The following is a 68,081-nucleotide window of genomic DNA, read 5'->3' as shown; positions in this document are numbered from 1 at the left end:
GCTTCTTTGTGTGCTTTGGAGTTTCTGTGCTGATTAATTTTTTTGCGAAGCAATAAAAGCTGGTAGCTCTTGAATTGCTACAAAATAAAACTGTATTTCCTTCAACCCACTGGCTGCAATGTTGATACCTTGAGATGCCATGAGACCTAAACTCTGAACATCATGGCATGGAGAGCATCACAGTTTTCCATGTCTGACATATAACCATTCATTTTAGCTTTTAAACTGGTTCTATTGATCCTGTGTCCAGACAGAGGGATAATCAGTAGCCCAGCATCATGACCTGTTTTTTTTGAAGATCCTGCAGCTTCCACTTCTCTTCCTAACATGGCGCCTCCTCACCCTGACTCTCATACTGACAGGAGGAACCACAGAGCTCTGTTAGGTTAAAGCTCATCTTCTGAAGTTGGGATGTTTTTCCTCCAACAGGATCCAGAGGAATCACCTCAAACCAGATGTTGGACTGGAATTTTATTTCACTGTCATTTGTGAATGTTAGCTCCTCATTTTCAACAGTGGAGCTATAAAGGTTGAAAAAGGTTATAATTAAGTCTAATCAACATCAATATTTCCACTAAATAAGAGACAAAAAAAATTGTTTGATAGGCAAAAGGAAAAGCCTCTCAGACTCTGAGCTCAAAGCACCAAACTATATTTTTATGTAGACAATTAATTTAATGTCACATAAAATTAATTGCGGTAGAAGCCATTTGTTTGTTAAATACTTAATGAAACTTGTTAACCGTGTTTGATGTTTGTTGTAAATGACGTAAACTCAAAGAACGAGGTAATTAGTCCAAGTTTGTCGTTTATTGAACGTTCAGAAACTACAGCAGATGTGATGCACCAGGACAAAGGTAAACAAAGGTAAAACAACCTGAACAGGTGATCAACTCTAAACCACTCGCACTTTTTTATTCTCCGTCTCTTTGTCATTTAAGCACAGCCGTTGCTATGGCAACCTCCTGCGCTCCACAAGCCGACCAGAGATTACATTAAAAACATTCAGTCCGTTACGATATTAGGTTTTCAGGCTTGATATTTATTTTGCGATTATTAATAAGCCTCATGAACACAGCGGTGGATGATTAGTTCATTTTAAACTCCTGCTCTGCTCGTTATTTTGGTAATGGAACCGAAACGCACAGGATTGCGCAACATCTTGTTGAAACAATAATCACTGAGATTATTATTGTTGTTGGGTCATTAATTTGAACACGTTTTGTTGATTTTTTTGTTGTTGTTCTTTAATAAAGTTACGAACGTTTTGATAAGGAGCCAAAGGACATGATGGTCTCATCGTCCTGGTTGCGTTCAGTTTGTCACCAAATGCTGAGACTCAAAACCTTCCGCGATCGTCGTGTTGCACCGCTGCTCTAGCAAAGCACGAACAGTTCAGAAACATTATGAAATGAGAAAAAAAAAACTATTAACTGATTATGTCTGTTTTAGATTGTACTTGAAAAACTAATCGGTCACGGCTGATTAGTGGGTGAACTCATGGCTGCACAGTGAACCCGTTCATGTTTTACAGCAGACAGCCGCTCCTCTCCTGCAGGTACTGCGTGCCCCCTGCTAAATCTTTTAGGGGTAGCAGTACCCTACGGTACCCCCTTACTTTCACCCCTGATTCACACCGCTCAGGAAGTTAGAGCGCTTCTGTGTCCCAGAGACGAACCGGTTCTGGTCCAAAATGTCCAAATCAACCCTCAGAACAAAAGCCAAAGACCTGGTGAGGATGTTGGAAGGACTGAGTTATTATCCACAGAGCAACGACCCTAAGGAAACATAAAACGGTTAGAATGCAGTTTGCATTACAAGGAATGTGGAAGAATGCTGCCAAATACTGAGAAAATGTACATAAATGTCGGATTTTGAAGACATAATTAAATAATTCTCTCACATTTTATCTCTCTCAGTATTGTGACATTTAGCTAATAGAAATAATTTTTCTAAATGACCTAAAACAAGAGAAGTCAGTCAGTCTGATTAAACGTCAGGCAATGAGTGAACAAAATGAAACGTGTCCTTTTAGTTTGGCGTCTCTAAACTTTTGTTTTCAGCTGTTTGTCTAAGTGGCCAAATAATCTTCACAGCTTCACCCTCATTAAGGTGGAGTTCTTAGAACCCTTTCAAAATAAAGTCTGATTCATCTCCATTAAAAACCAGGATTTATTCAGATTTCTCCCAAGAGGAAGACTTAGCAAGTCAGAGCAGCATCTTTCATCTGTATGTGACCAATCAGATGAAGAAGAGCATATAGAGAATCAATATTGATGCTTTTCCCAAAACTTTGCAAAATAATAATAAAAAAAAAACATTTCTTGACACAACCTAAAAATAAAGAGAAAATATTAATTGCAGAAAACAGAGAAAAGTGTTGAGAGGAGGCATAACGATGAGTTTGAGTGATGAATCGTGTACCTGTCAGGTCCGAACCTCAGAATAGCTCTGCAGTCATTAAAGCTCCACATTACAGCAGTGACTGATTTATACACATTTAATTATGGATGAAGCCAAAGTCACAGGATCAGGCTTCAAGTCAGACGAATTTACACATGCTCATACCAATATGTATGAGCTGGTATAAAGACTGAAACACAGAGTCACACACACACACACACACACACACACACACACACTTCCAGCAGACGTTGTCAGAGCAGTTTGTCTCCTCAGTAGCTATTTCTACAGGAGCTATTTAAAACATCGGCCGAGGAGAAGCTGGGGACGATGGGGAACACGGAGGACACACTTGATTCATTATTCCTCATTATTCATTCCAAACTGGGAAAACGCAATAAATAACGATGCCCTTTGATTCAGAGCATCTTCTCAGCCGCACCGGCTCATGCAGAAGCAGTTTGTGGAGAGGGATCCGGGGAACTTTCCCTCCGTTTCTCACTGCAGCTGCATTGCTAATCACTTCTATATCAGGCTCCATCTGCTGTTGTTTGTTTTGTCTTAAAGGATTTACTTTATCATCACATTTAGGCAGATCTATGCAATAAATCTGACTGGTCACATCCTTACACGTCTCCTCAGTCAAACAGTAGAAGAGTTACTGTGGAGTTTTTATTGTAATAGTCATCTATACACACAGTTTTTATTCTGTGTCTTTATCCTTATTGTTTTTAGTTTCTAGTTATTTTTAAGTAACGTTGATTAATGTACAACATTCATATTTAGTGGTTAAATATGACAAAATATTCTGAAACTTGAGTTTTTGCTTTTTGTTATTCGTTTGTAGCATTTTCAGGGATCGATATTGATGAAAATTCTTGATCAATATTCATGCAGTTTACTAACAAACTGCATGAAAACCTGAGAAGTTGGAAATGCGAAGGGATTTTAATGTGTCAAATTATTTGCACCTTCGCCTAGAAACGTCCTGCAAGCAAAATAATTTTCACTGAGGGAGTAAAGATGACAGAGAGAAGAGTGATGCACCTTGCAGTTGGCCACACTGTGTATAATATTTTAATATTTCTTCATAGGCTGTAGCTCTTTGGGTTTGGGGGAAAAGCTGGAGACTTTGATTAAAGATATGCCGGTTTTTTATATTTTCCACTAAAAGAAGGAAAACTATTTCCAGATTGAAAGTCATATATTTTACTTTATTACTTTTTGGTTCTACCTAACATTCATTTTCTATTAAGTCCAGGCAAAAGCCTCAGCTGTGAAGATGAACTCTTATTTCATTTCCACTGCAAACATTTGAGCGTGATAAACAAATCCTTCCGATAAGGAAACATTGTTGTCGTGACGTCTCGTTGTTGAAGCTTCCTGTATCTGATTGCTTTATGTGACGAAAACCTATAAGCTCTGCCAGCTATTTCAGAGAATGTGAGTTTGCAGAGGTTGGAATGATGGCTATCTATCATGCGGCTGCGCTGGTGTCATTCCTTCTGCTTCTGGCTGAGGAAAAAAGGGAAATCAAAGAAAGGCTGAAAGGAGCAGATCAAGATGGAGATGGAAATGGGAAAAATGGCTGATGTGTTAGAAAAAATGTCTCAGAATGAATATAAATGGGAAAGGAGATTGTGTGAGCAGAGTAATAGGAAGTCATTTATTACCCCTCGTTAATTTCATCCACAGTAAAATGTTTTATGCACAGGCAGCAACAAAAACACAATTTTCAATTAAGTTCTGGTTTGGTAACCATGTTAACCTCTTTCATCCTTAAAACTAATTAAAAACATTGCTGAACGTAAATCCTGCAGACTTTGTCTCACCTTGATTCTGGATTCAATGATGTTGGTGCTTTTCTTGGTTGCAGTTAGAAATTTGTGCCACTAGATGTCACCGAACCCTGAACACCGAACCCTCATCCTTGGGCACCAAGTCAAACATCCACTGCTTGATTTGGATAAGAGTCGTTCTTAAATTGAGTTTATTTTCAGTTTACACGAAGCAGGTTTTTTTAATTTCCACTACGTGGAAAAAAATGTAGGGAATCAGGGAATTTTCCATCGTAGTGAGGACGTGGTGGATGAATCTTTAACCTTGTGCAGGTTGTGTATGTTTCTAAAGCTCACAGGAACCAGTCAGGAAACGTCCCATGTGGCTCCTGACGGCAGAGCAAGAGAGTTGGAAAAAACAAGTTTACTCCCCGCAGCTTTAAAACAGTCAGACATGGAAAATTCCTCTTGTTTGCACCAATTCTGGGGTCATAACTTTTCTCTTTTATCAAGATTGGCAGAAACTTGAATACATGTGACCTCTAAATTTCAGTCATTTCAGTTTTTATGTGCTGAATGTCCACAAATTTCATGGTGGTGTCAGACGTTGAAGTGTCGTCCAATACAAACTCATTCATGGCCCTTAAACCTTCCATCCATCCATCCATCCATCCATCCATCCATCCATTTTCTTCCTCTTATCCGGGGTCGGGTCGCGGGGGCAGCAGCTTCAGAAGGGAGGCCCAGACTTCCCTCCCCAGCCACTTCTTCCAGCTCCTCCAGGAACCCCAAGGCGTTCCCAGGCCATAGAGAGACATCGTCCCTCCAGCGTGTCCTGGGTCTTCCCCTCCTCCCAGTGGGACCTGAACTCCTCACCAGGGAGGCGTCCAGCAGGCATCCTGACCAGATGCCCGAGCCTCAACTGGCTCCTCTCGACGTGGAGGAGCAGCGGCTCTACTCTGAGTCCCTCCCGGATGACCGAGCTTCTCTCTCTAAGGGAGAGCCCAGCCACCCTGCGGAGGAGGAAACCCATTTCGGCCCATAGATGAGGGTGGGAACGTAGATCGACCGGTAAATCGAGAGCTTCGCTTTAAAACCTTAAACCCTTAAACCTTTTTTTTTGTATTTAATACGACAGGAAACTGTCGTGATCCTGTTTCTATGTATTTATTTTTAGGGTTTTCTGTGTTTAGTTCCTTCCTGTGAGTCTCTGTCTCTGTGTCTTCCTGGTTGATTGTCCCCAGGTGTGTCTCATTCCCTTGATTACCCCCATGTGTATTTAAGTCCACCTGTTGTCTTTGTCTCTTGTCGGGTCCTTGTGTATTCAGTTGCTGCCGGTGCTGAGCCTCTGTGTTTCCGCTCTGCCGTGCTGCCTGCAGAGATCTGGACTGTTTGAGCTGTTCTCTTCATTAAATTCATCATTTCCTTTACATCCTGGGTCCCTGCGTCTCCTCTCAACCACCACACCTAACAGAAACTGCATGTTATTGGGTTTATATGTGATAGGTCAACACAACTTGAATAATTCATACAATTTTGTGCAATCAAATGGTTTAAAACAATTTAATACCTGAAAAGTATTCATTAGCGCTCAAACAACCAAACAGTGTGGGAATCATATCAAACCCTCTTCAGTTTTACACCTCAAAATAAGATTTAGTTCAGCTAATGGTGAGCTGAAGGTTGGCACTTTTCAATAACTTGTCATTTTTTGCTGTGATGAGAGAGAAATGCTGTTGTGGCTTCAGAGCCAATTGACACTAAGTGCTTCTGTAGAAGATTAAAATCCAATCTGTATTTTTAAATATGTGTAAAGCTGTATTAGCGGAGGATGTCATCATCTGCACCATCACATTATTAGCCCCATTATCTAATGGCTTTGGACGCAGCTGCACTGCTGCTCTTCCAGTAAGGAGCATTTGTTTGAGTGCAACGGAAGGAGAGTAGTGCCAAGAAGTAATAAATGCTGCCAGTTCATTTTGGTAATATGACTTCATTAGTTTCTGTTCTGTGAAACACAATCAGATTCCCTTTATAACCAAAATGGGCAAAAGAAATGTGCCAGCAGAAACAGAAAGAAAAGTAATTTTTCAGGAAATAGATGCAAAACAAAAGTTTTTCTGTCCAAAATAAAACGACAGCAAAGATCCATCCAAGCATTTTCTTACACCCTTGTCCCTCAGTGGGGTCGGGAGGGTTGCTGGTTCCTCTCCAGCTAACGTTCTGGGTGAGAGGCGGGGTCACCTGGACAGGTCGCCAGTCTGTCGCAGGGCAACACAGAGACACACAGGACACACAACCACACTCACACCTAGGGGCAATTTGGAGAGGCCAATTAACCTGACAGTCATGTTTTTGGACTGTGGGAGGAAACCGGAGTACCTGGAGAAAACCCACCATGCACAGGGAGAACATGGAGACTCCATGCAGAAAGACCGGGGCCGGGAATCGAACCCAGAACCTTCTTGCTGCAAGGCAACAGCTCTACCAAATGCCCACAGCAAAGATCCATCCAAGCATTTTCTATGTCTTCCTAATCCCCTTTCAGGTTGTGCAGGGAGCATGGAGCCTTCGCAGTGGTCAGTGTGTGACTGTCAGAACCAACACACACACACACACGCACACACACACACACACACACACACACACACACACTCATGACTAAGGTCAATTGTGAGTCACAGAAAGCCAATAATGGGTTCTGGGCCATGAATTCACAAGAAGTGAAAGCATCATAAAAAGAACAAAACTGAGGTTTGGTACATATTTTTTCTGTATTAATTATGTATTTAATGTGAACTTTTTAGTGGAGATAAATTGTTATTTTTGTGCAAAAACTAAAAGCTAATAATCCAGAAACTTAATGGAAAAATTCTAATTTCACTTTGCACTGCCTCTGAGATCCAAAACGTGTCGCTTATCCAAGGTGTGTGTGTGTGTGTGTGTGTGTGTGTGTGTGTGTGTGTGTGTGTGTGTGTGTGTGTGGGCCAGATTTCCTTGTAAATGTAAAATCTTGATACATCATCACTCATTATTTTGCGTTTAACAATGAGGAGGATTGAAATGGAAATGGAAAAGAAAGGAGGCAAAATAAAACATGGGAAAATGTGTCATTTGTTGGTTTTATTACAATCTGGACGTTTTTGTTGCAGTATTGCAGATTTATTTGGACGTTCACGTGTGTGCAAGCAGAGCAGAAATTCTGCAATGTGGAGTGTAAAGAGAAGGGAAAGGCAAAGATTACCCAGGGAGGGAGAAACATGAACTATGCATTCATTTCCCAAAGACTGCTGAAAGGAAAATGTGGAAAGGAAAAAATAAATTGGATCAGAATGAGAAAGGGAGTTTAACTGTTATGCTAAAAGTACTTGTCAAACTCAGTATTTTTCAAAAAAGGAAAAGTTACTTTAGAAAATATGCAAAAATACATCCAGCCAATTTATTGAATCCACTACATTTAATAGGAATGAAGGGCATGAAGAACTGCAATCATTTTTAATGTGTGTAATGAACATTTAAATCTTTGTAAACTCAGGAGTCATTAAGACGAAACCATTGTCATTTTTGTGATCCACGTTTTTAAATGTCTGTTAAATTCTCTGTTATTGTCTGTTCAGTTACATGAAGGCTTGACAATAGTAAGAAAATAAACCACCATAATCAGGAATTAAGGACAAGCTGGTGAGTTATAGACGTATACACTGACACTTCAAAGCAGAAATGTGTGTGTGTGTGTGTGTGTGTGTGTGTGTGTGTGTGTGTGTGTGTGTGTGTGTGTGTGTGTGTGTGTGACAGAAGACTGGAGATGACTGATCATTATGTTTCCCTGTTCATACCTATACATCAGTGAACGACCTGCACTTATACATAAAAACATATGAACTTTGCGTAGACAAGCCCTTTCTGAGTGACACACACACACACAGACACACACACACACACACACGTCCCCGCGTGACTCAGCGGTGTCATATTCACAGTTGAAAGGGAACAGAGTGAGGAATGCAGAACTGTCAGGTTTATTTCTGTCTGCGGCTGGCGCTCTCCTGCAGACGGAGCTTCATGCTCTGATCTGACGCTGCCCCACTTCGCTGTTCCCTCAGCTGGTAAAAATAACAATGATTAACCTCTAAGTGCTGCAACATTCACAACTTATCAAGCATAGCTCTGCACAAACAGGCCAAGCAAAATAATCACCAACTGCTTTTACTTTTTGGGTCTTTTGTCACCTGAGTGCTGATGCTGCATGTTGTTACAGGAGCTGGTGACTAAAAGCAGAGCAGAACAAATTCTCTTTTTCAGACGTAATAAAAACAATGTTTCCACTGACTTGTGAGAATCTCCACAAAGGAAAGCTGAGCGTTCAAACGTTTGATGATTGTAAATTCTAATGGTCGAAATAAAACAGCTCCAGAAGTGACTCCTTAGTTACCGCTAGGTGTTTATGTTTATTAAGCTACTTTTCTTAGTTTATAATATTCAAGCTGTTTCATATTCACTGCTTCATGTGATAAAAGTTGCGTCACTTTGGTCTCAGCTAGCGGTTCGTCTGAAGACTGGTCAGGTGTTTCAGTGAAGCAGTTCTGAGATTTTCTCTCCAGGTTTATGAAAAACCAAACAACAAACTTTATGCAGGTAAAAACCAGGTGAGAATTAAGAGCTTTGCTACCAAATCAGCTGCTGCTGCTTCTACACAAAGCCTTAAAACGTAGCTTCTGTAATTAGCAGAGGAATGTGACTCACGAGGATCAAATCCACCATTTTCCCCATGTAATCAATTTACCTGCAGTTTATTATTTCACAAAACTTACAGGATAAAAAGATTAATTCACACACAAAATGACTGAATCAAGTCTGAGTCCAATAACATATTTAATTTAGTGAATTTAAATTAAATTATGCCAGTTATGAAAAAAGCATCTCTCCAGAGAAGCTCAGACAATTACAACGATTCATTGACTTTGAAGTAATTACTTATCCTGAACAAGCACAGGGCGACCTGTGCTCCTCATTGATAAATGCAAAACAATGAATGATGATGTGTCAAGATTTTACATTTTCAAGAATATCTGGCCCACACACACACACACACACACACACACACACACACACACACGCACACACACACACACACACACACACACACACACCTCTTATAAGCGACATGTTTAGGATCTCAGAGGCTGTGTAAAGTGAAATTAGAATATTTCTATGTTCAAGAATGACAAACATGCTGAATCTGGTATCCTGCCACCATGTCTGGTCATCAAGCTCTCACAGCTGCTAGTTTTTAAGTTTTAAGTTCCACCAATAACTGTGAAAGGAGCTGCAACTCCTGATTCTGTCTGGTTCCTCAGTGTGTCTCACTCTGAGTCCTTCACAAAAACATTTGCAGTCTGGACATTTCATTTGGCATAGAGAAACATTCAGTTGGTTATTTAAAATTGAGCAACTACTGTGGTGTTTAGCATAAACCTGTTATTGATTTTATCAACTTAAATGTTGCATCAAACTGGGACTCGGTGAGATCAGGACATTTCTGCCAGGCTCTGCAGATCAAAATATCTCTGCATGGCTCATTTATGTCATGGAATAAGTTAATGTTAGCTCATGTGCATTTTTTCTTTTCATCTTAACGAAGACACAGATTGTTCTCCCTTTCAATGGAAAACGTTTGAGACCAGAAAACGGACTTTGTCCTCAGATGCATTCAAAGACACAGAAGCTGTGCGTAAAAAATTAAAACTTAAGTGCCGAAGTGCAGAGCGAGCTGCATCTGAGAACATGAATTAACAAAAATTCATAATTAAATAAAGCTGCAGCTACATAAACAGAATTTCTGAAAACACGTCCCAAAGTACAGACATTTTTTCAGAATGTGTTGCAACATGTTTGGCCAAAACCAAAAGCTCGACTAGATTCAGCTAGACTTGTTTTTAATAGGAATTTGTGATGCATTTGAAACTATTACAAAAGATATTCACCAGCAAATACCCTGAATAATTATTTTCAGAGTAATTAATCAATTTATTGAGCACTTATGTTGTGAAATTAAACACACAGGATAAATACTGACACCTGAGAACAATTTGAAGAGACATTTCAATACATCAGTCATATTTTTTCAAGCTTCCATCCATCTATCCATCCATTTCCTTGACACTCTTGTCCCTCAGTGGGGTCGGGAGGGTTGCTGGTGCCTCTCCAGCTAACATTCTGGGCGAGAGGCGGGGTCACCTGGACAGGTCACCTGGACAGGTCGCCAGTCTGTCGCAGGGCAACACAGAGGCACACAGGACAAACAACCATGCACACACACACTCACCTAGGGGCAATTTAGACAGACCAATTAACCTGACAGTCATGTTGTTGGACTGTGGGAGGAAACCGGAGTACCTGGAGAAAACCCACCATGCACAGAGAGAACATGGAGACTCCATGCAGAAAGACCGGGGCTGGGAATCAAACCCAGAACCTTCTTGCTGCAAGGCAAAAGCTCTACCAACTGTGCCATTGTGCAGCCCGGATTCAAGCTTCATCTGAGCATTTATCATTTATAATAAACCAGTTTTCTTGGTGTGCCACAGGAGCCTCATCTTCACTGGCCTGAAGGAAAACGGCACGCTGTATGTTTGTTGGGGCTGCGAACCGGACTTTTGGAGAAGAGTGAGGGACGTTGCTCTTTTCAGTGGAGACGGATCAGAACACATTGTTCATCGCCACGGCTGTGCAGTGATGTCATCTTCATCACTGACTGCCAGAAAACATTCGCCTCACCACGCTCACACTGACTCCAATCTGTCTTCTTGCTGCGAAACTTGGACAGGATGTCCGTGTTTGTTTGTGTGAGCGTTCTGTATGTACAGTGTACTTCCTAAAAATCCCACTTCATCCCCTTCCTTACTGGGATTTGGGTGTGAAGGAGTGGGCAGCATCTTTGGAAAGCTGGGTAAAGTTTTCTGAAAAGCCATTTTAGAGTTGGGGCTGGTAGCACAAAATGTGTGTAAGTGTGTCAGCAGCGCTGCTGTCGCAGTGTGTGTCCCGCTCTGCCAGGCCTGGCTCCCAGCTCAGCCAGAAGAACCAACCAGTAATGAGATCTCATTTCTGGCTGGCCTTCCTGCAGCGATGGCGTCAGCAGATACTGAAAAAGACAATTAGACACTTATTAACCAAGAGATGAACGAGCCGCATGAAAACACTCTAATCCGAGCGGCAAAATGTAAATATTGTTCCAGCTGCTAATTTCCTCCTCCTTTATCCAGTTTTGGGATAAATTAAGTAGATGAAGTGTTGTATAAGTGCAGCGACATTGTATTTATTGTTGTTTATTTTATTTCACAAACATGGTTCAAGCAAAGAAGCAACAATAAAGCATATTTTGCATATTGCTCAACATTAAAACTGTCTGAAAAAAATAAGAAACCACTAAAATGATCAGTTTCTCTGATTTTACTTTTTATATTTATATGTTTGAGTAAAATGAACATTCTATGTATCTGAAACTCCAAGGAAATTTTTGTATTTATTTGCAGAAAATTAACAAAAAAGATGCAGTGCATTCAGACCTCAGATAAACTTCAATAGTAATGTTTTAACTCAGGAAGAGTTCAAATCCATGTTTGGTGGAATAACCAGGATGTTGGGCTCTTCATTTTGTCTAGAGTTACATAAATTTAGCAATTTATTGTAGTTTTTTTCTTATTTGCACCAGTAAGACATTTGTAGATCTATGTTTTTATAGTCACACTCGGTATGTTTTCTGTGTGCCCCAGTAGCCAAGCGATGACATTTTGTTGCCAAATTTACTGTCGTGTTTTTGTGCAATGACAATAAAGAAAGTCTATGAAAATGTTTCACTTTCCACTGGAAAATTTGACATATATTTAAAATGAGATTCATAAATGTATTTGAATGTCAATTTTAACAAAATATGTTGTGTATAATCTCTGAAAAGTATACACAAACTGTTTTGCAAAATAGTAGTGCTGTGCAAAATGCTCATTCATTTAGTCACAGTCTCACGCCTCACTTTTTATATTACAGTTTTCAGTTTACTTTTATGGAGAGCCATTTCAGTCAAAATTAAATAAATAAATAAACAAATAAATAAATAATGAGATATGAAAAATAGATAAATGAAAAAAGGGAAATTGAGAAATTGATCATATGAAAAATAAAGAAATGAAAAATAGGGTTAATGAAAAAGCTAAGTTATTTATTTAACAAATGTTTTTATTTATTTCACTCATTTTCTTCATTTTTTGATTTATTTTACTCATTTTTCATTTATTTCACCCATTTATTTATTTAATTATTTATTTATTTATTTAATTTTTGGCTCAAACGGCTCTCCATATACTTTGAGCCATAACTACTGTTTTAACTTAACACCGATTTAAAAATGTTTAAACATTGTTTTAGTAAATAATATCTGAAGAATCTCTTCAATATTTCAGCTCACATTGAAGATAAGTAGAGAAACTGAACACGGCGCGCTGGATAATAAACAGCAGGACAGTTTGGACACAACTTTGGTCAGTTAGTGTAAAGGTTAGTTAGCCTTTTAGCTCCTAGCTGTAGCAGCTCTGCCGGGCCAATTGGTGGCGCTGTAACTCCGCCACAGAATGGCAGATAAAAAAAACCTGCGAACGCCACCAGATGGCACCATGTTTGTTATTTGTGAGAGTGAGACAATAGAAGAAGAAATGAAGCCAGCATGCCTTTGTTTTAAACAAAGACCTGGCACAAAAATAGAAAGCAAAGCACTTAGCAATTATTTTATTATTTTTATGTTGCTCACAGAGAAATTTTACTGTATCAAAAAAAGAAAGTAAAATTTTAAGCGTCACAATGACAAAATCTCAGCAGGTTCAAAGGGTGTGAATAGATTTGAGAGGCAATATTAAGTTGAAAGGTCTGCACTGGATCACAAAGGAGACTAAACTACTATGCAGGATTATTTTATATCCTGTTCTCGTTCCATTATATATTTTTGGGATGTGATATATTTACCTATAATAAACATCAGTTAATGTACTGCAATGTGGTCGTAAAATATATTCAGTCACAAGTTAATTTAAAGAAAATTTCACTTTCTGCAGGGAGAAGCTGAGAGATTAAGTGTGTGAGTCCGGCTCATAAATTCAGACTTTGCTCTTAGCTTCAAATACATCTTTCTTTGAAAACTCCATATGAGTAATGATCCTTTAAAAGTACAATTTGCCTCTGCCATAATTTTACGGAGTGTTTTCCCTTTCAGTAAACCAGCAGCTTTTCACCACACGGAGGCCTGGCAGTGTGAGATTAGCAGAACCACAGGTCATGAAAAACAATTTCAGTTTCCTTTTCTCTTCTGGTTTTTCCTTCATAAAGTAGGAACAACAACATTCAGCTTTTCTTGATATGATCGTCAATAAAGCAGTGACAGGTTGATAAAATGTGGGTTATTCAAAATAGCCTCACTGTGGTTCTTGAACTCTGACATGAAAGTTTGTTTTGATAGAGGAAAAAATAAAAAATTGACTCGAACTCCCAAACCTTCTGTAAGACGTCTGTGAGATAAGTAACCGTTTCTCTGGAGGCCCGGTTACGTCCCACCTGACCCGCCGCTTTTTACACTGAGATACACCAGGCCAAGAGAAAACTGGCTAAAATAAGCTAAAAGAAGGTAAAGATGTGTTAAACGGATGTTATTTGTAGAAACATATTCAAGGAAAAGCTAAAATACAGACAAATTGATGTTTAACTAACTTATGTTCACGTTAATTCTTCCAATTTTATTTTATACTGTTTATACTTGGCTTTGATTCTGGTCATTTTTAGGCAAAAAATACTAAAATATTATGCAAACCTTATTTTGCAGTCATGTTAAGTTGTGTTTTTACAGTGAATCTATTCGCGCAAGTTAAAATTAAGCTAGCAAAATTAACGTCGATCAACTCTCGCCTCTCTGTTTCTTCCCTTGCTAACAAACTTTATCAAAGTAACGCAAAGTTTTCTCATCAAAATGTGTTGGATTATTATTATTCAGCCTGACACAATCTGCATACATAAAAAGCCTCTTCTTTGGTTAACTCAAGCAGAAACACTCCAGTCATTAGACGACGTTCTCACACCTTTCTCATGGCTTCCTAATGCCGGCCGTATCTATTCCTGTTGAAGCCTGCAGCGCGCAGCATGCTGCAGCAGCTGCAGCAGCAGCGTGCATGTGAAGCAGCAGCTGGTGTGAGGCTGGAAACCCAACGCTGGCACACACACACACACACACACACACACACACACACACACACACGCATATGTCAGAGACCAGATATGACAACAACAGGGCCCCTCATTCGGGTATTTTTGTCTTTAGACTCTTAGAAGACAACTTCAGCTTCATATTTCATTGGAAAATGTTTCAGGGAAGTCAAATCTAAAAAATTGAATAATTCTCAACATGCGCTGCTTGATTTCTATTTTTGTCTTATCAAATTACCAGGATCATGATGTGATTCTGCTAAGCGATAAGCAGTTAATGGCCTTTTTATGGACTAAATATCTATTAGCCTATTTGTTTATCTCATTCAATCTTATTAAATTGTTTTAAACTCTAATCTGTGGATACACCATGTTCATCACTGAATAAAAAAGTCCACTTTTTACAGAGTATTACAATTTATTATTACAATCCTGGGTTATTATGTTTTATCTTAATCATAAAAAGTTGCAGTAATGATAACAATCAAGCTCTATTAGAGTAAATCACTGTGGAAATGTTCTGAAAAATTGATGTTCATTGCTTTGCATTGCAGTTGTTTCCATGTTTCTGATGATATTTTATGCTGTGAAACAATGTTTCCTGCCCTGCATGTGTTCAGATGTTTCCCTGCTTTAACACATTTCATCCATAAAACTACACATCAGTAAAACCTGTTAATCAGTGATCAATTGAAATTTTATGTGCTGCAGCAGGGAAACAGTGTATAAACACCTCCGACTTCTGACCAGCAGAAATGTTTTGCATACAATAAAAGTAACTAATCAAATATTATCACAAAGTGCATAAGCTAAATTTGTGGAAAATGATCAAATGATCTTCTCGGAGATATTAAAGACTCCAGATCAACATCTTGATACCAGGAGGAAACTATTTATTATTAGTCTAACCAACATTAGACTCTCCTCCACCTCCTCCTCCTCCTTCTTTCTTTTCCTTCTTCTAGAAAAGTTCAACTTGATGCTTTAAGGATGCAAGTAATATTTTTAATACATACTGTGTTTTAGCTTGGTCTTCAAATTGTCTGCTTACCTTTTGAGCAAAGTTAATATTTGGAAATTCAAGTCAGCAAACGATAAATTGATCAAATCTTTACTTGTACTAGACACTCAGTGACACCATGATTGTTTTGGTCGCGTCCTGTCGATAGGCAGATTGTCGTATGGACACAGACTGAAATAGCCTCTGCTGTACATGCAGACATGTAGAGGAACATTCGTCCTGCTTTCTATGTATGTGACCAACATGTTAGGAATTCACACAGCACATCTAGTTCAACTAAACGTGCATCATGTCTTTGTGTGAGATCGTGTCCCTAAATAATCAGAGCTGGACGCAGGTGATGTCATGCTGTTGTGTATAGCAGGTCAACTCACAGGACAGTTTGTGATTCATCCCATTGATGCATAAGGACAGAAATCAGGGAGTTACTAAAACCACCTGTTCCCTGAACTCCAGCGGGAGAAATTCCACTCCTCAGTAACTGTGTGTGTGTGTGTGTGTGTGTGTCTGTCAGCAACAAGACACGTGGAGGCTGCATCACTTCCTTTACGACCGGTTCCTATTTAAAGGTGGTGGCGGTGCCAGGGGGGCTGCAGCCGACCAGCACCGCCTGCCCTGCGCATCCTTCACACCAGCAGCTCCCCCGCCGACCCGCCGGAGGATCCGGAAGCCTCTGGATGTTTCTGCAGACATCTGTGGAGTCTTTTAAAGGCTGAGCAGCCGGCAAGATCGTCAGCAAAGTTTTGTTCAAATTTTGAGATCGGAAAGTTTTCCTTGAATTTTTTCACTTTTTCAGCAGGAGAAAACCTTTTGCAAACTTTGATTTCAAAATTTTGACAGCATTTCAAGCAGATCGTGTTGTGCTAACATCTTGTATGAAATTGTTTTTTTATATAATCACTGGAAGAAACAGCAACAGCAATTACAAGACTTTATCTAAGCGAAATATTGATTAAACACAAATATTTGGAAACCATCGTGTCAGAATGAGTAGAGGAGACGCCGCCGCCGTTTCACCGCAGGAACCGCAGCCATTTAAACGGGCTCAGCGCAGAATCAAATGCGCTGCGATGGTGGCGAACCTGGCTAAGAGTTGGCAAGGATGGGCCAGCGAACATGCAGGCCAACAGGATTCAATCCCAACTGGCTGGATGCCTTCATCTGTAGAGGAGGAAGGCAAAAAAGACCAAAGCCACGTGGTAAAACTCAGCGTTACTCCACGAGTAATCAAAGCAGAACCCGGGGATGGCAAAGAAAACAAAATCCGGACCTGCTCCGTCACCAGGACTGTCCAGCTGAAACGCAGCGAGTGCAGCAGCAGCAACGTCATAAACGAAATCCGTGACAAAATGGAGTCCGGTCCCGAAGAGAGCAAGCCGTTTCTGGGCAATGAGTCGCCAACACGGCGCCGTCAGATGAGGGCGCTGCAGAGCGCGGAAGCTGCAGGACCAGGTGGGAACATCCAGGACAGGAAGATGATGCTCCAGGAGAAGAAACTGAGCTCCAGAAGCAGCAGCGTGGAGACAGAGGACAGCGGACTGGGGGAGGACGGGGGACTCAGCGACAACAGCGACTCCAAGGCCGAACAAAGTGAAGGCCTAGTTAAAGCACGAGCCAACAGGCCAAAGGTAAAGAGCTTAAAGCACAGACATGAACAAATAGAACATGAAAAACATCTATGAGGATCGTAAAGGAGCCCTGAAAAATCAACAGATGATCTTACATGTTCAGATTGTTTGAGCTTTTTAAGCCGCCTTCATCTCAGTCATTCAGCAGTTTTTAAAAATCATAGATTAGTTTCTCCAGGGAATATTAAATAATAGAACATAAAAACATGGTTAAGAATTATGTAAATATCAGTAAACTTGAGTTATTTGCTTATTTTGTTGAATAGTCCAATAGTTTATCCGAAGTTTTGTGTGGATTACAGATTTCTGACATGTAAACAAACAGAACAAATATGATTAAAACCATGAAGGAATATCAACGTTTAGGTTCTAAATGTAATAATATCTGCACCTTCATCAGCGATGACCTGAACAAATGGGACCTGATTACTGCTTAGCTGCTTTGGCATTCGAACAGATGGGTAGTGGGGGTGAAAATAATATTTTTTCATTTGTTTATTATTATTACCAGCCCAAAATATAACTACATTTATAATTACTTCCCTTTCCACAAATTACATCTGCTTGCGAAATGCTGAAAACCTTTTATTGAAAATAGTTTTCAAGTTGATTCTTCATCTGTTTATCGTTTAAAGAAAATATCCCACTGGTTGTTCCTATAACAGGCTTTGATTGATTTAATTTCATTAGATTCTTATTCAACGATAAACTTTTTTCCATAAGAGGAATGGAAAGTTTCCCGAACAGTAAATGTGTCGTATGTCTGAATAAGATGCAGAAAAAAGTAAAAGCCTTATTATGACATGATCACAGGCCTTAAAGTGACCTGAAGAATCCAAATCCTCCACGGACGGCAAACAGAACAACAGTTGCATAACTCTAATACTAACATGTCTGCCATAAAAGGCTGAGGACCCCGTGGCATATCCAAGGAGTCACCAGGGACAACGTCCGGGTTGTAAAAAGACACACACACACACACACACACACACACACGCCGCGTCTGCGGTGCAATGGAATATATGTCAATAAATATCGTCACATTCTGCAACGTGTTTTCCAACCTGATGACCTTCAGGTGGAACAGCCAGAGCAAAACAGAGCAGAGGGATCATTGGAGGACAGGGGCGTAAAACACACACTTTGAAAAAAAATATATGAGAAAGTTGCATTTTCTATTTGGTGACACAAACGAAACTGGGAAGATTTAATGTAAACCAGGAAAGGAAAGTAAGATAAATATAACTGACCAAGTTTCCTGCGTGGATCCGACTGTTTCCATTGGTTGTCAGTGATGATGAAGGACAAAAGCAGCAAATTCAAAGGTTCACAGTAGAAAATGTGGTGTTAATATTTCAGTGTTAACCTAATTTAATCTAAATAGAGTATTTATAACTATATGAAGTGTAAATAAAATAACATTGATTATGTAAAACTTTACTGTAGTAATCAATGTTATTTTTTAAACTCCTCTTTATTTACAGGATCACATCCTAACTGATCCGACTGATATTAAATGTTATTTTAAACCCTTTTCATTTCATTTATAAAAAATGAACATGCAATAATGCTGAGAACTCAATATTAACATTCATAAATTAGCTCTAATAAAAAAAGAACTGCAACTGCTGCAAACCATATCATTTATACAGACGTTTAATCATGGTTTTATAAAGTCCATATGGTTTGAGGGAAACCCTGTAGCAAAGACCTGACTTTACTTTTCACAATGCAACTACCAAAGGGATCTAAAGGCGGCAATCAGGAGGCCAGATGAGCCGAGGGAAAAGAAAGAGAAGACTTCGAGGATGTCTGAACGCTAAAAAATATCCTGATATTTCATTGAAAATACTTAATCTAATGTGGATGAGTGTATGCTCTACTTTTTTAAATGTATATTGTGTTTGTACTGCAGGATCACCTGCAGAACGACTTCACAGAACCAGAGATTTTCCAAAGATTGCACCATGTAATTCTGAGCATTTTGGTTTACTCAGAAAACATTTTCCAAAACTTCACAGTATGCAAGCGAACGGTCAAAGCAAATGTCAAGCTGGATATCTATTTCAAGAAGTGAGCTGGAGTTTATTTCAAGACTAAAGGTCATTAATCTCAAATTATAACCGTCACAAGCCGATGGAAAATGGTTGATGCCAAAGTTTTCCACACATTGAAAGGAGGAAAAAATGATCAGTTTTTGGGTAAAAACCAAAACTGATCACAAACAGAAGCTGCATTTCCACTTATAGTATAATAATTGAGCAAACTGGCATTTCAAAAATCTATTTTCTTAATGGAAAATAGATTTTCAAACAATATATTTTATCACAACATGATTTCAAGCAACATTTAGATCTAATGTTTTGGTGCTAGAACGGGGTGTTATTTTTGGATGTGTAGAAATTGCACCATTTGCGGCGGAACTGGAATGGAAGCCATTTTTCAGATCACGAGTCACATGACAGATGTTACTGCTGGTGAAAACCAAGAAGAAGACAACAGGAAGCAGTTGGAGGATCATGTTTTTGATGTTTTTTATGACTTATCTGGTGAACAAACTTATTCTTGTGGGATTTTTTTGTTTCTTCTTATTATGTTTTTTTACATTAGTGGAATATTGACACAATTTTGTGCACATTTGTAACAAACGCAACAAGAGAAAAGTCTAATTTTGACTTTTAAGATTCATGACTGTCTTTATAAATATGTTATGAATTGTCAGTTTTAACTCTACTTTTTATCTGCAGATTAAGATTGCCTCCATGGGTGACATCAAAAGCCGCTGGCAGCAGTGGTCCGAGCAGCACATGGAGGGCCAGAAGCTCAACCCGTTCAGCGAGGAGTTTGACTACGACTTTGCGATGTCTCAGCGTCTCCGCAAAGGGGATTCTGGCTACGGTCGGCCCAAAGACGGCTCCAAAACCGCTGAGAGAGGAGACCGGGCCCACAAGCACATCCACAGAGAGATGGAGGAAATGGTCTGGATCATCCAGGACATGGGCTTCAAAGACAAGGAGGGTCGGACTATCATCAGCTTTGGAAGACTCTTCGATCGCTACGTGAAGATTTCAGACAAGGTGGTGGGGATTCTTCTGCGCTGCCGCAAACACAAGATGCTGGACTTTGAGGGGGAAATGCTGTGGAAAGGACAGGATGACGATGTTATTATCACACTGAGAGACTGAGGACAGAAAAGCTCATTATTCAGCTCTTTCATGAAACATAAATAAAGCATTTATAGAGTTCAAACATAGTAAACAGACGGAGCACAGAGATACAAGACTGAACAAAATACAGACCAGTTTCTGGAAACACACACACACACACACACATTTCCCTGTGCCTCATTAGTTCTCATATATATGCTGAGATGAAGGGTAGCTATCTTTAGCATGCTAACTATGTGTGCCTTGCTAGCTATGCTACATGCTAGAGGACTTGGAAATCCAACAATATGCCAGTTATGCTGCGACTTTCCTCTGATTGCAGCTGAAGAAGCAGAACTTCATGATCTGTAAAGAAATCACATCCAGTCCGTGTTTTACTTATTATTATTACTTATTATTATATTATTTTACTTATTTATTTTATTTCAAACAGGTTTTAAAAACAAGAGAACAAGCAACCAGTGGGACGAGAAAAATATTCATAACCAAGAGCAAAATGATTTGTTTACCACGACTTTTCTGTTAGCACAGGAGTTAGAAGTGAACATTTATTTCTGATGTTTAAACATATTTTGTCTGAAACAAAAGAAGAAAACTGAATGTGCCATCAGAAGGAAAATACAGTAAAAGAGCTAATAGTAGAGATATATCAAAATAAATCCAAGAGTATTTAGAGCTTTTTCTAGCGACATGATTTTAATTATGAAAAACACATTAAAAATGTTTAGTGTATTTTGAATAGGATTTGATGAACATTTCATATTTTGCGAATGTATTTGACAAAAACAGATTAATGTAGGTTGTAGAGGCTAACTTAAACTATTGTGTTAAATTGTTTTATAAATAAATATTTAATATTTAGTGTGTTTACAGCAGTGAATCAATGCAGCAAACCTCTGAACGGCAACCAGATATTTGACAAACAGTAAAAGGAATCTTAAATATTTTTGCCACATGGTTTAAAATAGTCGTAAATTGAAATGTTTTACTTAATGTTTAGATTTAGTACATCCACTCTGAGAACGATCTAAAGTTGAGTAAAACTTTAACTTGAAATATTTTAAAATGTGTGAACAATTTTCTTCTTTCAAAGTGAAAGTGTGGAAGTCTTCTTACAGAAGGAACTTTAAAAAAACGTGCATTTATTGTGAAAGGTCGTATGTCACATGTTGTGTTTGGTGTTACATGGTAGTAAATAAATTCTGAGAGAGATTGACCTTCTGTTGATCAAGAAATGGTAACTTTCACTTTTTGGGTCCAGCTCTTTCTGCACCACTGCAGTGAGTCCAGATTATCCAACTTATGAATAGACATTGTGATATTAGACCTCCTTCTCTTGAGGCAGACACCGATCCTCAACCAGAAACCTCATTTCTCCGCTGGGAACCACGGCCTCAGACATTTCAACACGAGTTGGCCCGTTAACCACGGGCCTGTGGTTCAGGCTCGTTCGTTTTCACACACCTTTCACACACGACACAGCAGAAGTCACGCTCTAAGCATGCAGGTAATGAAACAGCCACACTTTTCTGCACTCGGTGCCTTTTCTGCAATTCCCATTCACAACGTTTTAGCAACAATCATTATCAGTATTTTGTGAAGACTCTTACAAAATGTACATTTACTGTGTCTGATAAATACTCCTAAAACAAAATCCAGACAGTTTAGGTGGACTAGCTAAAGCAAAAATATCAACATTGATGTCGAAGTTCATTTCTGCATCATCAAACTTCTGGCCAGCGTTTGAAAGCAGCTTTAAATTCTTACCATATGACGGAAATCTTCAGAGGCTCATATGTGGCTGAAGCTGATGTGGTAAAATCATAGACATGAATATGTGGAAGCCTCACTGAGTTCTACGTTTCATCGCCGCCATCTTGAATGTGGCAGTAGAGCTACAAGAGGTCCCTGATTCATGTGCTGCAAGGGCTTCTTTCAGTTGTTTTACATCCCAAACTGGATCCACTGGTATTACCTTTCACAGGTAACAATGAAAGAAAGTAGAAACGTAATTTTCACGAGCAGAATTTCTTGACATGGCAGCCAGAAACTGGTTTCTAAACAAGCCAGAAGTGTTTCCTACGCGACTAAATTGACCCAAAGTAACTACTGTGATTGTTATTTTCTTAGCTAATGGGTTAAAATAGTTTGTTGAATTGCACTTTATGAAGTTTAGTCCACTTACATGGATTTATTAAACACTTCCAAACAACACCATATCTTATCCTTCTTTAAAATAATCATTGTCAATGTTATTTTTTCTATCATTCTAGACAATATGCTTATTTCTGTTTCTTTAGATCCTTTAATACAAAAGTACATCTTACTCCACACACTTCAGCCTCAGAGTTAAACCCCCAATGACAAAACATCTCACAAATAATCAGCTGCTGCCGTAGGAGAGAGGAGGACTCGGTGTTTTTCAGATTGCAGGCTGCCATTTAAAATCAGGCAGTATAATGCATCAGTTATGCTAAATGACTGTCATAATTATTGAATAGTGAATAAACAATGCCACCTGCCTTGCAGCAGTGTGTGTGGGTCTGTGAAGGGGGTCAGAGGTCAGTGCTTTGTGGAGGTTTTGGAAATATCTGGGACTCTCTGCTTCAGCTCACTGACCATTTTCAACAGGCGTCAGCTATTGTGTAACAGGTGAAAGTATTGATTTTACCCACAAATACTAATAAGACACTCCAGCTGCGTTATTACTTATATTGCGGCTCAAATGGAAGAATATGTTGTGGCCTTTAAAAGCTGTGTGATGTTCAGTTTTCTAGACGTTTACTGCAGAACCTTCAGGTTCTGTTGGATCCTGCAGGAAACCCTCTGAAGCCTCTCTGATGTTAAAACGGTCCGTCCAGATTCTGATGGAAAAATCCATCTTTTGTTACTACAATCCTTCTCTACTGAAAGTCAAATCAAACACTTCATTTGACCTTTGCTGCTTTTTTAAATTTTTGTTACAAATACATCGCAGCTGATTTATTTACAGATTTTTTTTCCACCAAAATCCATAAAAGAAAAATATTTACCGCTGGAAGAATTACGTAGATCTGAATACTAGAAAATGCATAAAAAAGCATTCAAGTTTCCCCTTTCTTTATGTGAAATAAAGGTTTTAGGCTGCAAGAAAAGCAGGCAGTGATGAAGCAGAGCGTCTCGGTGTGAGCGCAGCTCCCTCCTCCGTGCAGACGCACACGGCTATGCGGTGTTGTTTGAAGATGTAATTTCTCCTGTGGAGGAAATGATTTATGTTTCAATTTGCCTTTGCTCCATTAGAGGGCCTCCTGTTGCTTAGTCCAATTCCTCTGTGTGAATTTATCTTTCTGTGTTTTGTGCATGCAAGTCACGCCTGCACTTGAGCTTACGGTGTGAGCGTGTCCTCTGTCTGTGCTTTAGAGCGACCTGGCTTCCTGTCACGCTACTGTGTGTGTGTGTGTGTGTGTGTGTGTGTGTGTGTGTGTGTGTGTGTGTGTGTGTGTGTGTGTGTGTGTGCGTGTGCGTGCGTGTGTGTGTGTGTGATAAGAGAGACGTTAATACAAGCTGATTGGTTTGACCACCAGGGAGTCCCAACATCTGCCACAAAGGCAGATGGAGGGAGGGAGCCGCTCTGATGGAATGAGTGGAAAGCAGATCCAGTGGCATCTTCAAGTTTTGACAGGTCAGAATTTAATTTGTGAAAATAGTGACTGTAAGAGAAAATAACCTCCCTGATGTGTTTTACACTGAGGTGGGCAGAGTATCCAAAGATTGTAGTCAAGTCAGATCCATCCATCCATTTTCTTTGCACCCTTGTCCCTCAGTGGGGTCAGGAGGGTTGCTGGTTCCTCTCCAGCTAGTGTACAGGGCGAGAGGCGGGTTACACCCTGGACAGGTCGCCAGGCTGTCGCAGGGCCAAGTCAGAAGCACTTCAACATATTTTTACTCAAGTAAAAGTAAAAATAGCTGCCCAAGAAATTACTCAAGAGTAAAAAGTATTTCTAAAATAAGTCTATTCAGGTCCTGACTAACAGATCAAATTATTATCAGACGAACCAAAATATAAAGTTAAGAGAAAATGTTGGTATTTTGAGGATGAAAATGAGAATAATTCATATAAATAACAAGAAATGTTTCCAAATCCATCCATCCATTTTCTTGCACCCTTGTCCCTCAGTGGGGTCAGGAGGTGCTGGTGCCTCTCCAGCTAGTGTACAGGGCGAGAGGCGGGGTCACCTGGACAGGTCACCTGGACAGGTCACCTGGACAGGTCGCCAGTCTGTCGCAGGGCAACACAGAGGCACACAGGACACACAACCAGGCACACACACACTCTCACCTAGGGACAATTTGGAGAGGCCAATTAACCTGACAGTCATGTTTTTGGACTGTGGGAGGAAACCGGAGTACCTGGAGAAAACCCACCATGCAGAGGGAGAACATGCAGACTCCATGCAGAAAGACCAGGGCCGGGAATCAAACCCAGAACCTTCTTGCTGCAAGGCAACAGCTCTACCAACCGCACCACTGTGCAGAGCCAGTTTCCAAATCAGTTTCTTTCATTAAAAAAACTTATGAAACATTAACACAAAACACAAGTGTGTGTCTGCGTTGATGAATGTTTGGTTAAAACATGTTTGTTTTTCATTCAGTGGGTAGAAAATCCAGAAATTTTACATAAGTAAAAGTAGAAATACTTCATAATATAACTACTCAAGTAAAAGTAAAACGTACAATGCAGTAAAAATATTTTTTTTTTCAAAAAAGTTGCTCAATTAAACGTAACCAGTTGCTTCCCAACTCTGATATGACATTAAATAAATGCCGCAGATTCAAACAGCACACAGGAATGGAGTTAAACTATTTTATTGACAGCTGGATTAGAACACCAGTTACACCAAATTGTGCATTTACTCAACAACCGAACAGTTTGTCAGATAATCTGCAAATATATCCAGAATCTAAATGCAGTGAATAAAACTAAAGTTGCATCATCGTTTTCCTGCCCTGATAACAAATCAGTCCTCAAGGTGCCAAAACGTGAGCAATAAATAAAAGCGATGCACACATGCTTCTGCTGCTTAGCGCTGCGCTAACACCAGGTTTATGCAAACATTTGTTGGTGTTGATCAAGTGAAGCTAAAAAAAAAAGGAAACAGGATTTTCAAATGGAGACTGTATCCAGTGAAGATATTTAACATCAGAAACGACAGACAGCTGAAACCTGTGAAGGTGAGGCTTAAAACAGACACAAACTATCCCTGGGTAGAAGCTCTAGACGGAGGAAAACAGATTTATAATCAGCTTTGCTTTTACAAATCTGTTTCTAACAACAACAACAAAAAGGCCTGAAGAACCTTATGACACCCTCCCAAAGACCAAAACATCTCCTTCCAGCATATATATATAAATATACATGTGTGGAAGGAAGAAATGTTTGGAAATTTAAATAATTCCGACATGAAACTTTAAGGCTGTGAATGGAAATATTATGGCTTCGTATCGTAAGAGCAGTACAGAATCACATCAGGGTGTTTTGAGCGGCTGAATCACAAAGACGGCAAAATGTGACGAAAATAGATGAAAGATGATTTCATCTTTGATTCTCAGCAGAGTAAGACAGCCTGAAAATGTTTTCGCTCGTGCTCATGTGGGACACATCAGATGGGAGGATGCTCCAGATGGCATGAGGGGGAACGTTTTTATGAGTATTGCTGGAGAAGATGGAGGGTATAGTTTAATAACCGCTGCGTCTGCACAGCAGCAGCGCAGAGGAAATCTTCCACCAGCCAGTGTTTGGTGTTGTATCAACCCTCTTGTCCTCCCACTCCTTCACCGAAATGTTCTTTCAAAATGACACACTGCCACTCAAAACATGAAGAAACATAATCAAATTTCTTGTTGCTTGATGAGAAAGACATTTTCATGAGCAATGTTTCACATCTTAGGTGCATTTTCTGCAAAAACACACATTTCCACCAAAAGTTTCCCTAAACAAATCAGTCTGAATGTTTCCTGTGTCATGATTTAAATGTTGTGAATTATTTCTGTATATCACAACGATGTAATTGCCACTAGATCAAACTATCCTTAAAAAGGAATAGTTGATTTAACCAATTATAGTTATTCATCATTACTAAAATACAAATTTATTAATAGCTAGAAACAGTTACAATTTCTTGAAATCCTGGACATAAAATCAATTTGGACATAAAATCAGTTGGAACTAAAAAATGCCAACATGAAAAAGTGTCACGTCGGAAAGGCTGAGACCAGTTTGAAGTTAAAATATTTAACTTGAGATATTTAGTGTATTTTACTGAGTTTTGCAGAACTGCAACCAAACAGACGTTCAGAAAACAGCAGCAAGCAGAAACGTTCTTATAGAGAGTCCTCTGTTTTCAACAGGCCTCAAAAATGTCTTAGCAAACTAATAATAATAATAATAATAATAATAATAATAATAATAATAATTATAAAGTGCAGTTCATCTTGGAAAAGTTGTTTGAAACACATGAAATTAATAACCTCCATAGTTTCTACTCTACTGGTGATGGGTTGAAATGTTGACACCGTTTGTATATTTTTTTCTTGTTTCGTGTTGTTTGGATACGATAATATGACAATTCTTTGTCCTTAGCCCTGACAAAATGTGTGTCATGTGTGTTAAGGCCTCTATTTACATTACAATTGATAAAGTTTACATTTGAACATTCAAGTGACAGAATCAAAGGGAAGCCGTAACGTTTTGGTGAGACGTTTGCTAACTGCAACATTTCATTTCAGTAGCTCATCCATTAGACCTTACAGTGACAAAACATCTCAAATAAACCCGAAGCAGCTTTTAAAGACACAATCACTTCTAACTGGCTTTGATTCTGTCAGTGGTGCAGATGCACATTTTGCACATTAACATTTCTTACTGCAGACATGTCACACAATACAAACCGGCTATTGAGGTTTTACAATCAAGTTAAGCTAACCGACGTTTCACCTAATGCCCAATGAATGCATGTTAGTTGGAGTGAATGACAGGAAGAATCTTTACAAGTTTAACTCTCATTCGGCCTTATTCAGTTAATCTACAGAGCTGTGAAGCAACGGGACATTTCCGTCGGGTGCAGGGCTAGCTTTGAGCTAACAGGAAAAGCATCTGGCTTTATTTCTAAAGTTAAAGTCAGAAATGCAGAAGTTTGTTATCTTTTGTGGATCACTTAGTTCTCAATATATCATAACTTTGGCACCAAACACATTCCGTAGGTCACAGTCTGCAGTTATTTCATGTAAATATAAATATGTCTATTTTAGATTCATGCAGATTTACTAACATGTCATAAACTTCAGAAATAGCTGCTGTCATGTTTTTTATTCCCAGCCATCAGTTAATTCTTAATGTTAGGGATATTTGTAGTTTTGTGAAACCATCCATAAGATAAAATACATTTTTTTTTAAGTTTTCCACTGGTTGATGCTCCTTGGTGGGTAAAGTAGTAAATCAGGTTTTGTCTGGTCTTAAACTTCAGCTGCCAGCATTATGACAATAAACCACCACAACCTTGATCTCCAGGTTTGTTGTCTGTTCAAAGCTGCTGCAAAATGTTGATCATCATGAGGAGCCGCCAATAATCTCCAAAGATCATCGTGTATTTCTACACTGCTGCTGGATTTTGATCCAGTCTGAAAACAGATTTAAGGGGTTTATCAGAAAACAATCACTCGTGTTGCACATGCAAATCACTCGTGTTGCACATGCATCAACAGTTTTGGACGACGGTGAGCAAAGAGCTATTGCAAAGGTGACCAGAATTTAGTTAATTTGATATTAAATATCCATCAAACTTCCCCTGTCTGAGCTGAAGGAGAGCTGGTGTCTTCATCTCTTTCTCTCCAGACAAATCAGTAATTATAGCTGAGAACACAACACCTTTCAGTGATTATCTGCTTATTGTCTTCAAAGCTAAAAGTCTTTTTGTGTTTCCACCAAATGAGAGGATTCAACCCAGTCCTTCAGAGCTGAGACCCAATCAGAGCAGTGATTTCTCCTAAAATGTTTAAACACACACAGCATTTTAGAGGCATTTCCATTGGGAGTTTAAACATAATTAAATGTATAATAATGTTTAGTTGTTTAGTGTCAAAACATCCCACAGACACGTAAAGCAGGAACATCCCACTGGGGAACATAAACGGCTCTTCAGACAGTAGAGCTGATGCGTTGGTGATGGAATCATAACTTGTGTGTTTGTTATGCATGAACAGCCATGAAACTGGACGTTTTATTGCTTCACAGAGTGACAGGAATTTGCTTGGAGCGAAGCTACCGGCAAAGCAGAGGCCACATTCACAAAAACTGGTTTGAATTAGAGGAATTCATCCAGTGATTATGGCAACCAAACGGATTTTATTTCAAAATGTTGCTTCTAACCAACCAGAAAACTAAAAAGTCCTGATGAGTTAGTTTTATTTTTTAACAGAAAGCAGCTGAAACAGAACGTCTTAAGAAAGAAAGGATAAAAGTGCTACATAGGAATGTTCCTCAGTTCAAACCGTGACCTCTGACCTCTGACCTCTGTGTAGCTCATGCTAAATCTTACCAAGTTTTGTGCTAATAGTAGAAATGTTTAACCTGTCATGCAGATGCTACCAGCTACTGCTACAGTCTCAGAAAAAGAATCTAGCAAAGATATCATCACCTCCTTCCACTTGTGTTTCAACATTTATCAACAAAGTCATGACAGATTCACTTTGGCTCACACCAGAGGACACAAACAGTGGTCATATGTACACACAAAGGAGACATTATGGATCTTAAAGTGCCCAAATAAATGGTTTTTGCTCTAATAAATTTCTCTACAGTGTGCACATTGTGTTCCCTTTACGTTCATCCCATTTCTCCGTCCTCTTTTGAAGTCTGTAACACCTGACGTCAGTCCAGACGGATCCTTTGTTTGGATGGTGCAAAGAACATTTCATGCTCTCTTTCTCTCTCTCCTCTTCCTCCCTCCGGTTTTCAGTCGAAGCATGGCTAATCACCAGGTGGCTTGGCTTTCAGTGGATCAGGGCTTTAATTTAGAATGAAAGCGGCGCTTCCCTGCGCAGCCTGAATGCTGCTGTTCGGTGGTGCGGCTGGGTTTTTCTGCTGTCCCTCCCACAATGCCACATGCCACAAGGTAACTGAGGAAGAGGAAGAAGACACGTGCTGGTAGAAATTGGCACAACAGAAACTGTTATTCACCAAAGCTTAAAAAAGACTAGAGGAATGTTAGAAATTTATCTGAAGAGCTGCTGCAGCTGCCAGGTTCACAGGCAGCTGTTTGCTCTTTACAGCAACCAAGATTGAACTTTTCTTGTATTTTCCAGTGATAGCAGCCGCTGCATCCAGTGTGATCTGCACGAGGAGGTGAAAACGAACCAAAGCAGAGCAGAAATAATAAATTAAGAACAAACACTTGTTGCTTTAGACCCAGAATACACCAGGCTGCATCATGCTGGGTACACTTTGTTCCCTGTAAGGCCTCAGCAAAATTTAAATGTGCTAATGTCATGCATTTAATATTAGCCACTTTATATTAAAATCATAATCCTGCAGAATAGACTGCATGCATAAAATTTCATTTAATTTTGGGGTTCTTAGCTGCAGTTCTCAGTTTTCACACCAGGACCGAATCTGGAGGATGTTTAAAATTCACAATTTACAAAAAATAAATCTTTGCCGCCTTTATTTTTGAAACCCTAGTTAGAATAAATTGACTTCGTCGCTTTTTATAATAGGCAAGGATGTATATTTCTCTTTAAAATCAACACAACATCAACTGAATAGACTGAAAAGTGCTTTAAATGTCATGTGAGTTGGTAACTGGTGAACATTAGCAGGTTGCAAACAGTTTTTGGGGATTGAGGAGGATTAGCCCTGTAACGTAGGTCCGCAGGTGAGCCAGCTAACTGCTGCGATGTGAGGCTCTAACCAACAGGAACCAGCAGCGGTCGTCATTCCTAACTTCAGGTTAAGATCCGGATCCTTCCAGAAGCTACAACAGCTGTCAGCCATGTTGGGATGGCCCACGTGTTCCATGGAGTTCAACATCATTCAGCCAATGTGGAACGCACAGAAATAAACACAAAAACTGCTCCTGTGGTTGGACCCGGTGTTTCTTGGTATGTCGCAACAAATAACTTAGACCTTAGTGTTTTTAGTCCTGCTATCGATAGGAACTGGTTTCTCAGACATTACGGTGGACTGAGAGATTTGATCAGGTCTCCAGTGAGGACGTAGAAAGACAACAAGCAGCCCTGGGAATGAGAGTTGGATGTAGGCTGCAGCTGCAGCAAACGGAGCCGCCGAGTCCCAACAGGATGTGATCAATGTCAGCAGCCGAGCTCCGCTTTGAAGTATCCTCATTAAGGAGGTTTGGGCTTTCCTTCCATCAAAGACGTCTGAAGGGAGAGAAATCTCCCTTAGAGTCCGAGGGATGGTCGGTTACAACAATAAAAGAAATGCGGTTCCCAGGAGCCACGGGAAACAATCTGCTTCAGAACTATGATATATTTCAAATGAATGCAGGATAACCAGCTGGTTAGCACAGGCATTAACCAGTTCTGATCGTTCCCCAGACTTGTGAATCTTAACTTGTTCCTGGTGCAGGTGAAGTGGTGACCGGCTGAGCCAGGCGGAGCTACAGGGTTTAAAAACGTTTCTTCAGACTCAGTTTAATCTGAGCAACAGGAAACTGCACAGTTTCCCTCCTGAGTCTTAGGATCTCTCACAACACGGTCCGATGGTGCTCTCCAGAGACATCTGAGATGAGTGGCGGATCAGTGGCGCCATAGTCGGGTCCACCATGGAGGAGGTAGGGAACAACTTGTACCAGCCAATCACCATGGTGCTCAGGTCGAGCTCCTCCAATAGGATTCGAGCTACGCCCATGAAGCTCTTACGGTCCATTCGTCCGTAGTTTCCCCAAACAATGACCTGAAGGAGAGAAACAAATGGGGATAAAAAGGCTGATTGTTGTCAATCTGTTAGCGTTTTGCTTTGTTTTTATTGTTTTGTTTTTATTGTTTTGTTTTGCTCAGGATGTGACCAGCACAGCCGTCCTGATCAGGAGACATCCATCAGTGTTTTTGAAAAATTAGATCAACAAAAAGTCTTGGAAAGTTTCATTTGGGTCCAAATTTTATTAGAAATGCACAATATCTCGGCGCCAACATCAGTATCAGTCGATATCTGTCATTTTCTAACATATCGGTCTGATAAATAAACCTGGATCGATATGAACAACCGATATTTAGTTTTATCTGTTTCTGGTTGGTTTTTTTCCGAAGGTGTTTAAACAGCAATGAAATTTAACAACCGCAACACAAATATTTATATCATATTGGACATCAGTAGCGTCCAGATTTTCATATCAGTGCATCCATAAGTGTCATATATCTTTTCCCAGAAATAAAAATCTCCAAAATTAAATAAAATTTCTCAAATACGTTGTCTTGGATCACATGGCTTGAAAAAGCTAAAACGTATAAATAAAATGTTGCTGCCACATTAAACAGAGATGATATTCAGATTCATGACGTTTTTTCCCATTTTAATTCAGTCATTATAGTTTCAAAAGAAGCAAATTTAATCAGAAATCCTGGCAGAGTTTCACATTGGACACATTCTTTGGTTTTATTAGAGCTCTAAAGTATTCATGATAAATTAATCTTGTCACCACAAGGACGTTAACAAATCTGCAGGACGGGGCATCATGGCTCTTCCTCCGGGTTATTAATGCTGAAATTCAGACTGAAACTTAGTTTGTGTTAAAACTGATGCACTTAATAAATCCCTGCAGATGATTATTTATGGTTCATGTGAAATACATCGCAAATAAAGAGCATTTATCTTTTACTGATACTCTGGCTTTACTTTGCACTTTGAAACAAAACAAAAAGCTGCAGGTCAGTAAAATCAATACGTCACTTCATGATGTTGTGGACGAGATTTTGGAACCAAAGTTGGTGTCAAATTTAAATCCACGCTCAGTAGACAGACGTATGCAGGTGTGTGAGTCGGACTCAGAGCATTTCTTTTTGTAACACAAGGCAGGCTGAGCGGTGTCTATTTGTGCGTTTGGTGTCGTCTGTCCCCTGACATCCTGATAACATCGGGGCTCAACTCAGACAGCCGCACTTCTTCTCAGGCGGTGGACAAAATAATCAATATCCATCAGCCAATACGTCGCCTCATGTGGAGGTCCAGGCTGTCCCTGCATCACAGAATACCAAACGTCTGCGAATGATTTCCACCGAGACTCTGAGTCAGAACTGTAAGAAATGATTCTCTTAGGTTTCTATTCTCTTATTTTTTTCAACCACTGCAGTTTTCTGCACTTTAAGGAAAACACTTGTGGTGATAAATGTTCAATTTTTATCAATCGGTTTTGAAGAAAGGCAAACAAGTGTCTCAGTTCCTCCTGGAATCACTTTCAGTTAACAAATCTATGAGAAAACATTCTAAACTTTCAAAAAGTGCTCACTAAATGTAAAAATTACAGCTTGCTTGTTTGCTACGCAATGTGTTTTATCCGAACTGACAAATAAAACTGTCTCTGTCACAGAGGCAATTAAAGCAGCTTTTTAAATGGATTTTCCGTGTCGTCTTAAGCAGCTCTGCGATTTGCTAAATTGGGAAATGACAAATTGAAAAGTGCTGCTGATTTCAGCGATTTTCATTATCCAGTGTGAATGAGTTTGATGAAACTCGGAGGACAGCGGCACAGGCAGCAGATAATTAAGAGGGAGGCGTTTAGCGGCTAATTAGCCGGTGACAGGAGCAGGAGAGCAGCTGGAGGCAGAGCTGCAGGCGTCTCCGCCGACACATCACTGGTTCCCTGGACTTCTGACTGAGCAGGCCTGACACCAACACCCAGGGTGAAACCGTGTTCTTCACGTGGGGCGTGCACCGAGCAGCATGGAGACAACATGAAACACCGAGAGCATGACTAAAACACAGAGCCAAAGTCTGAAGAAAGGAAGATTGCAGATAAAGAAGAGCAGAGGAGGAAAAACTGAAGTGCAGAAATAATCCGTCTCTGTCTGAGTTGGTCGTTTGTGGTTTTATTTTTTAAATTGTTGAAGCTGAAAATAAAATGAGCTCCCAGAGCCGCCGGTTCTTCAGGTCAGATTGTTTTAGAAAAGTCAAGCTCTGTGGAAGATTTTAGGATTCAGAGTTTAGCATGCCGACACAAGTATGAATCATGCATCTTAGATTTGTAATAACAATGAAGAAAATAACATTGAACTCAAGTTCAGAATTCAAACAAGATTTGGTCGTTGTCAGAGTTTCCATTTAAGGTATTTAAATCTTTTTGTTCCTTTCTGTGGGTTCTCACCTGCACCACTTTCCCCTGTGGGCTTTCAGAAAAGACCAGGACCTGATTGTAGAGAGGATCCAGAGACTTCCTCACTGCTTTGGTCTTCTTCTTGGCCACACAGACTCCGTTCTCCAGGAGGTAAACTTTGATGTACGCCGCTGGAAGATGAGGAAAGAGAAAACTGAGCAACACATTTGTCTTTTTCTTTTTTTTCCAGTTCTGAAAAACATTTGGCAACTCAGAAAAGGGAAGAGCAATCCCCAGCTGTCTGTGCTTTGGGGAAACTGTGGCATAAAATGAGTTACTCATAAATATCTTGTATTATTCTCCTGAATAATAAAGGGCATTTTTCAGCAGAAGAAAACAAATCAGGCTAATTCTGAGAAATTGTCAAAGTGTTACAAAGACACGACACGAAGGATGCTACTAAAAATATCATGTTTAAAAGCTGATGAGGCAAAAAACTGTTGTAACATCATGAAATCAGAATCATGTTTGTTATTTAACAAGTGGAAAGTTTTATTTGTATTCACAGTGAAGTGTCTCCATAACTTAAAATAACGAAATAATAATGAATAAACTATTGGAGAGATGATTTATCAGTTGATTTGATTATTAAATCGATATTTAATCAAACATGATGAAAAGAACAAAAAGCAGCTATTCATGATTTAAATGTTCCATTTAAAAATGTCCAGCCACTAAATACAATCTGATTTCATACTTTTTGTCTTTGGAAACACAAATATTACAGCTTTCCTTTAAGCACAATGACAAGTAAAGTGACTTTAAACATGATCCAAATGATCAGCAGCAGAAAGTTTAGAGCTAAAGTTGATGAAGCTGTAAAACCTCCTGGGTGAAAAACCTCTGTGAGTCACTCTGTTCCTGTTTGGTGCATTTAGCTTCTCTGCTCTGTGTGCAAACTCCCAAAACTATGAAAAATTGTTTCCCCCTTTTAGCCTAGCCTGCAGGCTGCTCTGTGCGCAGCTGCTGCTGTGCGCTGCCTTTTGATTTATTTCTGCAGAATCGTCCTTGTCCTCAATATGGCAGAAATAAAAGTCAAGCAGGTGGGTCATTGGAACCTCCTCAGTCCAGTGACGGTTCCCATGTAAATCCTGTGAAAAGCAGGTTTTATTTGTTTGACCCAGCAACATGCTAACGGTACCTGGAGGTCCCTTTGAGCCTGGTTTCAAGGTGAGTCCTCTCGCTTGAACAACTTCTACCTCCAGACCCCCGTTTCTCTCCGTCAGGCCGATTTCTACATCGCCTGCATGAATAATAACAGAAGTTCATTATTCGGGTTCCAGGTGAAGGCGATGCTCACAAGGTTAATACGTTTAAGATTTCATGACCCATCAAGCTAATGAAAGTGTTTCTGGAACAAACCTCCAGAAAACACTGGGCTCCTTTAAATAAAGTAGAGTTTCATACCTTTGAGCCATAATAGATGAAGATCGACCAACAAATCTGATGAGGATGATTTCAGGGACCGAAATGTAAAGTTTGTCCAGTTGTGACTCTTTATAAATGTGAGATTTTGTGTTTTTATCATTATGTAAAACACCTTGAAACGCCGAAATGTGCTGTACAAATAACCTTGATTGATTGATTGATTGAACCCGTTTATAACTGCTTGCGATTCAAACATTTGATTTGAATTTTTGACATGAAAGAAGGAAAACACAGAAACTCTAGAAGTTCTTCAATCAGAAGCATTTTAACTTAGTTTGATTCTGTTAATGAAAGTTTCTTTACTTCCAGTTCAGCATTACAGCTTTTTACTGATTTGTGATAAAATTATCATTCCGTTCATTATGAATAATTGTGGCAAAACGGCTCAAAAGGACAAATATTCCTTTGTAAGTGACTGAGCGCAGATGATCTCCCAGTTATTTTGAGTCCTCTGACATTATATAATGCTGAAGTGGACAGAAGGTTGGGAGTGGAACCGGTCCAGTGAGTGTAACTGTTGCTGGTCCAAGGACGCCGTCTGACTGCCAGCGAGGAAGATGACCCACTTACAGTAAAACGCTGCTGCTGAGGACAGTCTGCGTGAAACGCTCCCCCTACAGACCACCAGGAAATAAATAACTACACTGCAGCTCAGATTTATGACAGAACTCTGAGCCACAGCCAAATGATTTTAGGAGCCACTAAATGTGTTTTATTAGGAAATAAGCCGTAGCTTTTTAATTTCCAGGAGATAAAGACGTTTACCTTCAATTCATCCTTCAGTTCAAAAACATAAGAAAACCGATGGCCTCACCGCACACAGCATTATTTATCACTTCATGATTATCACTTCATTCCAAACCTCATGCTGAGAGATTAGAAATACAGCAAACATAAAAAGTCTGCACAGTCCCTGTGAGCATGCTGAGTCTTTGTGATTCAAGGAAATATAAAAATCAGCATGTAAAATATCGGGTTGATTTTTTTTCATAGGTAACTTTGTCAAGGTAGATGAAGAGTTTTAATGCAGAACCTTCAAGTTTCTGCTAGAAAACTAGAGATGAAGAAGGATTTCAGTTTTCAACACAGAAAAATCTGAATTCTGAGCTAAAAGAGACCAGAGAGACTGGAGAGACTAGAGAGACTAGAAAGACTAGAGAGACTAGAAAGACTGGAGAGACTAGAAAGACTGGAGAGACTAGAGAGACTAGAGAGACTGGAGAGACTAGAGAGACTAGAAAGACTAGAGAGACTAGAAAGACTGGAGAGACTAGAGAGACTAGAGAGACTGGAGAGACTAGAGAGACTAGAGAGACTGGAGAGACCAGAGAGACTAGAGAGACTGGAGAGACTGGAGAGACTAGAAAGACTGGGGAGACTGGAGAGACTGGAGAGACTGGAGAGACTAGAAAGACTAGAGAGACTAGAAAGACTGGAGAGACTAGAGAGACTGGAGAGACTGGAGAGACTAGAAAGACTGGGGAGACTGGAGAGACTGGAGAGACTGGAGAGACTAGAAAGACTGGAGAGACTAGAGAGACTGGAGAGACTAGAAAGACTGGAGAGACTAGAAAGACTGGAGAGACTAGAGAGACTGGAGAGACTAGAAAGACTGGAGAGACTAGAAAGACTAGAGAGACTAGAGAGACTGGAGAGACTGGAGAGACTAGAAAGACTAGAGAGACTAGAAAGACTGGAGAGACTAGAGAGACTGGAGAGACTGGAGAGACTAGAAAGACTGGAGAGACTAGAGAGACTGGAGAGACTGGAGAGACTAGAGAGACTGGAGAGACTGAGAGACTGGAGAGACTAGAGAGACTGGAGAGACTAGAGAGACTGAGAGACTAGAGAGACTAGAGACTAGAGAGACTGGAGAGACTAGAAAGACTGGAGAGACTAGAGAGACTGGAGAGACTAGAGAGACTGGAGAGACTAGAAAGACTGGAGAGACTGAGAGACTAGAGAGACTAGAGAGACTGGAGAGACTGAGAGACTAGATAGACTGGATAGACTAGAGACTGGAGAGACTCAGAGACTAGAGAGACTGGAGAGACTCAGAGACTAGAGAGACTGGAGAGACTATAGAGACTAGAGAGACTAGAGAGACTGGAGACACTATAGAGACTAGGGAGACTAGAGACTAGAGAGACTGGATAGACTGGAGAGACTATAGAGACTATAGAGACTAGAGACTAGAGAGACTAGAGACTAGAGAGACTGGAGACTAGAGAGACTAGAGACTAGAGAGACTGGATAGACTGGAGAGACTATAGAGACTATAGAGACTAGAGACTAGAGAGACTAGAGACTAGAGAGACTGGAGAGACTGGAGAGACTATAGAGACTATAGAGACTAGAGACTAGAGAGACTAGAGACTAGAGAGACTGGAGACTAGAGAGACTAGAGACTAGAGAGACTGGATAGACTGGAGAGACTATAGAGACTATAGAGACTAGAGACTAGAGAGACTATAGAGACTAGAGACTAGAGACTAGAGAGACTAGAGACTAGAGAGACTGGAGAGACTATAGAGACTATAGAGACTAGAGACTAGAGAGACTAGAGACTAGAGAGACAGGAGAGACTGGAGAGACTATAGAGACTAGGGAGACTAGAGAGACTGGAGAGACTAGAGACTAGGGAGACTAGAGAGACTGGAGAGACTAGAGAGATCTGTGACACAATGTGGAAGATGTGGAGAACGTTGGTGAGGCAAAGTGATTAAATACAATCCAACATTTTTATTTATATTTTCAGGTAAATCCACAAATGATCAGGATGTGTGACGTCAAACGATCAAGTGATTCATCAGTCTGATTCTTCTCTTGACAGATTTCTTTGTGATGTGGAATAGCATTTCTGAATCATGATTTTGTAAAGTAACATTGAATTTTCCTCACCCATGGATGTCATTGCAAGCGTCTGTCTCCCCACAAACTGGGCCGGTCCCATCCCATCCAGGAAGTCACTGAACTGGGCATCGGATGCAAGACACATCCCACTGTAGTTAAGACTGAGGGGAGAGCAGAAAGGACGTGGATTACAACTTCATCCGGTGACTGTGGTTTATGTAGAAGCAGAGAAGTGAAATAAAATGCAAGAAATGGGAAAAAGAACGATGGCAGAGATATGGAAGAAGAAAAAAGATGCAAAAAGTAGAGAACAAAGGTGAAATGAAAGAGCAAAAAAAAAGAAATAACCATTTATCACACATGGTTCAACACAGATAAAACTCCAAAAAGAAACTCAGTGATGAACTTATGTGACCCAATTTTATCTGAGTATTCAGAAGAATCAGATCAGAGTGCTTTGGTGGCAGACTGCCAGGAACTATAAACGTGTGTGTGTGTGTGTGTGTGTGTGTGTGTGTGTGTGTGTGTGTGTGTGTGTGTGTGTGTGTGTGTGTGTTATGTGGTCAGCAGACCACAGCGAATCTCTTGCTCATCTTTTATGTGAAAACTACAGAGTGTAGAAGTAGAACAAAACAAAACAAAACAAAACAAAACAAAACACTGAAGCAGAGCAAAGATCCAGCAGGAGGAAATGTTGAGTCAAGGACAGAATCTGGATTTACTCTTCATAAATCCATAAATGACGAAATGTAAAAAAACATAAAGCACATGCAGTGCAGTGACTGTCGTCTCATTTCATAGATATGGATGACAGCTTAATACAAAATGCCAATAAGGAAAATGTTACAAAGTAAAGCTAAAAGACAAAAACAAGTCAGAAAAATGTAATTTCTCTTTCAGCTACATTACAGTTTAGACAGAAACTAATTAAAATCAATAATAAACAGCTACATAACTACAAAAAGCCACATAAGAACAAGTTGAGGAAATGCTGAAAGATTTGAATAAAATCATTTTTAAAACAGGTAATAAAAATGCTGCATTGGCTCCAGATTTTTATTGCTTATGGATACGGTGCTAAAGATAATGCCGGTTATTGTAAACACATTCCTCCAGATATGGACTGAAACTCTGATAACTGTGAGCTTTTTGAAAATATTCACTGTGTTTCTGCAGCAGCTGTGCCAGAGTGGCTTGTTTGTGATTGTTTTTTTAACTGGTTTGCATTTTTTAAAGGTTTTGTTGCCTCTAGTGGCCTTTATTTGAAGGTAGTTTGACAGGAAAGAGGGTTATGATGCGGCAAATGTCACCAAGCTGGGAATCTGTGACCTCTGGCATGAGGACTAGGGCCTCAATACATGGGCTGTGCTTTGCCCCTGCGCCACCACAGCACCCCACTGGTTTGCATTTTAACTGAACTCTTCCTACGTATATGTACTGGTGACACAATCGGCCGATCTCTGTGGAATATCATAAACCGCACCATTAGTCAGAACGATGTCCAAAGATGTGGATCAATTTTGCTCCTGTGAGTTTGTCATTGTGACAGCCAAGTGGCCTTTTGGTGGAGAGAGATCAAACAGGAACAGACTTAATGCTCACCTCGTATTTATCTCCCTCTCAGCTTGTTCCGTCTCGTCAGTCTTATTTTCTCTGTCTTTGTTTCTTTATAAACCTTAATTTATACCATATTTTCCTCCTTAACTATCCCTAAAGCAAATCTTTTACATGACAATGGCAGCTAATAACTGGAATTATATATTCACCTTTGAAACATCAAATCATCATGAATAGCTGTGTGTTTAAAATGGTAACAGTGTCAGTGGGTTGTTATACAACCTTAACAGAATTTAATAGATCCACGATGCCGTTTAAAACTTGGCATGTGCAGATTTTAAAAAGCTGAAATATCCTTTCTGGAGCCCTGAAAATATGGTTTGGCGTGCAGTAAGTCAGGCAGCGCTGGGCGCCCGGGTATTACAGGGTGATAAGATCCTGAGCTTCAGATTATTGCGTGTGTGTGTGGAGCACATCTGGGGATTACGCTGCTGTTTCACACAATCTGATGTTCGATGCAAAGCTCATGCTGTAAACAAGCAACACACCCCAAAACCGGCATCTCAGACCTGATGGGACTGAGATGCTGCTGGTTGGTTTGTTAAGACAGAGCAACTCAATATGGACGAGACTTTCTCTGTTCTGGTCACTTTACTCTTTATTCTGTCTGATTCATTAACGTCAACCAACTTATTATTATTGTTCATTTAGCTGCAGCCACAAATAGAGACATTTAAAAAAGTATATTTTAAAAAAATAAGTGTATCTTTATTGCAGCAGCAACATTTCAAACTGAAACACTAAAAAAAACACATTTAATCTGAAAACTTTAATTGTTCTCACATTCACAGTAATTGGAACTGAACCATTTCTGTATTGATCTGCTCAAATGTTTTTGGACAATTATTTTATTAAGAGTTAATCCATTAAAGTCTTTCTGCTGCAGTTTAGTGAATTACACTAATTTTGACATGGCAGAAAAAACACCTTATCCTAGAACTTTTGTAGAAAAACTCATTCTAATCACATACGATGAATGGAAATGCAGGTAGCGTTTGGTCCTGGATTCTTATCTTACCCTGTTTCTGGACCTGCTTTCCTGAGGTTTTCCTCCTTTTAAATTTTTCTTCTTTATTCTCTATTAAAAATATTCATTTTTCCTTCAGTCTGTTCTGCATTGGGTCGTTTGTCAACCAAAACATGAGAGGCTTCCAGACTTTTATTTTAAAATATTCTGGTGTTTTAAAAAGTTCGCCATGCCATATTCTCTAACGATGTTCCTTTTGTTGGAGAAACAGGCCCTCAGCATCACAGATCCTCCACCATACCTTATCATGAGCTGCTTTGTTTTTAGGCCAGATCCTCCTGGAGCTCAGTCAGTTGCACCTTTCAGTTTTAGCTTCATCGCCGCCACCATCCGCAGCACACGCACTAAAATACCCCAATCATTAATCAATAAGCCCATAACTGTGATTGGATGGTGTTAGCTGACAAAGTGCTTATTCACTGCAGGATGTGTCCATGCACTGAGCTTTCCAATCAGCGCACTGAGCCAAATGGCTGACGGAAACGGAGCGCGAGCGAAGCAGCGGATGATTTAAATGATTCATCGTCACAACGCTGGCAGCACGGAGCATGCTCAGATATCAATCACTTATTTTATACATACAGTTCTTTTTATTACAGCTGGTGCCTTTAGCTTTATTTTAAAAAGTTTTTTTCGATTGAAAAATGACAATGAGATCAAAATCAACCTGTAGATTTTGCACAAATCGGTTTTCACAAAAGGTACATTTAATTTCATCAGTCAAACGTTGTTCCTCCATGTTGCTCCAGTGTTTAGTTGCTTTGGAGTTTGATTTTATTTATTTATATGCTAAAAAACGTCTACATTTGAAGAGGTTTTTATTAAGAAAGTATATAAATTTGTGCAGTATTGAATTACACAACTGCATCTGGCTTCTGTTTTTTGTGTGTTTTTTATTCTTTTAAGTTCTCCTGAACTTTCCCGTCCATTTGTCTGCATCTTTTAACATCATCTTTGAGATGCTTCATCACTGAACCTGGATGTTCTTCCATTGTGATTTACAGGTAATCATTACTAACACCAGAAGGTGATCATTTCCACACCTGCCTCTCCTTCGCATTAAAGTGTTTTTCAGTATAAAGTGTTTTGAGTTGATTCAAATCATTTGTAAGGAGAAAATCAGTGTCTGATTCTGAACCCAAACTAAACCCATTTCATTCTCATTCATAAAGTTTTCTGCTTAAACTCCAACAGTCTGAACGCGTCTCATACATCAGGCTGAAGGAGAAGATGTTCAATAAAACTCCACAGACTGGGTCACCTGACTGTGGCTGCAAGTAGCATCAACTGCTGCATCACTAACAGTTGAGCTGCCATTTTTCTGCGGGGTAAATTATTAAAATGTAATTAAATAAAAAGTGAAATGTGGCCATTCTTACACATTTCTACACTTCAGTTTGCAAAAATCAACTTTTTTATGTAATATCTTAAAGGGAAAATGAAAATATCACATATATTTTTTTCATAAATCTGTATTTTTATTCCCACCTCCATGTATAGATGATACTACATTAAAGTTCTGCTGCTTTACGGAAGCTCAGCGGTCATTTATGATATGATATGAGGGGAGATTTTGCAAGATAATCATAGAAACTTGAATTTGAGGAATAGTTTACACAGCTTGAGTCAAACAGGCTTAGACTGATTACTCAGATTCAGTTTGTCTCCTTGTTCTGTTTCAAACTGTTTGCATGATGAGAAACGACATTTTTCTAATTATGGCCAGTTTGATGTGGTATTTATACAAATCATTCTGTTTTTCTCCACATCCAGACCTTTGATGAACAGAGGAACTTGGTGACGACACTCCAAATAAACGCATTAAGATCTTCACATCATCACTGCATTTTTCTTTCATCGTGCAGCACAAACTCAGCCTCTTCTGTAAATCTGTGTAAGGTAATGTGTATTCAGACAGACTTTCAGTCTCTCTACTTGCAGCCCATGTTTCTGTTGACACCCTGACGCTCGCATCAGCCGGTCTGTCTGCCTCGTTATGTAACTGTGGGAGCTGGTATCCAGGTTGGCAGAGCTCAGCATGTGTCCACGTGTCTGCATGTGTAGTAGTACTATGCTGTTATTACTCATCTTCCTCAGATGGATGAAAGGAAATCAGCTCTAACCTTTAAAAGACAAAATAATTCTCTAGTTGTTTGTGTGGAGTTTGTGGAAACCCAGTGGTCACGAAGTGGAAGCTGCAGGTTTCTTCATTTATTTCAGGTTAATTTGAAAGATAAACTGGCTCCAAAATCACTTCATCAAAATTAGGCAACAATAAAAAGCCTGTGTGCAATCTAATTATGAAATGAACACCCACAATAAAAAATGATGAACTCTCCGCTCCTTTTTAAGCAGGATGGATACGATTATTATAATGTGCTAACAACTTTCTGTGACATTGTCACAGCAATAAATTATGAAGTAAGTGCTCCAGTTACCTTTCTTGAATAGTAAAATGAAATTTACATTATATTCAACATTTAGATTAGTCTGTAATCACGTTCTCTTGCAGAATAAACTCTGTGATTCATCTCCTTTTGATTCAGATCTAGACTTTATGTAAACAATAAGTAGAATTACAGAAAAATATTGACTTTTTTTTGTTCTCAACCCACAGAGCATGCCATGCAGTATGTGCTTTAGAAATGGAAAAGTGCATCAAAATAAATTTATTTGAATTTACAAAATGTCTCAAAAAAGTTACATTCAGTCTAATCTTACAGATTCCAAGCACTTAAACTAAAATCAAACAGTCCAGTTCTGTTCACTGTTCAAACTCCATAATAAATGAAGAAAACCATCAGAATGATTCTGTAGAGACATTGAACAAGTGAGCTTTACAGCAACCCCTCTGGCTGAGCAGGCGCTGAGCGACAGTGGAGAGGAAAAACTCCCCGTTAACAGGAAGAAACCTGCAGCGGAACCTGGACGCTCATCTACTGAAGAAAAGTAACATTTCCACCTGACACCAGTTAGAGACAAGCAGCTTCTCATCTCCATGATGGAAAGTTTTCACCTGAGGAGTGAAGTTCCCCCCCCCCACCCACCTTCTTCAAATCAGACAAAATTGGTGTCAAACGTTTGTGCTACGTTTGTGCATCAAACATTTTCGTTTGTGCTGCTTTGGCTTTGAAGATATTAATGAAAGTGTAAAGGTCAAAAGGTCAACCAGCCACCCAACTTTTATGAAATCCAACTTTCTTTATATCTTTAAAATGATAGCGGCACAAACAAAAAAATTTGCTGCACAAACCAGCACAAACGTTTGACACCAATTTTGTTTGATTTCATAAAAGTAGGGGGGGTTGGTTGACCTTTTGACCTTTACCCTTTCATTAATATCTTCAAAGCAGCTTTGAAGCAAAAACGAAAATTTTTGCTGCACAAACCAGCACAAACGTAGCCGAGTTGATTGACACCCATTTTGTCTGATTTGAAGATGGCTGACCTTGGATGACCTCTAGAAACATTTCTTTATATCTTTAAAATGATACCGGCACAAACGAAAATTTTTGCTGCACAAACGTGGCACAAACGTTTGACACCAACTTCACTCAGGTAAAGTTTTCATCACTTCGTCAGTGAAAAAACAGCTTTATGTGTTAGATAATGTCAGATTTACAGGAAATTCTGAGTTATTTTAGCTCTATGAACAAAATAGTTTCAGTACCAGATTTGACAGAGAACTGCTTATCAAAAACACTTAAGTCCAGTTATAAATGCTGATATCTAGAATCACCAGTTTTTAAAAAAAAAAGGATTTTAAAAGACATTTAGTGTTGCAGCTGTTTTCCTTTGTGGTTACTCACTTCCCCTCGGAGCCGTAGCTGTTCATGCTGTCCTCTATGGATTCATGGCTGGCCTGGCGGACGGTCCGACTCGGCATCTCCACCGCCAAACCCGTCTCCGTGCTCCTCTGGATGCCTCCCTTCAACTTCCTGCCATCGGTGTCCACTGCAGGAAACCAGACACAAATGGTCCTGAACTAACTTCACATTTAAACTCAGAGTTTGGAGGAGAAAACGCCGCATTCGCTGAAAAAACACAAAATCTCACCAAGTATTTTCAGCAATATGTAAGAGCTTCTTTCTCCATACAGATGAAAAAGTACTAGTTCAATTGGCAGATTATTTCATTTATAACACTGGGAAAATATCTTGTTACGAGTTAAATAATTTCTCCTCAGCATGAAGGAATTATTGACCGAAAACAAACTCCAGGTAGTTTTTGTTTCACTTCAAGTGAACTAAGATATTTGCAGTAGAAATTAAACCAAAATTACTTGCTAAGATTTTGTGTTTTTGCAGCGTTGAGGATTTATTTTCCTGCATCTGCTGCTCGGTTTCAGCCGCCCGTGTGTTTACTCTGCAGTGACCTGATCTGGAAAGAAAGACGAGAAGTGACTTTAACAGGAGAAAGGACGACGGGATTCAGTCCCTCTTTAGATCAGGACAGTACATCTGCAAAGCAGAGCACAAAATCAATGACCGGCTGACTTTACTGGACATTTCTCTGACCGAAAGGAAATTTGCAGAGAAAAAGATGAAGAAGTTCTCAACTTAGAGCTGACATGACGGCAGCGTCTTTTCGGTAATAAAGCTGAGGGAACCCGAGGTTTAAAAAAGTTCAAGAGACACCAAACAAATCTCAGAGAAGGATTTAAGAAGTTTAGTACACAAAGCGAGAATGAAGCTCCGAGTTAGGAAGTTACTTCTGCAGTTATTAAAGAGGAGTGACCTAGAATGGAGCTATTTCTATCACGTTCTTGTGGGACGGCACTTTGGCAGATTTGGGTTACTGCTTCAGCTCTCCGACTGTTTCTGTATCATCAGTTCAGCTCAGAGCTGGACCAGAGACCAGAGTTAGACAAACATTACTGGGTAAAGTCAGTAACTGCTCTTTCTGTTTCTGTTAGATGGCAGAAAAACACAGATTTCCATCAGAACGTCGTGATTTTCTGGGTTTTTATCTTTTATCTGTTTGGCCTGGTGAATGACAGACACTGTGATTTATCCCACCGAAATAAAACCCTGAACTTTGCTTTTTAATATGCATTTAGTTGTTGTGGTTGAACACAAACACACTCTGTGAATACTGATGAAGACTTTAACTGCTGTAGCTGAGGTTTAACAGCAGATTTACTTTTACATCAATAGGAAAGGAAAATAAATAAATTCAGGAGTAATCAAGAAGCCCAGATGGTTTTTATTCACCGATAAATCAGACATTCAGGGTTTAAGGCCAGTTTGTAAAGATTTAGCCAGAGTTTGATAGTAACTAGTTACATTTACTCAAGTAAAAAACTGTTTTCATTAACCTGTACTTTTTACTTTCACCTGTTATTTTATTATAAAGTATCTCGACTCTTACTTGAATAAAATTTCATTATTTTCTACCCACTGAATCTTTTAAGGTTCTGCAGTTTTTGTTAGTTTCCTAAATTTTGCATTGAAAAAAACTGATTTGGAAAATGTTTCTTTTGTTATTTCTTGTAATTTATATGAATTATTGTCATTTTGTCCTTAAAATAGCAACATTTCTATTTAACTTTATACTTTTGTCTGTCTGATGATGTAATTTTTAAATACTAAAAAGTATTTTGTGACATTACAACCACAACACTTAATGTAATTTAACGGCATTTTTTCATACAAATTTGTGCAAAAGTTTGAGCAACAGCATCCATGTTTCTCAAAGATTTTAACAAAGTCTGTTCAATTGTCTCCACCAGCTTTTCACACCCAGTGACATCATTTTTTTGCCAATTACTCTTTGCAAAATTGCTCACTCGCATCCGTCACATGAATTTCATAAAGTAGTGTGGTATAAGTCTTATTACGGGTTGATAGCAGCAGCTTTTGAGCAACTGGTTCAGGATACTGATGGGACATTACCGCTGTTCACCTTAATCCAAATCAGCATCTGTTAGCAGAGTCAGAGCGAGAGGCAATCTCACCAGGCAATCAGGATAAATGATTAGTGCTTAAAGGGCTGACAGGTTTCTTATTTGTAACATTTGTGGGCTGATTCTGTTTGTCTGCGACTCTAAATGAGACCCGAGAAGCTTTAACTACGCCGCTGTCCGCCTGCCAGCATTTTTATGCTTTTTTTGTTGCAGCACTACAGACTGGCTTTGCTCATACAGTCTAAAAACCTGTTTGTTAATTCAAGAAGTCACAAATAATGAAGCTAAAACCACCATTTCTTCTCACTTATAGTAGAAACCGAGAATCATAAACAATGAAAGGGAAGAATGTTTTATTTTCTTGTTGAACGATGAGGAATATTTGAGGAATGTGGGGAATATTTGGACTGGAGAGGATGGACATTCATCTTTTTTCTTTTCTCTTTATAAACAAAAATAAAAGACCTTTAGACATTATGTTGCTTATGCTTTAGGTCAGTTTGTCAAACAGGCTGAGGACCATTAACTTATTTAGCAAACTCTCACAGACCCTCACTTCAAATTACTCCACAATAATACAATAATAATACAATAATAATAATATTAGTCTGTTTTCTGTGTTCATCATCTACTCAGGGCATTTTGAGTTACTTCAGATTCTGATGTCAGACACATGGAAATTAAAAAATAAGTTGTTTTTTCCTACCAAGTGTTGCAATAAAAGAAAAATGGACTTGAGTTGCTTTGCCAGAAACAAAATTTCTCTTCTGCGTCATTAAAATTATTCACGAATTTCTATCAAAAACATTTCTCTATTTTTATTCAATGAATTTAACATAATCATTTTTAATCAAATAAACAAATAACAATAGTTATGAACAAAGCATTATAAGCAAGTAAAGTCATAAAAAACTAAGAACAGTTCGGACCAACTGAGACTCACGGCACAGAGTCGTTCAAAGGAATCGAGTCGTTCCTGAACCGAACGTCAAACTCTCAGCAGGTGTAACTTCGCTTCCTCTGATTAGATAAATATTCCTGGTTTCTTTCCACCGGCATCATCAGTTTTTCTAGTGAGTGACCCGATTTAAAGCCATTTATCTATCGTTATTTTAGACACAACGCTTTGGGAAGCTAGCTGTAGCGTCGCGCTAAGCTAGCGAAACGGCTAGTAAACGGTCGTTCACATGCAGTACCCAGCTGACCACTAGGGGGCGCCCGCCGACCACAGTTTGAGAAAGACCGCTTTAGATGCTTATTAAACAGTTTGTCATCATCATTATCTTTTGTAAAGTGGCCCAGCTGATGTTTTCTCTCATATTAAACAATTACCCTGAAACAGAAGGATTTGCAGGCTTAAGCAGGCCAGATGTTGGCTGGTCTGCATCTGCTTGGAAAGCCAATCCACAGCACTTTCTGCCAGCTGTTGTGTTTTATTTGTCTCCAGATGTTCAGGGTTGTAAGTCTGGTGCAGTCTTATTATAGCGTAATGTTTTCTGTCCTCTTTGTCGCTCTGATTCCCCCAATCAGGTCAGTCCAGGGTTGCCCAAGCTCCCAGAGTCTGGTAAAGGTTAAAAAGCAATTCAGTCTCTGTGATTTCATAATTCCTTGTGTAATTCCCACCTAATGTGATTTTAGATTAATCACACTTTTTAAAAAGGTGAAAACAATTTTCTCTAATACCCTAAATGTCAAATGTATTTACATATCAGCAAGCGGATCTCCACAAGTCTGATCCTCTCTGTGGCTGTAATAAAGGAAAGAAATTGAAACCCACTCCAATCTAAAATAGCCTCCTGCGTTTGCCGTGAATGTAGCTCACAGCGTGCGATGTGCAGCGCCCGCTGTGATGTAGCACAAAAAAAAATGTCTGAAGGTGACGCACAAACGTTGTGATGAAGAAGCACAGAGCTAGGACTCATTAGTTTGTCTCCCAGCAGAGATACATTAATGAAAGCAGAGCGGATACTGAAATAGCCGCTCTCCATTCAATCCACTTATCCGGCCAACTTCACTGACTGACAGGAAGACTGCGAGACAAGGTGTGACCTACCTCGTCTCGCAAGGTAGGTCACACATCGTGGCCTAAATTGCTCGCAGACAGACAAGCAGTACAGAGATAATTTTAGCGGGATGGGATGCTTCATTTAAAATAAATCAACTGGCTTATATGAGGCTGTTTGTAAAATTAAAAATTAACAGCAATAATTAGCCTGTGATAAGAGAAAAAACATGTTAGCCATTCATTTATGCCATAGTTAAAACTAATTACTTAGTGAGCAGGCAAAATGTTTAGCTCCAAATTAAATAGGTAAATAATTAGAGTCAACCTGAATATGTAGCTAAACAAATGGATTTAGTGGACAAATGAAAGCAGCCAGAGATTATTAATTAGCATCACTGTTTGCCTCATGCAGTTTTTATTTTGATTGTCCATCTCCAGTTATCAACAAGTCAATTTGCATATTAGCTATAAAAGTAGCTTCAATTTAAATATTTATCTTGAAAATTAAATATTTTGATATGTTATTCTTGTTGGTAAAGGATATCAACAACTCAATTTGTATGATTTAGCTTCAACTTAAATATTTAACTTGCAAATTAAATATTTAGCCTAATAGCTGAATATTTTGTTCAAAGCCAACTACTGTTCAGTTTGCTAACTATTTAGCTTGAAGCTAACTATACTTAGTATTATTATGGAATGTCTATATTATTACAATGTAATTTCTTTTTAGTTTTGAGCAAAATTCTACTTTTCCTTTCATTACACATGACAAATTTATCAGGCAGGAGATTAAAAAGTGCTGCGGCTGGAACATTATGGTGACTCATTTATTAAGTTTCTTTCACTTCCTCCGTCACGTAGAGAATGGAAATGATTGCAGAGTGAGAACTCTGTGCAAACAAAGCTGCAGTGATGGTTTGGTTCGTACGATCAGGTCTCCCGTCTATCAGACGGGCTGTGATGGAGGATTTGATCAATTATTATTATTATTAGAGATATGAAGCTGCCACTTTCTCTGAGAAACGCACCAGGAGCAGGACTCCCCATTCATTCTGATGGTGTTCACTTGACCCACTTAAACCATGTCGAGGTGCGTGTGTGTGTGTGTGCGTGTGTGTGTGTGTGTGTGTGTGTGTGCGTGTGTGTGTGTGTGTGTGTGATAAGCAGGATGCTCAGACTCCTCTCAGTAAATGACCTGCTGCAGTGTCCAGCTGTGTCACACTGACTTCAGCCTCTCAGAGCAGAACCCAGACGGATTCCCACCTTCTACGCTAAATATCAGAATCTCTCCCTGAACATTACAAATCTCCTCTTCAGCAGCTCAAATAGGATCCTTATTGTGTCTGATGTGTAACTGAAAATGAAGATAATAAAGTTATTTATTATCCACTATCAGTTAACCAGTTCATGATGAACGTCTCAAACTCAGCGGTGATTCAGTGTCTTCCGTGTTTCCTATAATCAGATTTAGGATCGATCACTCTCTGCTTTTTATGCACTCAAGCACAAATAAACTTATTCAGAATAAAATGCCGTGCAGAAATCATGACATAAATGGCTACAATCCAAAAAAATGAATTCTTACTATTATATCTCCTATTTCTTTTGTGTGCAGGAGCCATATTGGAAAAAGTGAGAGGGGAGTTCAACTTGAAAGTTCATAAAGTTTGGTTATTTTTAGCAAAGATGTAATCAATTATTCCTTCCTTTTCCCAAACTGAACTCACTGACCCCCCTCTCCAAAGCTCATCTCATTTTTATTGGCAGAGAATCAACGTGTTTCTAAGAAGGAATTGCATTTTTAGTGTCTCTAACTTTAATTTGACCTTTCAACATTGACCGTTTCTTTTCATCCTGTCCAGCCTGAAGTAAAAGTTTAAGACTTCAAAATAACTTCATCAGAGATTTTCTTTCCGTAGAAATCCATCCATTTTCTTACACCCTTGTCCCTCAGTGGGTTTGGGAGGGTTGCTGGTGCCTCTCCAGCTAACGTTCCAGGCGAGAGGCGGGGTCACCTGGACAGGTGACCTGGACAGGTCGCCAGGCAACACAGAGACACACAGGACAAACAACCATGTGCACACACCTAGGGACAATTTGGAGAGACCAATTAACCTGACAGTCATGTTTTTGGACTGTGGGAGGAAACAGGAGTACCCGGAGAAAACCCACGCATGCACAGGGAGAACATGGAGACTCCATGCAGAAAGACCGGGGCTGGGAATTGAACCAAGAACCTTCTTGCTGCAAGGCAACAGCTCTACCAACTGCGTCACTGTGCAGCCCTCCGTAGAAATCATTACTTCAAATACCCAAAACCGGACACTATGGATGTTTGTATTTAATGATCTTATCAAACCTTTTGCAGTAGATTCAGCAAAAGGAAAAAAAAGGCAGGGAAGATTTATTTTGCTTGGATAAATGTCCTAAAGCTGAACTGTTGGTCACAACGTGAGCAGACGAGCAGGTTTGAATCTCTGCTGTTTGAAGCTTAAAACCAACATCCATGTTTGCTGATTTCTCTTCATTCAAACCCGTTTTTGTTTTACTGCTTTTTGCCACAAGTCAAGTTTTGGGCTTCAGATAAGATTGTAATTCAATAAGACAGAAACCTTTTATTTGACCGATCTGCGTTTTGTGACGTCTCGACGTCTTTGATAATCGACATTTGCTTCAATCAATTCATGACTCACATCAAACTGCATCACCTCCATCTAGGACAGATTAGATTTAAACATGGATGTTTGGTGTTTTTTTGCTGTTGTCATGAAAGCATCTTTTAAAACGTTCTCCTCCACACCTGAGGCTGCTTCACCTCCAAAGCTTCGTTACTTTGATGCTCCATGTGGTGAAAACTCTCCTCCTTTGGGCCACATTGAGAAAACAAGCAGCAGAAATATTTTAGCTCGGCCTGATTCATCACCCTGAGCTTAGGAAGAAGACACAGACATCTAGAGCTGCTTGAGGGAAGATTTGTTTGAGCTAAATTTACTAAACTGCCTCAATCTGTTAGTTCACATTATGAGAAAGAAATCCAGACGTTCTTTGGTCTATTTTATATGTTTGCAGCAAGAAGACATGAGCAGAGCAGAAGTGTCTAACAGTGGACGTATCGTGTAGATGCAGCCAGTAGATTTGCTCTTCCTCCGTCGACTTGTTCATTACAGAAAGAGGAAATCTGGCAGAAGTTGCTGTCTGATGGAGAGGATCCTGTAAAGCACTAAAAAAAGGAATTACTTTCCTGGTTGAAGCGCCACAGACGATGACTGGTGATGACTAAGACCGGAGACGAATAGGAAGCAGCCTGTTAAAACCTCTTGGCAGCAGAATAGGTGGACAAAGCAGAACGTTTCAGACGTAGAGCTAATTGCCTCATGGGTAGGTAAGCATTTCTCAGATCGTTTTAAAAAATTAACAGCACTGCTGAGTGCTCTGCAAAAGATGTGTTCTCACCGCAGTTTTACTCTGTATGCAAAGAACTTCCTGGATTGCAATAAGTGTTAACTAGTAAAGAGCCAGGCTTTCTGGGTAACTGTGGCTCCAGGCAGCATTAAAAGTTACTTTGACATTAAAGCAGCTGAACAGAAATGAATCTTTCTGTTGTTCAGAAAGATTCAACAGAATTTCATTTATTCTGTTGACTGGATGGAGAAACGTCTCATTATTCGGGGTTAAAGTTTATTTTCTCTGTTTGAGTCGAATCGCTGAAGCAACTTTGACCCTCATCATGTTTTCCTAACTGCAGCTTCACCGTGACGATTCTGCATCATCAGCAAAAGAAATATTACTGCAAGGTTTGTCTGGGACGCGCTTTCAAATAAGAGCTTATTAAAAAGATCGGATATTAAATCTACTTTAATATAAAACCTCTCTGTTAATTAATTTATTCCACCTTTGTCTTTATTTGTGTTTTAATATAGTTCTGAGTTTTGATCCAGCACTGGATGGGTTAAAAGTGTTTCCATCTCCACTTTGGTGCATAAATTACTTTAAGACTTCAAGCGAAAATTACATCTTTAATAAACACACAGATAGAAACTCGGCTGCTGATTCTCAGATCTCAAACTCTGATAAAAGTGTTTTTAAATGTTAATTTTAAGTGTAGCATCTCAATTCTCCAATTAAAATCATATTTCCTTTTTTAAATCACTGCCTCAGGTTTTGTTTTTAATGTATATAAATTCATCCAAACAGAGACGAAAACATGTAAATATATTTCTGGAGGAAGAGCCCTCTGCTTCACGCTCACATTATCATCTCCAGCACATTAAACAATATTTTACACAGAATCCTCCAATCGCTTTGATTTAAACTCCATATTCTGGGAGGAAGCAAACTTAGATACGATCACCGGTTAAATGTTGGCAGAAAGAAGAAGAGAAAGGAAAACAGGAAGAGAAGGAGGGACCCAAAGGGGAAAAAAACCTGTCAAGATGGCAAAACACAAAAGAGACGGAGCCAAATTAATAAGTACAAGGAAGAGTCTGAGTGACAGCAGAGAGAGGAAGACAGAGAGAGATCGAACAGAGGGATGACAGCGTCGATAAGCACAATAATAAGAGAACGATGACACGTTTCTGCTCTTCTGAACATTAAGTGCTCTGTCACTGGGGCAATTTAACAAACTGATTAACTGATCTTTATTTTCCATCTGAGCCAAAATTCATCTTCCCTGAGAGAACGAGCCTCTGCTGCAGGCAGGCAGGCTGCTGTTTAGCTGAAACTCTTCTTAAGTTGGTGGCTTTAAACAACGTAGTGAAGGACGAAAATTACCGTATTTTCCGCACTATAAGGCGCACCTTCAATGAAAGGCCTATTTTAAAACTTTACTATTAAAACTTTTCTCATATATACGGACACTCTACTATTACACATCCACATTTATAAAGAATTGGTCCCCAGTACTTTATATAGTAGTCTGCCCCAGTCATTGTTTCACTCACGGTGTTGGTGTTGCCATATTGTGCCCAACTGCTTTCTGGGTAACAGACCAACCGACACGCTGTCGCCGCGGTCTCTGTCTCTCTTACCCCCCCCTGGCTTTAAATCTATTATAAAACTTTATTAACAAACCAGCGTTCTGACAACAATCCCAGCATGCACCGCACGCTTCTTCTTCTACGGGGTAAAAATGAAGTCGGCGGCTGCTTACCATAGTTGCTAGGCCTGTTGTGGATCAATATTGGTCCATATATAAGGCGCACCGGGTTATAAGGTGCACTGTTGGCTTTTGAGGGAATTGAAGGTTTTTAGGTGCGCCTTATAGTACGGAAAATACGGTAACTCAAATGTGTCTTTTGAGGTGAATATCAAATGAATTCAGCACTGTATATTTTCCTCAGGAAAGTTTCTAAATGTTCCTGAAGCAAATGAAGGTGAAATGGAGAACAGGATGTGAAAGTCTATGAGATTTCATTTATTTGGAGTCACCATAAAATAACATAAAATATGTTAAGCTCATATTTTCTCCTGCTATACAAGAAGAAAACCTGATATTATGTCAACAGAACCTGGAGAGATAAAACGTGAATAAGTCAGCATGCTCCAGTGTTTTATGACTTTCTAAACTAAAATTAGATTGTTTTACTGATTAAAACATTTTAACAGGTGAAATGAATTTAACATCTGATCAGATGTAAACACACCTGATCTCATTGTTGTGCACCTGATTGCACAACAATATGCAGCCAGGAGCTACAAAAGGACATTTTAAGAGATTTTAAAAAACTCCACATTCTGACAATCTTTAAAATACGATGTGCACAAAAATAATGGATGTTTTCAGGTGGAACATCTGAAAATATTCACATATCCTGTCAGTGACATCACTGAACTGATTTGCAAAACTTCAGAAAAAACAAATATCAATTTATTGTAATGGTAACTTTTTCTTTATTTGAACCCATAATCAGGCAACGTGCTGATAAAAAAAACATCTTCTAATGCTTTAAATAAATGCATTTAAAAACAAAAAGCCAACTGTCTGGATTTATGAGAGAAAACAAGTACAGGATGCTTTGTGAGCGGATATAAGAGAAAAACAGGAACCTTATAGTGAGGAGCCAATGGAAAAAGTAAAACTTATTTGGTTGTTGAATTGCAGATGTTTCAAAGTTGCATTGTTTCTTTTTCCAAACAGAATATAATTTGCATCCAGTGGTTATCCTCCGATGAGGTGACAAGAAAAAGCTGCATGATTTACACAAAACCTTAGATTTTCTCCACATTTTCCAGAGAAGATAAATGATCTGAAACACAAGTTATCTGAAGGAAGCTGAATCGGCTTTGCTGTTGGTCACATTAAACCGAAGAGTTTTAAACAACCAGCTGTGCAGAAAATGGAGGAATCCCTCAAGTCAGTATCAGATTTAGTGTTTGTATCTTTAAGCTACACAATGACAGCAAATTTTATGCCTCTGACTGCTTTCCAAGCGCTCATAAGCTCTGAGGAACAGACACACGTTGCTGAATAACCACAGGCTCCATTTAGCGGTAAAATACAGCTGGAGGAGGAAAGAGTTTCTTTTACAGCTCAGCCATCAGCTTTACGCCTCCCTACTTCAGAGAAACGGAGCTCCGCCACAGCGGCTAATGCACTTTGTTTCTGCAAACAGAAAATGATATCAGTATGTTCTGGTAAAACTGAAATATTCTCATGTCTGAACACATGGGAGGTGAAGCCGTATCAGATTCAATTAGCTTCGTTAATAAGGCTTCATGACCCACAGATAATATTTAGTTACTTCCAGACAGAATCTGACGAACAGCGTCTGAAAAAGAGGATTGTTCTTTAAAATCTAATGAGTCCTTAGCATCTGAACCTCATGAATCCAGGATCTTATCGAAGCAAACAGCGTTTTTATGATGAGTCCAGTTCAGACGGGAACCAACAGAACCTGAAATGTTCTGAGCCATTTTACCAGCAGCCGGTCCGGACCGTCTCTGGGGATTTAACTCGTCTGTATTCGTTATGCAGGTTGAGTTAACTGATTGCAATCAAGCCTGGAAGATTTTTGTTTTCTCCCAGAAGAGGCGTTACATCAGGGGGGGTCCAAAGTGCGGCCCGGGGGCCGTTTGTGGTCCGTGGACTGAGTCGGTGCGGCCCCCAACAGCAGGTTGAGAATGATGAGTTGACTTTTTATTTTAATATTAGCGTGAAATTATTACCAACGTAATTTCCTCATAATGGAAAAAAATGTTTGTCTTTCTATGACCAAGAGTTTATAATAATAGAGTCATATTTATTAAGAGATTTTTACTGACTTTGAGATAACTTAACTTTTCTACAATAAAAAAAACAAAAACATCTATTTTATTTGCTTGATTTTAGTTTTCTTTATTTTTGCTAAGCTGTGAGTTTTGGACGTCCCTGTATTATATGATAAATTTATGATCAATTAAGGTAAATTTAAAAAAACATTGTTACTTTTCCAGGAATCTTCAGCTCAGATGTGCTTAAAAGTGCGTAAATGAAATAATACAAACACCTTCCAAATTAAGCTATTCCACTAAAGTAACACAGTGGGCTGCACAGTGGCGCAGTTGGTAGAGCTGTTGCCTTGCAGCAAGAAGGTTCTGGGTTCGATTCCCGGCCCCGGTCTTTCTGCATGTAGTCTCCATGTTCTCCCTGTGCATGGTGGGTTTTCTCCAGGTACTCCAGTTTCCTCCCACAGTCCAAAAACATGACTGTCAGGTTAATTGGCCTCTCCAAATTGTCCCTAGGTGTGAGTGTGTGTGTGCATGGTTGTGTGTCCTGTGTGTCTCTGTGTTGCCCTGTGACAGACTGGTGACCTGTCCAGGTGACCCCACCTCTCGCCTGGTACGTTAGCTGGAGAGGAACCAGCTTGTAAAGATTGTACAATCTTTACAAGCGTGGACATTCACGCTTGGACTGAATGTCCAAGCGTGAATGTCCACGCTTGGACACTGTGGACATTGTGAATGTCCACAATGTCCATATCAATGATTTGCATAAATTTACCCAAAGCTGAAACATTGAAAGTTTCCTCTTCCACATTTTAATGCCACATTGTTCATATAGTTTCAACTAAGTGAGGCGACGGTTAACCTGAAGTCGGATTCATGAAAATGTCATTAGTCTGAATGAAGATCCATTGTTTTTTATTGTTCCATATCATTGAAGTAATTTAATGTTATTGATTAATTCAGCAGGTCAAACCCTGAAGACTGAAAGATATAACAGATAAAAGAGCAAAGATCATCAGCAGTCCAATCAGAAAACGGAGACGATGTTCATCAGTGAGTTTACAGAAGAAAGAAGGAGAGAAGATACAGGTGAGAAGACGGAAAACAGACAAACTCCAGGAACAACGGCTCAAATAATCTAGATTTACTCTTGACTAATATTTCTGTTTCACCTCTAAAGGACAAACCAGAGCAGCGCTGTGTGTGCTGAAGCAGAAACAGAGGATTTCAGCTGCCAGCAGAGACATGTGGATGTGGATTCACGTTTTCTTCCTGTCACGGCCACACAAAGCCCGGCTCTCCACCAGCTGTGCACTTTCTAATTGCACTTTTAAAGAGGAATCTCACGGATCCTTTTGTTTGGTTTTGTCCCCCGTTAGTTAAGCTTGTGTCAGTTTCACTTCTGCTTTATGTTTTATGCTGCTGCTTCCTGCTCTGTATTCAGTCGTTCATGTCTGTAATCATATCTGCATAAAACATCCACCATCAGGATGCAAACAGGTCAGAAGGTTAAAATCCCTTTGGACAAATTCTGCTTTTTGATTCTGATGCATAGTGTTTGGTATCGTATTAAAGGGAACACGCTTGGTTTTTATTTAAACCAGTTTCGAGTCTCTCTGACCAGCACAGAGGTCACTGGAGCTCGTTAAATCAAAAATAACTCACGTTTCTCCAAACCTTTGACTAAACCGGGTTTGTTTCTTTGAGCTTATTCGTATCCAGAAACATGAGGGACAGTTAATGTCTTCGTTAATAGAGGAGCCATGTTGAGATGACTTCCTGAAGGCGGAGATTCAGAAAGACCAGGAGCTTCTTAAAGAGACAGACGCCCAATTTCAAGGTGTTGCATCAGAAAATTTATTTTGAGTCAAATATATCACATCTTTATAACATGGTAACTTAATTATGGTATAAAATGTACATACTGTGCCTGCAATATACATAATACTTCCCCTTAAATAAATGTCAGGTAGGTTTAGCACATAATGCTCAATGTTTTATGATTAGCCATTAAGAATATTTCATGTTAAATAACCCATATCTCATGTTTCTGTGGCTGTAAGCAGTGAATCTGCCCCCCGGCTCTCTGTGGTGTATATTTTAACGTCTCAGTGGAAAGTGGAGTCGCTGATGTGCACTGCTGCGTTTGGAGTTCATGGTGGGAAACAAGCACAGCTGCTGTTCCTGGATTAAACTACAACACGGGGAAAAATGCCCTCCTGGCTGCCGTACATGCTCAGTGTAACACCTGCAGCTCCTCTTTACCCCCTTTTCCTCCTCCTCCTCCTCCTCTTCCTCCTTCTCCCTATAGAGTAGACCTCCTTTCCAAGCAGTCCAGTTTTTTAATCCTGACTTTTCTGGGTCGTCTCCTCAGCTCAGAAGAACTCTGGAGACTTATCTGTTTTCTCCCAGTCTGACATCTTTTTCCTCACTACGCTGCAACATCATCGGCTTCGTATGAATTTCTGTCTCATTATCTGCTCCTGTGCAACATTAACCACATTCATCAGTGGGTAGCAGGCTTCCAGCTGTTCTTTATTCTTATTTTAATGCTTCGCTCGCTGCATCTGACTGGCCTCTGTTTGGGTTTAGGGTGGAAAATAAAGTTAAGACATAAATAAAATATAAAATAATCAAAATTTTCAAGACACAGAAAGTGACAGAAGAGGGAATCAATTCACAGAAAATGAAGTAAATCAGCAGCAACTCTTTGAGTCATATTACATAAGAGGGGTGTTAAAACACATGATGAATAACTTTCCATGGAAAATATTTTTCTTTCAGATATTTACATTTTCATCGGAATAGTTTCTGTTTTGCAGGAAAAGTAGCAAACACAGTCATTCTACATTAGACTGTAAACTCAGCTTAATGACACACTGAAAGTGTCAGAAACTCTTTTCGGTTAAATAATTATTGTTGAAATTCTTCCTGTGAATTTCTGAAACTAAGAAATGACTTTTTCTAACTGTGTTTGAGAAACATTTAGATAACATTTTGTCCAAACAGCTTCCAGAAATCCATCAATAAAATAAATATCACACAGAAAAACATGAGCTTATCCAGATATAATTTGTTTCAAGCATAATGGAATATATGTTTTATAAAAAAACACCTTGAAGTTTCCTTCTTAGTTATTTAGTGTTTGAAAATAAAATATCTAAGTGTAGCTAAAACACAGATTAAGATTAAGTTCCTAACCGAGATGAAACGTTGATTCCTGGATTTTGATGTTAAAACCAGACAAACTGCATTAGAGCCATTTAATTTAGTTTCAGTTTTTAGCTTAATGAGACAATGAAAGAAAACTGAAGTTACATTATTTAGTTTTTTATCTTCATTATGTTGCCCTTAAAGCCGAGATTTGCAGAACTTGAACAAACATCTACAATTGTCCAGAAATAATTCAATGAATATTTTATATCTGCAGCATGAATTTGTGGTCCCACATCTGAACTGTTTGGTTTGGATTCATTTCATAACAGTCGATTCTGTGTGAATTTCATAAATTCTCACTGAATTATTTCTGCTTAACGCTGATATTTTCATCACATTCATACCCCAAACGCCAAACTGTGAGTATTCAGCTATAAGGACGTGATTCTGCTTCATCTTTATTTTTGAATATTGAAGTTTAGTGTTTAGAATAATTTATTTTCATTGGTTCACACCTGGGCTGCACAGTGGCGCAGTTGGTAGAGCTGTTGCCTTGCAGAAAGAAGGTTCTGGGTTCGATTCCCAGCCTGGGGTCTTTCTGCATGGAGTTTGCATGTTCTCCCTGTGCATGCGTGGGTTTTCTCCGGGTACTCCGGTTTCCTCCCACAGTCCAAAAACATGACTGTCAGGTTAATTGGCCTCTCCAAATTGCCCCTAGGTGTGAGTGTGTGTGCATGGTTGTGTGTCTCTGTGTTGCCCTGCGACAGACTGGCGACCTGTCCAGGGTGACCCCGCCTCTCGCCCGAAACGTTGGCTGGAGATGGGCACCAGCAACCCTCCCGACCCCACTGAGGGAAAAAGGGTGCAAGAAAATGGATGGATGGATGGTTCACACCTACAACAATCAGAAATGCTATAAAAGATGAAGGTCTAGTTGAGCTACATTCAGCCATTACTTTACAAACCTTCCTGCAAAGTGAATTATGTTTTCCCAGAATTGTGAAATAAAACCAGCTTGATTAGCAGCCAAACAGGAAGAAACCCATCCGAAAAGCAGAGCTTGGATTTTCCTCTCCTGGAGGAGGAAACAGAATGAAAGGCCGGTTTCACTGAGCTGAACTGAAACACTTCTCTCCTTTTTCTCCCCGTTTCCATGCACAGACACACAGCTGACTGCATCAAGTGTACATTCAACAAAAAAGTGTGAAAACTGACAATGAGAAGCAAAACATGAGCAAGAGACCAAATAAAGCTCCGATTGTGAGAAACCTATTAGATTCCTGGGAACCGTTTTACGTTTGTCCCTCAGATGAACAGGTGCTGAATGCTGATCAGGGCGACGGAACGGGGGATCGATGGCTGCCTGAGTGAACATTACATTTGTCATGTCTTACATTTACGACTGAAGGCAGGTGATTCATCTCCACAGTCAGTCTGTCACGTAGAAATCAAACACCTGAGGTGCTACATAACACATACAGCAGCAGCAGCGTGTGACAGCGATCATCAGTGAGATTACAGAGACATGAGCATTAATGTTTATTCCATTTATTCTTATATCACGTCTTGAAGTCATCATTTAGAAGTTATTTTTGACCAATAAAGGAAAGTTGAACTAAAAATAGTTGCCTGCATAGTGTGTGACTTCTGCACATTTTCACTTTTTAAGAGCCGACTCTAATTTATTATCGTCTGTAGCCTCATATTTTAGCGTAATGTGGCAAAATATGAAGTTCAGTGATTTATGAAATTATGCTCCAGTTTTATGTATTTGATCTGTTACATAAACAGGGTTCTCACTTTGTGTAGTATTTTAATTAACTGTTATTTAGTAAACAGAATAATTATTTATTATGTTATGAAATATCTTCAAACTGCAACCAGGTGTCGCTTTGTGTCAGTCATATTTAAGTTTTTTTGTTTTGTTTTTTTTTGTGACACTCTCTTCCTGAGAAGACGGACAGACTCTGGAGCTGACTGCCATGTTTGTCCCCCCTGCTGTTTTCTCAGAATGGTACGATCCAAAATTCTCCCTTGTGATTGGCCAATTAAAACTACCAATCAAAACAAGGTTCTGCTGTGTGCAGGGTGGAGCCACTGAGAGTGAGAGCTGAGCAGCTAAAGAAAAAGTGACAAAGACTCTTGATCATAGGGCTGCACAGTGGCGCAGTTGGTAGAGCTGTTGCCTTGCAGCAAGAAGGTTCTGGGTTTGATTCCCGGCCCCGGTCTTTCTGCATGGAGTCTCCATGTTCTCCCTCTGCATGCGTGGGTTTTCTCCGGGTACTCAGGTTTCCTCCCACAGTCCAAAAACATGACTGTCAGGTTAATTGGCCTCTCCAAATTGCCCCTAGGTGTGTGTGTGCATGGTTGTGTGTCTCTGTGTTGCCCTGCGACAGACTGGCGACCTGTCCAGGTGACCTCCTCTCGCCCGGAACGTTAGCTGGAGAGGAACCAGCAACTCCTAACCCACTGAGGGACAAGGGTGAAAGAAAATGGATGGACTCTTGATTGTGACCTATCAACCGTCTTACAATCAGGTGGTTGTAAACTCCTCCCTCCACCTCTGAGCTTAAAGCTGTAATGAACTCCACCTTCAGCACATCACCACAACAATACCGTTCCAACATGTCGTTCAGAACCATTCTCAGGAATGTTGGACTGAGAACAGCTCATAAGAGAGACTCACACTTGCAGGTGTTTACTAATCGCTGCTGCCGCTAGTCTGCAGGATCTGTGAGGCTGCAGCTCAGAGGAGGATCAAAGGTCAAGGCATCCCTGAATGGTTGCCACAGGAGATTCAAGGATTCTTTAAACATGAATCAGAGCAACACTCCTGGTATGACATTATAACCTGACATAAAGCTCAAAAAAGACAATTTTACATAAAACCCTCATTTAAGTCCAAGTGTAGCTTTATATCTGTGTGTCTGAGACTGCAGTGTAAATGATGTCTGTCACAATAAATCAATTAATGATATATCAAAACGAGCTCAATCATTTTTAGTTTCTCTCTTCTTACTAAAAACTGGATAATAAAAGTTTTCAGTCTGTCTTGGTATCTTTAAAGGATTATTCACTTCACAGCTCATTTTATTTGTTGTTTCTGTTTTGTTTATTTATTTTGGATATTTAAAATGTCTTCCAGTTGCAGTGTTAAATGTTTATTGCTCTTTGAGAATGTGTTCTTGCATTATTACCTTTATATTGATCAAAAAAATGGTCTCAAAAACAACAATATTATCGCAATAACTTCTGTGACATTTTATGGTTCATCAGAATGTGTTATTGTGACAGGCCTAAGTTGAACTAAGTTAAATTAATCTACCACAGAGTCGAACTCTAACACAGTGGATCGTTTAGAAATCTCACCGTATGAATAAATGTGGGTTTCAAAGTGCCCAAACCAGCAGCTGATCATTTATTTATAGTTAAAGTTTCGTGCTAAGATGTAGCCACAACCTGGCCGCGCTCCCTTCGGAGGTGCTTGATCTCATTTCATGTCTGAAGCATTAAAACCAACTCTCAACTCATCTCAACTTTATGAATACTGCAGCAGACGGGCGCTAACGCAGGCGTGAACGGGACCAGGGAGAGCAATGGGAGTGGAGAGAAAACAAGTGGTAAAGCAATTAAAAGGCCATTTGTGAAGGAAGGACAGAATTAACCTGCAAACCGGGTTTTCAAACCATGGAGGGCAAATGACTCGGAGAGAATGAGAGTCTGACAGAGAGACGCGGAGACAGAGAGGCGGAGAGCGAGAATTAACCTGCAATCAGGCCTCTATTTAGCTGCAGTCAGCCACAATCAGCAACCATATTAGCATTTAATTAGTCTGAGAGCCACAAACCACGGCCTGCCGCTTCGCTCTGATTACCTCATACACTTCTGTCAAATCTGTGTGTAGCTGCTGAGCATCATCTGAGCACATAAAGTCCCATTTTCACAATCTGTGTCCAGGCATGATAGCAAAACCTGCGAGAAGCAAAACTCCACAAACAAAACGCTCAGCATTGCTTTTATTTTAATCAATGAAAATAAACATTATTTGGTAACGACCTTTTTTTTTACCTTTTTTTTCTTACACCTTCTGAGTTATTAGTTTTAAAATACACTTATAAACATTTCTTGGGCTTCGGTACGTTACCGGTATCAAGGTATAAAAGTTTTTAAAGGTTGTAAAAAGTTGTAGTTTCAAAGTTGCTATGAATTTTATTTATTTCATGAAGTGGACGTTGTGAATTAATCAGTCATTAATATTAACGTAAATATGCCAGATTTATCCAGAGAGGCCAATTTTCATCTGATGGAAGGGATTAAAAAATTATTTAACATCTATAACAACATGATTTACGACAGAATTTTAAAAAATAGCTAATAGTAGAGTAGTTTACAGTAAATATTTATGTTAAAAATAAAACAGAGTCAAATCTGTAAGAAAAAAACATGTAAAAACATTAATTCGGTTTGGTTTGACTTTATTGAACGTAGTGTAATAAAAGAATAAAAAAATTTTATATACAAACAAAATAAATTTAAAACAAAGGCATCAACAAATAAAAACAGTAGTAAAGAGTATTTATATGTTCTGAGGGTAGAAATATGAACTTATTTGTTATAAACAACCATCTTACATTTGCAGCTTCGTCCAATAAATTACTATTCATGTTAAGCAGTCGGTTACTATTAGTTTAATCTTAAAAGTACAATATGATTTAATTGTTCTGATTTCTAAGCACATTGAGAAATTACCAGATTCTGCCAAATAATTAATTTGATCAAAATCAAGAGTGCAGAAAATGGCCTCAAAGAAATTAAAATATCTTTATAGATTTAGTGTTCATACAGACAAAAAAATCTGAATTGATCTTCATATTTTATTTGTTACAAGTTATTTCCAGTCACCTTTTTGCCTGCCATTGTTTATAAGTCCATCTCTGCCAGACAAAGCAGGATGAGGAGCGATTTCCCCTCTGGCTGCATGGACTCCTGCGCCGAGGTTCTGCAGAATCAGAACCAGAAGATGAGACTGAGAGGATCAGTGAGTTTGTCAACTGCACTGATTTTACCAATGACTCCAGGTAATATCTGCAGTTTAAATGTTCCTCTCTGATCGATATTAATCCAGTTTACCATTTTACCTGCTTATTATCTGTGGTTGGAATGATTTAAAGTATCAAACTAAGAACCAGCAGGAGCTCAGGAAACAGAGTGAGCTCTGGAAACATGAAGGAGGAAAGTCAATGAAAACGAGAAACGAACTGATGTGAAGGAGACGAGGAGTCTGTGGAAGAATGAAAGAAAAGGTTTGCATGGCAGTAATGAGATTTACTATAATCTGGGTTGGAGGCAGAGAAGACGATGTTCTGATTTTGGGAGTGACCACAATGGAAATAACTTAATCAAAGAATCTAGTGGAGCTGTTTCGAGACAACATTACAGAGTCTTGGCTTAGATGTGCAAAGGAGAGGCATGTTGGATAAGTGATGGTGGATGCATGGCTGCCAGGCAGGAGCAAAAGAGACCAGGGAGGTTTATGGATGTGGTGAAGTACGATAAGCAGAGGGTTGGTGGCGCCGTGTGTCTGGTCTGCTGGTGAAGAAAACGTGATTAAAACAACGACTAAGGTTAAAATGTTTTAAATGTGTGTTTGTGCTGAAGGCCACTTTAAAGTAGAAACCACCCAAAAACATTAGACGGCTTGTGGTTGCAGCACTGGGAGAGAGATTAACATGGCAGCCATAATAAATATCATGACATTCTGCACACGCAACGCATCAGCTGCTCAGCTGCAGCGCTGACCGCCTGCCGAAACGCTGCTGAAGCAAAAAGCAGCGCTTACACAGGCATGAGAGACGCTGCAGGGTAAGGTTACAATATTTATACCTCTAATCCTAAAGACTTCCAGAGCGTGTAGCTTCTTTCTACCATAACGCAAAACTATGAAGCCTATGCAAATGATGTGAAGATCATTTGTAAAGAATAAAAAAATCAGTTTTTGCTGAGTTTTCACCTCACATTCACATGCAAACAGACAAAGTATTGACTCAGGGAATCAGAGTGAAAAAGCACACCACACTCTTCAGTTATTCATTTGTGGAAAAAATGAAACCATGAGTCATTTTCCTTCCACTTTCTAAATTATGCACAACTTTCTGAGCCTATCACATAAAATCCCAATAAAATAAAGAAAGTTGTTGTTGTTGTAGCAAAATGTGTTCAAACGGTGTCAGTCGTTCTGCGAGCCACTGTGCTTTTCTGTACCATTATTATGACCTCTCATTGGTTATAATAATGATATTTCACCATTTTATTTCAACATGTTCCAGTGTTGAATAATGTGCATCAGACTGCATCGAAAAGATTATCTACTCCTGCCGTTTTCCAGACCAGATTAGTGTGACGGCAAACCAGGAGTAATAAAATTCAGCAATAATACCAGTCCAGATCAAAAAGCATTACATCATCATACACCCACAGGCTCCTCCTCTTCCTCTAAACTTACCCAAAATGTCTCGATTTTAACAGAATGTATGTCACTGAAGTAGAATCACCTGATTGTAAAAATGAATGTCTGTTTTTAAAAAATGGAGGTAAATGTTCAACTAAGAGGCAAGTCATGAAAACGGATCATTGGTTTAGGTGAAAACTAATTCAATCACCTGAGTTTATTTTTGTTTTATACTGTGAAATCCAAAACATTTCATCGTCTTTACCTGCAGCCGGAGGCACAAAAACTGATGTTTTACTGAGGATAAATGATAGATTCAGGTATAATCCTTTCATTAGTTAGATTAGATTTTAGCTCCACTTCTAAACCTGTAAACCAAAGTCCTTTAAAAAGGCTGATCCAATATTGGAATTAAAATCTAATTTAAAAACATCTGAACTCTGAAAACAGTCCGGTCAACAATAAGCTGAATGGATGGAGAAATCTTACAACAAATGCGATTGCTTCTGGGATAAATCGTCCCAGAAGTTATTTCGATAACCGATAATATTGCTTTGACATCATTTTCAAGTAATATAATAGTAAAGGCACAATAATGCAAGAGCAGATACTAAAAGACCAAACAGAAAGGCATTTTAAACAAAAACAACAAATAAGACAAATTTAAAAATGGCTAGTTGAAACCAAAACACCAAACTGAAGATTTTATCATCCAGCTTTTGGAAAAAAAAGAGTAACAATAACTCGTGCAAATGGAAATTATTGAGTTCATTTCAAATCAATAATTGATTAGTTGATGAATTGCTCATTGCAACAGGCCTGTTGTGTGTTCATGCCCACTTACCGCCATCGTCCTCATCGAAGGAGTTCATGCAGGGGAAGTAGATGGCGAGGGCCTCAAAGGACGCCGAGAGGCTGATGCGGCTCTGCGATCTCTCCATGTATAGGCCCGCCGTCGGGCCCGGGTCGGCCGGCTTGGCCAAGCGCGGCTGGGCATTCTTCACGCGGAGTACGGCTCGCGGCGTCTTGGACGGCTGTCAGCTGCCCCCACGGCAGATCCACTTCACCCCGAAAAGAAGAGTCGGAACAACAACAACGCCAACACCGACTTAAATCGGTGCAGATTTAGCTGCAGCAAAAGTTACGGAGGAGGAAAGGCTTGAATGCTTTGAAAGAAGCTCCACAGGTGCTAAACATCCTAGAAAAAAGAAAGTAGAGTAGCAAGGTACGAATGCCTTCTTTCTTCGTGTTCATGCAGTTTTTGTTGGAGAAGAACATCTGCCAGTCATTGCGAGTCTCCCTTGGTTTCGTTCTTCAGTAGATACTTGCAACCATCCTGCTCTTTTACCCTCTGTGGTCTTCAGAAGTCATTTCCTGCTGGATTTACTGGCGACACTTGGTGGCTCTTACCTGCATCTTTGCACCAATTAGACTTGATGTTGCTCTTCTCAATTCACAGCTTACCTCTGAACCAACATCCTCCATCTATTTTGCACATCCAAATGACTTGTGATCTTTGGTTTCTGCAGAAGGATGAACGACGGGGTGGTAAAGGTGATGTTCACGCCCTGCATGAACCGTCTTGCTTTCCCAGATGAATCAGAGACCTCTCTTCTCGTCGCCTGGCAGTGCTGGTTCCTCCTGCTATGGGCAGAGTCAGTGCTTTTCTTTCATTCAGAGAAACTGTCTTCCCGAATCCGCAGACGCCAGCTTCGTCTCAGATCATGTGGGCCACCATCAGTTTCAGCAACAGTTGCACCTAAAGAGCAATCTGTTGCTCCGGTCTGCCTTTGGAACTGTTTCACGTTGGATGTATCTGTTGATGTTGGAAATGTTCAGAAGCTCGTTTGTTTCCAGGCTTCTCCGTTGCTCCTGTGTGGCTCCGTTGCCGTGCCGATGCTCCTCTGTCTGCTCCAAAGGCAGGGAAGGACAGAGAGAACGGTGGAAGAGAAAGAGAGGAAGAGGCTGCGCTACGGAACGGCGAGACTCTGAGCGGACTCATTCACTGGTGAGCGGCAGAGACAGAGAGGGAGGGAGGATGGAGGAGAGAGGGATGGAGGAGGGAGAGTTAGCAGACTGCTGCTGGCAGCTGGACCAATCAAAACGTGGATGAGGGAACATGGGAGTGGCTAGGAGGAAATCAAGGCGGTGAAGGGCAGTGCAAGTTTACAGTGTCTCTGCTGCCTCCTTTAACTGATCAAACATTTTTTCAGCAGAGATATTTAAAACATGCTTTACAACACAGATACATCGAGCACAAAAGCAGCAACACAACCTCCTGACTCAGGATGTAGAGATGGTGGAGATGGCCAGGAGGAAACCTTCAATCAGCTAGAAGGGGCAGAGAGGACAAAAGACGGCCTGGGCAAAAAGACAGAAGCACTGGGGCAGAGTTTCTCCACCGACATACGGAAACAAAAAGTTCCCTAAGGAGTTTTTATGCCAGGTAATCTGGTAGACTCGGTTCCATTGGGACCAGAACTCCATCATCTGCTCCACCTCCAGCTGCTGTGGTTCTGAGTCAGACCAACTTGTTCCCCTCCTGGCCTGTGGGGGCGCTGCACCAAGAACCACTGAAGGAAACGACACAAAAACCTCTGAAGACACTGAGAGCAACTTCCTTCTTCACCAGATGGAAACAAAATGGAGGCGTCAGTTTTTAGCGTTTGGAGGATTTCTCTTTAGTTCTTGGCTAAAGACCAGGAGCCATTTCTCCCGCTAATGCTAGGCTAGCACGTTTGTTTTGGCTGTATTTACCCAGAATGCCTTGCGCTGTAGTCTACATTGTACTTTTAGAGCGGTCTCCGGTCCATTTGGAGTTCACATATGCATTCGA

At 39.7% G+C, this 68,081-nt stretch overlaps 2 protein-coding genes and 1 long non-coding RNA gene across 5 annotated transcripts; 1 reads left to right on the top strand and 2 right to left on the bottom strand.

Annotated features, from left to right (window-relative positions):
• Nucleotides 1–10,195: 10,195 nt before the first annotated feature.
• Nucleotides 10,196–15,930, bottom strand: LOC145551612 (uncharacterized). Of its 2 annotated transcripts, none has more exons than XR_014087480.1 (2): nucleotides 14,297–15,930; nucleotides 10,196–11,322 (listed from the first exon to the last, which is right to left on the bottom strand). It is a non-coding gene; the product is annotated as an uncharacterized LOC145551612 (long non-coding RNA). The 2 variants fall into 2 exon arrangements; XR_014087479.1 differs by having other exon boundaries at nucleotides 15,821–15,930.
• A 105-nt stretch (nucleotides 15,931–16,035) lies between these two features.
• abraa (actin binding Rho activating protein a) lies at nucleotides 16,036–21,452 on the top strand. The gene is made up of 2 exons (XM_008408294.3): nucleotides 16,036–17,069; nucleotides 19,817–21,452. Exons 1-2 carry the CDS (start codon nucleotides 16,428–16,430, stop codon nucleotides 20,252–20,254), a joined length of 1,080 nt encoding a protein of 359 aa, XP_008406516.1. The 5' UTR covers nucleotides 16,036–16,427; the 3' UTR covers nucleotides 20,255–21,452.
• A 7,459-nt stretch (nucleotides 21,453–28,911) lies between these two features.
• rims4 (regulating synaptic membrane exocytosis 4) lies at nucleotides 28,912–67,277 on the bottom strand. 2 transcript variants are annotated; one of them, XM_008408288.3, is made up of 6 exons: nucleotides 66,090–67,274; nucleotides 44,332–44,476; nucleotides 37,927–38,039; nucleotides 34,739–34,840; nucleotides 33,589–33,728; nucleotides 28,912–31,184 (listed from the first exon to the last, which is right to left on the bottom strand). In XM_008408288.3, the coding sequence occupies exons 1-6, from the start codon at nucleotides 66,184–66,186 to the stop codon at nucleotides 30,966–30,968; spliced, it is 816 nt and encodes a 271-aa protein (XP_008406510.1). In that variant the 5' UTR covers nucleotides 66,187–67,274; the 3' UTR covers nucleotides 28,912–30,965. The 2 variants fall into 2 exon arrangements, with proteins under 2 accessions (XP_008406510.1, XP_008406511.1); XM_008408289.3 differs by lacking the exon at nucleotides 28,912–31,184 and adding an exon at nucleotides 31,207–33,140 and having other exon boundaries at nucleotides 66,090–67,277.
• Between the last annotated feature and the right edge of the window lie 804 nt (nucleotides 67,278–68,081).

Source organism: Poecilia reticulata, chromosome 5 (genome assembly GCF_904066995.2).
Source record: "Poecilia reticulata chromosome 5, P_reticulata-male-v2, whole genome shotgun sequence".
In the NCBI taxonomy this organism is placed as follows: Eukaryota; Metazoa; Chordata; class Actinopteri; order Cyprinodontiformes; family Poeciliidae; genus Poecilia; species Poecilia reticulata.
This window is presented reverse-complemented; position numbering and strand designations above follow the sequence as displayed.

Bases quoted from the DNA above. Each gene is read 5' to 3' on its own strand.
- abraa (XM_008408294.3), top strand. From the start codon at position 16,428: ATGAGTAGAGGAGACGCCGCCGCCGTTTCACCGCAGGAACCGCAGCCA. The intron at 17,070-19,816 runs GTAAAGAGCTTA...TTTTATCTGCAG, and splicing joins CACGAGCCAACAGGCCAAAG to ATTAAGATTGCCTCCATGGG.
- rims4 (XM_008408288.3), bottom strand. From the start codon at position 66,186: ATGGAGAGATCGCAGAGCCGCATCAGCCTCTCGGCGTCCTTTGAGGCC. The intron at 38,040-44,331 runs GTGAGTAACCAC...CTCTCCCCTCAG, and splicing joins AGCTACGGCTCCGAGGGGAA to TCTTAACTACAGTGGGATGT. The intron at 31,185-33,588 runs GTGAGAACCCAC...TCTCTCCTTCAG, and splicing joins CACAGGGGAAAGTGGTGCAG to GTCATTGTTTGGGGAAACTA.